The 72,089-nt window shown below is 39.5% G+C and overlaps 1 protein-coding gene across 1 annotated transcript; it reads left to right on the top strand.

The window, feature by feature from the left end:
• The first annotated feature begins 27,745 nt into the window (after positions 1–27,745).
• Positions 27,746–69,157, top strand: LOC139738869 (kinesin-like protein KIF27). Its single transcript, XM_071649500.1, has 32 exons — positions 27,746–27,860; positions 28,380–28,517; positions 29,454–29,540; positions 30,330–30,437; positions 31,231–31,363; positions 31,655–31,801; positions 32,411–32,599; positions 33,838–34,061; positions 34,606–34,742; positions 35,310–35,354; positions 36,303–36,525; positions 37,811–37,897; positions 38,911–39,036; positions 40,207–40,362; positions 42,434–42,570; positions 45,147–45,235; positions 45,974–46,142; positions 47,213–47,309; positions 52,511–52,678; positions 53,177–53,320; positions 54,215–54,304; positions 56,257–56,397; positions 57,040–57,144; positions 58,019–58,152; positions 59,107–59,187; positions 60,365–60,473; positions 61,316–61,453; positions 62,390–62,565; positions 63,792–63,930; positions 65,373–65,479; positions 68,018–68,076; positions 68,980–69,157. The coding sequence occupies exons 1-32, from the start codon at positions 27,828–27,830 to the stop codon at positions 69,024–69,026; spliced, it is 3,963 nt and encodes a 1,320-aa protein (XP_071505601.1). The 5' UTR covers positions 27,746–27,827; the 3' UTR covers positions 69,027–69,157.
• Positions 69,158–72,089: the final 2,932 nt, after the last annotated feature.

Below are 72,089 nucleotides of genomic sequence, written 5' to 3'. Positions count from 1 at the left end.
AGCTTTCCCACCCATTCCATATTTCAAAATATTTCTTAAAAACTGTTTACAAATTGTACCTGTTTTATCGATTGAATTATTATCCTTTGATTTTGATGCAATTTATTGTTATAATCATGCTTAACCTTTAGTTTTCCGTGACATATCATTTGCCATGAATTCTAGTTTTCTTAAGTTGTCATAGATCCATCTAAGCATTAAGTACAAGTCTCCAGTTTCTTTTTCATTCGTTGACTACGTATTTTTATCTAAATTGTTCAAAGTAACTACCTTATAACAACCTGTTTTTCCTTTCACTGCATAAATAATTTTATGATTGAGGATTTTATTTCTAAACACTCCACTTTTATATTTAAACATTTTTTAATTTTGATTTGTTCATTGTTTTATGTAATTGCTTTTAAGACCTTTCCATTATCCGTTGTTTTTTTTTTCTCTCATTTTACTGTATGTCTTTCCACCTGCATGTTTGTATAAACGTTGGTTTCATCTTGTACCTGTCCATAATTGTATATTGTATTCATTGTATGTGGACCCCATGGAAGAACAGCGTTGCCATGTTGGCAACGCTGAATATGGGCAATCCACCCGTTTTTTATTGTTTTTATACGGAAATAAATACCATACCATGATGGTCCATTCAAGTTCTTGCAGCATTTTAGTGACACATGAGGTATTATGGTTGCGATTCAGAGTATCTCCCAGCTCTTCACTATTTGGACAATTTCCACCTTTTTTTTTTGGGGGGGGGGGGGGATAAGGTTCTTGGAAGTTGGGTCTCAAACAGAGGAGGCATACGCTACAATCGGTTGAACTAACGTTTTATGAGCTTGGCTTTGATATCCGAAGATTTTATGCCTACATTGCGTCTTATAGAAATGCATACATGTATACAATATTTCTTATTTTAATCACTGTTTGAATGGTTATCAATAATATCAACTTGTACATCATTTCACAGCTTAGAGCTTATGCTTTTAGCTATGTAGAATAGTTGAAATTTATTTCGGCCTGTATGTACTTCTTGTGCATTATTTTTTTAGGTTTGTGGCCACAAGTTATTTGAAATCAAATAATAATAATCGATATCTCAGCGCAGCGACCAAACGTGAACAGGCTGTACGAAAGGGATCCGTCCTCAAACATGAGGTATCAGAGCTTTGATAATAACGATAATAATGATAACATGTTTTGTTTTTTTTTCGATGGTATCCTCTTCTGTGTTGCCGCTGCTCTATCAGAGAGCCCTGCCACTAGTGTTACCTTGGGGTAAGTAGGGGGGGGGGGGGTCATCCCACTAGACCGACACCCACGAGTCATACAGCCCACGAGTTCGATATTGAAATAAGATCCATGAGTCATACAGCTCATGAGTCATACAGCCCATGAGTTCGACACTAGGTGTAAAAAGCCCACGAGTTCGACAGATACAGCACAGGGTTTAATGTGTCAGTCTCGTGGGCCTTGTTAGCTTAGTGTCGAACTAATGGGCTGTATGACTCGTGAGCTGTATAACACGTTTACTCATGGGCTGCATGACTTGTGAGCTGTGTGACTCGTGGGTGTCGGTTTCGTGACGTGCACCCGTAAGTGGTGGTTGCCAGGTACCCATTTATACACCTTTGTCGAGAGGGACATGGTGGGTATAAAAAGTCGTGTCCATAGGCCATAAAAGCTGAGCAGGTATCGAAATCGGGTCCTCCGATTGGGAGTCAGGAGTCGTATCCACTATGCCACAGCGCCCCCACATCTTTTGCATACTAAGAAAAAAACATTCGACAATGTTGTGGGCATTTCTAGAGGAATATTGATTTTTGGGAAATGCTTTCCAATAGCAAAACTTCCACTTTAGCTACTTATTTTAACTGCACTTATAACCTAGGAAACACGGATCTAGCCCCCAACGCGAGGGTGCTTTGGCATCTTTCTTTCTTTCTTTCTTTCTTTCTTTCTTTCTTTCTTTTAGAATTGACTATTCTATGATCTAGTGCACACTTTGAATGGCAAATATGGAAAGTTATGACTCTGTGTATGACTCGTGGGATGTATGACTCTTGTGTGTCGGTCTCGTGACGTGCACCCTATAATCGGCCAACCGATGTCGAGGGCGGAATAGTAAACACCTTTGCGTACAATGCGAGGTCTCCCAACCTATTCTTGGTCTGTTTGTTTGTTTGTTTTTATTTTTCTTTCGTTGTGGCTTGATTTATTGTAGTTTTTATTGGAACTCATGTGAGTACGTCACTGTTTATATACCATCAGCAGCTCGGAAGAGACTGACGAGTAGGGGCACCCAACACAGCGAGGATTCCTGACTGTGTCCTTTTGACAGTGTGCTTTCGGGAGTACCAAAAATCCCGTGGTGTTTTCGGTATACGCACTGTCCAAATTCCCTGAGAATACAGGCGAAAGATAAAAGGGTTGAAAGTAAACAGATGATTGGATGCATGGCGATCACTAACTTTGAGAGGGTGCAATGTGATCATTAATGTGGGTGCAGCTGGCTGGTTCTCAGGTGGTAACAGGTAAATGTCGCGGTAAACTGTGGGTCCAGTGATACATCAGTCGTTGGAACATCGCTGGTACGAAAAGCACGGTAGGTGAACTTTTAACTGAAGTGTCTATAAAGTGAACGTATATTATGCATACTGGGTGTTAACAAAAATTCCGCTTTTATTCTTTAATAGTTCAAAAACTATGAATCAGGTAACACTGACGTTGATTTATATCATGAGTAATAGCTGAATAGTGTACAATTTTGTTGGAGGTAATTTAAAAATGAAAGCATACTGACACATGACTGATAAGACTTAGTTTCATATAATTCAAGATTACTTTTTATCTTAAAGGGACTGTACAGTACTGGGTGAGGTAGGGATTCATGTTTTGAACATTCCTAACTGAGATAATGAAAAGCCTCTTATGAAATATGAAAGAGCATGTAATTTTAAGAAGGATTCAACGTTTATTTGATGAAAATTGGTTTTCAAATAGCTGAGATATCCAAAAAAGTGCTAATAATAAAAGGCGACATGCCACCACTTTATTAGGATCTCTTTGTTTCACCTTGTTTTTGGATATCTCAGCCATTTCAAAACCGATTTTCATCGAATAAACTTTTGATACCCCTTAGAACTGCATGCTCTTTGACATCTCATAGAGTGGTTTCTGAATATCTTGCAAAACGTTAAAAGCTAAATCTACACCTCGACCAGAACTGTACACACCCTTTAAGTTAGTGATCAGATCTGTTTTCACTCTCTGTGTTGTACCAAATTTTAACCTTGCATAGTCAATTGGTGTATATGGGAGTGTGTGATGGTGAACACCAAGACAGTAGCCGAGGATTGAATGCCTTATTATTTATCCATAATGAATTCCATTATAATTACAGCTTGTTTTTATTCATCCTGAAATTTAGGGTATGCAAACACATGGATATATGGTTACTTTTTCATGTGCAAGCATTTCACACTTTACCGTACATCCAGTCAGACTAGCAGCTGCTATGTCCACTCAGCCGCCACATGCATGGTAAAAGGCGCAGGGTCTATCTTGAGAAAATGTTGGTTCGTAGAAAAAAGGGTTTAAAGTTCGATGTAGTTTGTATATCTGCCCGTTGTGTTGTAATGTGTATGGCTTGTGATTGTTATATATAATTATGAAAAAACATACATAAAAGAAAAGTTTTTAGAAAATTTCATCTCTAATTCTTATTAGAGCCTAGACCGCTTTACCTTCTAACTGCATGTGATCAAATCACTGACGAGATTCCACGGTAAAAATCGGCTCAGGCCATACCTTTTACCATGTGAAACGAACGTCAAGTGCCATTGTGCTTTCGTGCTATCAAACGGACTATACATATATACAAATAATATATTTTAAAAACAAAGCCGAGTTTACATGGTAAAAAGGTCTAACTTCGATATAGACCGTTTTAGCATGTAGAGTTGGCGTTCAATAATGCAGCGCGCTTTTGTGGTAAAAACAGAACGAATGCACACAAGCAGCATAGAGCCTGACGGTGTAGCACGCGCGCCAGCTGCATGCCGAAGTACAGATTAGTAAAAATCGTCCTAGGGTTCAGGGCAAGCCCAGGGATGCCAAGTTGAAAAAAATTCTATGAGTGAGATTTTCATGACTCGGCATCTCGGCGAGCAAATGTGCGCGCAAGTGAGGGTGTGGGAGGGGTCCCGGCCCCCCTCCCCCCTGTGGCGCCTCCCACGGTAGGGAGCTTTTTCAATTTTTAGCTCTTAATGGTGCGATCAGGTGCATACTTAAGTGACTATTTTTTACTTATTTTGAAAGACAAAAGGAAAATATACCTTCAATTTGAGTTATGCTCCTTATTATGGGCCCAAATTGCCGACTTTGCCCGATGCGTGAGAAAAATGGTTGCCATGCGTGAGATCGTGAGACGACCCCTAAATGCTTGAGTCTCACTCAGAATGCGTGAGACTTGGTAGCTCTGCAAGCCATCATGATGAAAAACATATTGATAAAGCATTCCTGAGTAATAGACCGTGAAGGCTATAGTCAGCTGAGCTCGGTAAAGGTGGTATTCATGTCTATTGTTCAGAGTCATTGTAAACACACACCCACATACACATCATTGGTTCCTGTGTAAAGGTCAAGTTTTGTTCAGGGGGTTGAAATTTGACCAAAACATGGAACCAAACTTTAAGATTAGGCCTAATCATGAAATAACGAAACTGATCAATATTTTTATATTCAAATCACTTCAAACTAAATTGTACACCATTCAGCCAGCACTCGTATAAATGACAGTATCATTGACGTAAATGACAGTTTTTGAAGTACTAAAAGTGGGAAATGTTTTTTTTTTTTTGTAACAGGTATAGATATTAATTACTTCCTTGTGCTTGTGCGTGTGTGCGTGTGTGTGTATGGGTAGATTTCTTATAAATCGGACAAGTTTCCGCCTTCGTTTTTAAACTTCCAATGAGAAAATGCTTCTTTTTTCCCTTTTTTAGCTTTCTGTGTCGGCTTTATATGTGTGTTCACAGAAGCCACCAAATCAGCAACTTCATTTCTTTTGTTTTGTTTTGATTGTTTTTGTGTGCGATGGCTCGACAATGGCTCTAAGAGGACAGAAAAGAAGTAAAGAAATATAATAAGTTTGAATCATCAAAAACATCTGAAAATCGACATTACGTTTGTATAAAGGGCTTAATTATATACAACTTGAGTATACGAAGTATAAGAAAGTAACACATAACAAAACTGAAAAAAAAAATAATGTAAGTGTGTAAAACATTCTACCCGCAAGCCACAATGATGTAGGCGGTGTCTTGGGTTATAGTAAAGGACTTTCAATACCACACAGTAAATTACGACTAATTTAACTACATCTAATAAACTAGAATATTGTAGTGTAAACAATGATTTTCCTCATGCGTCATTATACTCTCATTCGTGAAAATTCCACTACTAAATCTTGAACGTAGAGATATACCTACTTTTATCTTTACAATAACTTTGCTAGTGAGATTTGGCCGTGAAAAAAAAAACAAAAACATTATTTTGCTATCGCTGTACATAATTATGACACGTTAATGTATCACAATAAATATCTGTTCCTTTTTTTTATAAATTTATTGTTGGTAATTTCATTATTTTCGTAACTAATATCACGTAAGACAGATTGAGTAATCATCTCTTTACTCGTTCAAAAACATATTTCATAGCTTGTGTTTTTATTGTACATTTGTATATAAATCAGTATGATTTGTGAAAGAAAGTATAATGTTGTCAAATTTGAGTCACCATATTCTCCGGAAGAACAATCCCCTTTTCTTTACGTATACTTGCCATCTTATAGGTGACAACAGTCATAGAAATTTCAAACCAAACTGAGTTTCTTCGAGCGCAAATATAATTATGCAGTTAGCCCATTCTATAAGAAGGGCAAATGTTGTAGTAATGAATGTAATGTTCCGCTTTAAGTATAGAATCTGCCACTGATTTATAAACAGTAATACTTTACAAGTAATGCTTTGATAAGTTTCTCTCAGTAATAAACTTGTGTGTGTGTGTTTATGTGTGTCTGTCTCTGTGTATTTGAATGTATCTGTCTCTGTGCGTGCATGTGTGTGTGTATATTTGGTCGTGCGTATTATTCTGCTATAGTTAGGAATAACTGTCAGCATCGTTTATAATCACATTTTTTGTTTAAGCAGTTTGTGATGTTATACAATTTTGTAATTTAGTAATTACCACTGGAAAACAAAAAGCGAAATTTTAAAAAAAAGGTAAAGTCGAATTACAATTATGTCATTTACCCTGTTTTCTGCAAGATGATTACTGAAGCCGTGGATGAGAAACAGATTGTATAGTTTAGCGTGGATGTATCTTGAATTCATAAAATCTGACAAAAGGAAACTGACAATACAATGTTTATTTCTTTGAGATCTGAATGAGAATGAGACAGTTATAGAATTAACAAGATTTTTGCACATTCTTCACAAGACAGTGACATTAGTAGCAATGATGACCATAGATATGCAAATTAGATGGAGTATTCATGCCTGTACATTGACAAGTGTAGCATTATTTTTTTCCACAAAAACGATCAAGAAATGAATTGTTTTGACAACTACGAGAAGAAACAATCATGTAATTCTCTTACATCAAGTCATTTTGATGAGGAAAGGTTGATCTGCTGTAACATCCGCCCATCCCCTCCCAGTAAAAACGAAGAAGAGTTTATGATAACATATTATTGAACGTATAAACTGATGGATCCTATCTAATTAACGAGGAAAGTTGTATGGTTGTGACTTCGATTGATTCATTGAATTTTACATTCGGATGTAAAAGGGACTTGTATTCCTGTTTCGCGATTACATGTTTAATATCACACTCTATAAAGTAATTCCTCAATGATTGTCCTTCAAATCTGTTTAAGAATGAAACTCTTAATACATGTATTTGCAGGAATTTACTCAACTGGGTGGATTCCTCCCCTAGCAATCAATGGATTCGATATCACTATGGGTTGATATGCGCCATTTTAAAAACATTTTAAGGTATTATGTCCATCATTTTAGACAGAGAAATGTCCATCATCTTTCAATTCAATTCAATTCAATTCAATTTATTTCACATCTTTCAAAAAACCACAAAAATAGACATATGTATAAATATATACAGAACATAACACAGAAATATACACAAAACAAAACATAAGCAGTACAAGGACAGTTACAGTGAAGTATAAAACACAGTCAAAACAGTAAGAACTGCAGCAGATGTGTGGGAATGACAAAAGATCATTGGCCTGTGGCGATGTCAAAGGTCAAACCCTTGATGGACTGCATCTTACAAATTTGCATTTTAAAAATTTTGTTTAAATTGCACAACATAAATGGAGACAAAAAGAAAGACAGTAAAGTACATGGCAAGAATAAGATAAAATTCAATTTATGGCACCTTACTTGTAACATAACAGTGAACGATCTCGAAGATGATTATTATATAGAGCACATAATTTTCTTATAATTTTTTGTAATCACAAATATCTTAATAAAAAAAATAAAAGGGAGTTAAGTCGTTTTGCCATAAAATTCTTCAAATGGAGAAGCGATTTTTAAATTAAATTCAGTTTATATTCAGTTCATTTTGCTATTTATAGATATAATGGTCTCGGTAACATAAAACAAGGTGAATAAACATACCTAATGGGAGATCTTTCAAATGCTGTGTTACGTCTTTCTTCTCCTTACGATCCGACCTATATCAAGTCTAATCAAGTTTACAAATTACATTCCTTCATGCGATTTGATGGAATGTCAAGGTGTATGCAGATTTAACGAATTTAAAGGGAGAGGGGGTTCATCAGCAAAATTACTTTGGAAGACGTCATGCGTTCATTTAAAAACATTTTTCCCTAAATACGTTTTAGCATCAAATCGGCCTGCACTTTTTACATCTTGCCATGCTCTTTTTATTTTGCCAAAGGATCTAACTTTGAATTGTCGGTCGTCATATACAAAGGTTTAGCAGGGGCGGATCCAGGAATTCTGTAAAGGGGGGGGGGGGGGGCGTGACTATTATATTTCTTTGTGCCACTTCCGGGTTTCATTTCTTTTTTTCTTTTTATTTCTTTTATTCTTAACGAAAAATAAAGGGGGAGCGTGCGCCGGTTGCGCCCCCTCTGTTTAATGGATCCGTCACTGTTTAGTGTTGGGGGTCGGGTGGTGATCCAGAAATCTCTGAGATTAATGTTGAAGTTGTATTTTTTCACTATTTTTCAGTTTTTGAAATAATAATGTATGAATATAATTGCAAATGTACTATTCTATATTTATTTCACAAGGCGTGCTCTGGGCCATGACGTCAATGGTTGCATGATTATATTGGAATTTTATTTTGTTTCTCATGTTTTGAAGTTTGATGGTGGCCATGACGTAAAGGGGTGGGGATCAGGGGTTGAGTGATAATTTTCTAGTTTTTAATGAGGGGCAACATAACTAGGTGGGTCCACGTGCTTATGGGCAATAGTAAATGTCTTATATACTTTTGTGTGCCATGGCCCTCATGTTGTCTCCATTTATTTCATTTTCATTTTGTGTAACGTGTACGGTATATTTTATTCCTTCGTAATGGTCATTCTGGTTTTTGCTTCATGTTTGTAATGGTTATGATATGGATCCTCTATTCTTTACCTGATCGAATAAATGAAAATGATGATTATTCATTCGCGTGCACAGTGTAGCAATATATAGGTTTACTATTCAATCACGTGTGTGTATGAATCAGCAGTGTTCGACTCGGTTGAACGACAAAGAGTTAAATGTGCCGCGAAACTGTTTACGCACTGTAACAATGTTCAGAAAAAGAAAGATAGATACCGTAGGTCTTCTTTTGTGTCTTTTTGTTTGTGTTAAATAAGAAATGACCTTGCACATAGATTACGAGTGATAAAGAGTAGGCGGAACAGCCGGTATAATCATCGGACACACTATGTATTGGCCTTGCATAATGATATCCTAGTAAATTTTTCAGCGGAACTAAGGTCGCGTCGGAGATTTCGTAAATAAGCTATACAAACAAGCACAAAAGAAAAAGAAGGAAAAATGATCTGCATATTTCAAATAAATAAGATGAAGCTTATTCACCCGAAAACTATATGTTAAGATAAATGTTTTAAGAGTCCAATATGATTAATATTAATCATATTATCTATTTAGATTGTTCAATCATGCCTTTATTGGCGGAAGCAACACAAGAAAGAGCAACAGAATTTGTTGCCTATCAGGGACTTACGAACAGATCTTATATTAATTTGTCTTACCGTATATGAATTCCATGCGATTTCCCCTTTCAATATTCATTCTTTGTATATGATTCCCTGACTACTTAAAGGGACTGTACAGTACTGGTTGAGGTGGGGATTCATGTTTTGGACATTCCTATAAAAGTGAGATAATGAGAAACCTGTTATGAATTATGAAAGAGCATGTAATTTTAAGAAGGATTCAACGTTTATTTGATGAAAATTGGTTTTCAAATGGCTGAGATTTCAAGAAAAAAAGTGATAATGATAAAAGGCGACAGTCCACGCCTTTTATTAGGATCTCTTTGTTTCACCTTGTTTTTGTACATCTCAGCCATTTCAAAACCGATTCTCATCAAATAAGCTTTTGATATCCCTTAGAATTGCATGCTCTTTGACGGCTCATATCAAGAGTGGTTTCTGAATATCTCGCAAAACGTTAAAGCTAAATCCTCACCTCGACCAGAATTATATACACCCTTTAAACCTTTGTAAGGTATTCTCTATAAATACGCCAACAGTGTCCCCCATTCTACACATGACAAACACACATGACAGACACATGAAAGTACTAAAAACAATCATCATATTATCACAAGGAGCTTCCAGGGACACGAATGGACCTAAATCTGTCATGGCTCACTAATTACACTTTTTTACAAATACTAGTAGTATACGTCTCTTACTGTTGTTTGCTCCCCTATTTTCCGCTGCAATGAGTTCCAAGCACTACATTGAGTAATAGAATGCTAAATATTAAAATATGATTTTGTACTAGTATTATTTTTTTTCACTCCGAGGGGCTCTATGACGTCTCTGTTTGATTAAAAAATCAAATGTACATTTTACTCATAATCTCAGATTATTTAAAGATTATAATTATTTGTAGGTTGACGTTTGAAAGGAATATACATGCTTGTACAAATTATACATCACCAACGCAGTGTGACGTTTCAGTTTAATTAAAAAAATTAATGTTCATATTAGTAAGAATCATGGTACTTTGTAAAGGTTATCTATACACCAGAATATGAGTTAGTTATTTGTAATACTATGTTGAAGTTCGAAGGAATCATATACTGAATAAAAGAAAGATTATTCAGAGGGGAGGAAAAAAACACTGTTATGACATTTGTCCTTTGAGACTTCGAAATTTAAGCGCTTCTTTCTTACCTCAGTATGAACTTATGCACCCAAGAAATAAGTTACTATTGTGAAATATCGTTTATCCGTTCTCAAGATAGCTTTAAACACACGAACAGACAAACGAGCATACGAAGAGACAGACAAACATCATGGAACCGAAAACAAGCAAAAGTTTCACATGCCGGCGGAGGTTTAAAAAGATTCAAAGATGCAAAACAGACCAATGACACCTACATTGGCCGCATGAAATATATATATATATATATATATATATATATATATATATATATATATATAGAGAGAGAGAGAGAGAGAGAGAGAGAGAGAGAGAGAGAGAGAGGGAGACAAACACAACTCTATCAGCTTCGATCGCTCTGTGCACGCCAGCAGATCGAGTTAGCATTAGGACCCGTGAAGGGTACGTTTTGTTTTCTCGCTCGAAGGAACATCGGCGTCGGTGGTGGCGGCTGTATAATATAGTTCACTGTTTACCGAGAAATGCTGCAATAGCAAAGAGGAATGAAAAATTGTGTTCGATATAGTTCCCGATGAAGTTGAAAGTTTTTTGGTCACAATACTCCAGAGACAAACAGCCTCCTCACAAACGAGCCCAACATGAAGTGATCTATAATGACCGTGCACCACAAAACAAACAAAAAGTCGCACGCTCTGATTTTGTGATAGGACTGAAAATAGGTGAATCGAGTCAACCCAGCCAATCTTGTGTTTTTCGTATTTTCTGAAAGAGCAAATTTTCGTCTATAATTACGATTATCATACCAGAGTTTGGGATCAGAAAGTGAACAGGAAACTGTGTTTTTAGTAGGTTTTCTCGAACACTTTTTAGTACAAGAGTGTGATTAGGTGTTCCTCACAATGTCTCATGGAGTCCTCTTTCTATTTTGTAAAAACCCTGCCCATACTCTTCACTTTCAACTCAGTAACTTTTGAAAGAATCATGCTACTGCTTTTTAAGTCGACATCTGATCATTTACATGTGTGGACGAAGCATGCTGAACTTCAGCTTCATCTAAGAGTCCATCACTTTTTTTTTTGCTCCATTGATTTAACATCCTGTTTTTTGTTCCATCCATTGCACAGCTATCACGGCTTAGTAAAGATTAAGCGCTTGAATACACTCTGTACTTTTGAGCCTCTTTTCTCAGTTCACACTTTCCAGAGTGTATACTTTCTTTCCAATATCATGATAGCTAATAGGAGAGTCTATTTGAATTGAGTTCTACATCATTTAAAGCTTAAAGTCTGTTCTTTCAGGATCTGCCCTTAAAGGACAAGTTCACCTTCATAGACATGTGGGTTGATGTGAATGCAGCAATATTAGTAGAACACATCAGTGAGAGTTTGAACAAAATCGGACAATCTGTTAAAAAGTGATGAATTTTTGAAGTTTCTGCTCAGTCACGGCTGGATGAAAAGACTACTATAGCTTTGTGATGTAGGGTCCCAGTTATCGTGGTGACTACAGTCGCTTACAGAAATTGGGCTGTATAAAAAAAAGAAGAAATTGCTTCAATCACAAGCTCACCCATCTCAAGCGCATGTCCTTACAGTTTAAGTAAATCGATTCCGTGTGGATTACCTTCTCGTTGTCATCTATCATTTTCCCACGATGATATACTATAATCATTAATCTACTTTAAATCCAATAAAAACTGATAAGCAAAAAGAAAACAAAAGTAAAAAGGTCCCAGGTTTACTTTTCTTCGGTGAGCATCTTTCTGATTTGGAGGTGGGGGAAAAGTATTATCCGCTATAATCATGCATCATCATTACATGGATATTAATTTTCTGAACATGTTACATCTCATATCAGCTTTCATGCAAGACAAAATGGATCTACAATTATATTGCAAGCCCTTTATTGGATGAACCACACACACGATCACACGCACGTGAATGTTATGTTCGGGAGTTTCAATCACTATAATACATGTATGTCCGCAGTTCGACATTTCCACATTATGTGAATTCTCCGTTTCATCTTAATCCAATACCCCTTCAATCCAATATTTCGCGCATTCCCGTACTTGGTATTTCCTAGTTCGTCAAGAGACACACTCCTGAAAACCAAGATGAAGAGACGGGCGGTGGAGGATGGGAGGAAGGGGGAGGGGGCTGTGGGGACTTTAAAGGGGACCTCCGGATGATTTTCAGACTTTTACATTTGAACAACTATAAATTAGTCAAACTGAGTAAAGAGTTTCAGAACTAATAGTGATTGGGATAAGTAATGAGAACGTTTTCAAAATTTATAATGAATTGCAATGAACAAGGATGATGACATGACAGCCTCACCATAAGAATGCATGAGTTGGGGCTCAAGGAAGCAGAACAAAAGAACGAAGGTATGCATGGATTTTTTTACAGGCGAACTTGTAGAGCAAGCTGTATTGTAATGGAATTACACTGCTACATTTCTGAAATAAGGCTCTGATGTCATCATCACTGTTCAGTGTAATTTGTTTAAGATTTTCAATTTATTTGTTTCTCTGCTCAAGGACCACAATAAATTCCACGGATCTATACATGGAGCTGTTATACTACATGATGTGAAATTATGAAAATTGTCCGGAATGCCCCTTTAATTTTTGATCTTTTTTTTCTCTTTGTAAGATATAGAAGAAATAACAGTGGGCGCAACCCCCTTTAGTCTTCTGGGTTTTTTATGTTTGCTTCGTTTGTTTGTTTGTTTGTTTGTTTGTTTTGTCTCCTTTGCTTGTCAGCTGATTAATTTATACCCTTTTGTCAAGGCCCTCTCGTTGTAGGGTGAAGAGAGCCCAGCCGAGTCGGGTTGCTGTTGCGCTCAACTATACGGGGCTCGCTTCGCTCGTCCGTTACAGCTAGAGGGTATTGACAAAAGGCTAATTAAAAAATGGCACCAGAAATATAAATTGCTATGCTCCCCCTTTATGGAATTCCTGGATGCGACCGCGACAGAGTGCTCATGGAAAATAAATGCCTTTTTTTCTATAAAAAAAAAGAAAGAAAGAAAAAGTTACATACTGTGATTTGATGTTCCCAAACATTCCTTTTATCGTGGTTGTAAAGAGCATTGACTATTGCATTGACTCAAACGATTTAAAGGGACGCCAAGTATTTTTTTTCCTTTCCAAAACCCTTCAATAAGTATGTATTATGTTCATGTATTTTGCTTTGTTTTACTTTTTCTTATTGGAAATATCCAGCCTCATGACTCCAGGGAAGAACACTGCAGAGAAAAGGGATTGCTGCGGCTCTCGTCGCTATGGTTACGGGCGCGTCATCTTCGTCGCCAGATTCGCCTACTTTCTACTCCAGACTGGCCTAATGGAATCCTTCGGGGTTCTCCTCCCGGGACTGAGGGATTACTTTGAGGTGTCTAACGCCACCATCGGGTTCATCACATCCCTCTCCATTACAACCATGTACCTCGGAGGTTAGTCACGTGGTAGCAACCCTCATTCTTGGCCTTAATGTTAAAGGGATGGCACAGTTTCGGTTGAGGTGGTACTTCAGGTTTCCAACGTTTTTAGATGATGAGAAACCTCTTATGAAATATGAAAGATTATTAGAAATTCCAAAAGGAATTCAAAGTTTATTGTTGCTGAAAATAGGTTTTAGAATGGCTGACTGAGAATGATATCCAAAAAAAGGCGATCCTAATAAAAGGTGGGACCCACCTTTTATTAGAATCGCCTTGTTTCACTTTGTTTTGGAAAATCTCAGCCATTTCGAAACCAAGTTTCATCAAATAAACTTTGCATTCTGTATGCTCTTTAACATTCATACAGTGGTTTCTAGTATGTCACAAAAAGTTAAAAGCTGAATCCTCACCTCAACCAATACTATGCCATCCCTTAGACCACTTTGATATTATTTCTCCATCGTTACACCAAGGAGGTTCAAGACATAAAGTCACAACAACATCCTTATTCCCTTGATCTTTAATGTGTCATGCCGATGTGACTCAATGATATTTATTATATTTGAACATTTTATATTGATATCAAATACTGAACAATTTATGAAATATTTGTCAAAGTAGATCTGCCCCACAGATAGAAAGACAATACTATGGATTCCCTTGTCATTGCGCGATGTCCAATCACTTTCTAAGGGAAATGGTGGTTTATAAAAATAATAATGATGATATGGATTTTAATCGAATGATTGGAGAAGAACAATCACGTGGCAAGTCTTTCATTTTGCCTTAGGATGCCCAGCCCTGCGGGCATAAGGGTTTTGCTCACGACCGGTGCTAATGACCGGTAATAATAATAACTCAAAGTGATACACTTTGCCTATTATTTTCACTCTGGTTATCATTATACAACTGTAATTATAATTATCACGGTTGTTTACGTCATTTATAAACTAACTGACCCTCAATGATGTCATCAGCTCTTATCTAGTCCTAAATCCATGAAGTTTATCGCTCATATTATCCTGCAGTTCCGGTGGTTAAAGTTGTACTTAGTCACGTAAAGCATCCTCGTTTCGTGACGTCACTTTGTGGACTCGTTGCGGGCGTGGCTTTCATCTCGACGGCCTTTGTAAAAAACGTTTACATCTTTGCAACTCTCTTCCTTATCATGGGTGAGTCACTTAAGTGAGTCACGTGATCGACTCTTTTTTTTTTCTGGTATCAAACCTTGAAATCCTAAATTTATTCTCCGTCTTTTTGTACTACTTTTTATAGTTTGCAGCGTTGAGCTGTAATGCAGACTTTCTGCAGTGCAGCAAAATATCACCTATTCAAATTTCTTTCGTTTATTGTCAATGACGTCATGTATCTGAAAGTATAAAGAAAAAAAATGTAATACTTCCATTTTGAGCAAGGTGTTTTCTTCATCCATAATATAGCCTCTTCAATGTTGCATCTGCTTTGCCACAGGGCTTGCCATTGTGATTGTCCTATAGCGTTGGCAGGTACCCATTTATACATTAATCTTGGGTCTGGAGGGACAGGACGTGTGGGTAAAACATCTTATCCAAGAACGTAAGCACTAAGGGGGGAATCAAAAAAGGTCCTTCAATTGGGAGTCGTTATAGTCTTATCCACTATTATGCCATTCACCATATTTCCTTTAGCCCGCAGTATCACCAAATGGCACAACAAATGCATGGCGACACGAAACCGCCGAAAGCACCAGAAGGGAAGAGTTTTACCCCGATCTGCAATTCCATTAAAAACGATCGTCCTTCAAGATAACCTGCCATGGTTCTATTGTGTCATTATTCTAAAGAAACCTACAGATTGGCGGGGGAGGGGTCTACCGAAAAGACAAAAATTAAAAGTCCTCACCTCCCCCCCCCCAAAAAAAAAATGAAGTAAAGAGTGAAATATTTGTCTTTGCAATGTTTCTTCTGTGTTTGCTAATAGGTTTCCTTCTCTTCCAGGCCTTTCTTCCGCGTTCTTGAATCTGCGAACCTTTGAACTCCTCTACGAATACTTTCCCGACGACTTCGCCTTTATCAGCGGGATCAGCGTCATCAGCATGCCGATTGGGGAAGCTCTCGCTCCCGCCTTGACTGAGAGAATCTTGACTGCCTACGGGCTGCACTGGGCTGTTCTCATCAACGGTGCCCTGTTCCTCAACATGTTCCCTATTGGCATTTCCCTGAAAACCAAAAGTCCCTCGAAGGGATATGAGGAACCCATTACTACGAGTGCTGAGGAAGAGTCCCTACTCCCTCGAAGCGGGGATCATAATGGGTTCGTTCGAAACGGCAGCTTGAGACGCGGGAGGTCGAGTTCGCATGGGCAGAGTAACCACCGCTGCAGATCTTCGAGCGCGGAGGAAAATGCAGGATACTCTTTGTCTAGCGCCCTCACGGCTGTCTCAAAATTCACCCACCTCGACGTCCTGGCTAAAGAACCCACCTTCACGGCCTTCCTTCTGCCCAGCGTCTCCCTGACCTATCTCTCCATCTGCGGCTGGACTTTCTTCGTCGTCGTCTACGCCTTGTCAGAAGGGATTGAGATATCGCGCGGGGCGTTCCTCCTTCCAGCTGGCGCTCTCGGAGGCTTCCTTTCGTCGTGTCTCTTTTGTTGCATTCTCTGTTGGAGAGAATCATGGTGCCCTTACCTCTATCTTGGGAGTCTTCTCCTCGCTGCCTTCGGATTCTTCATCCAGGTGCTCCACTCGTCCTACCTCTACCTCCTGGTGACGTCATTCATCATCGGTTTCGGCCTGTGCGGCGGGAACGTTACCTCAGAGGCGATGATAGCGTGGTTGGTTGAGCCGGAAAACGTCCCTGATGCCTGCAATCCCTTCCTCTTTGTTATAGGACTCGCCTATCTCTTTTCTGGCTATATGACAGGTAGGCAAGACATATATTGCGATAAGAATACAGACGTGATATCATAATGAGGCGATTTAAAAAGTTAAAACCAATATTTCAGCAGAATCAAATTTATCTATCATGGCAAAACAATGACAATGACATGCAGGAACCGCAAAACGCGACATTATAATGATTACCTTTGTTGTTGCTGTTGTTGTTGTTGTTGTTGTTTTTCAAATCAGTGGCCCAAGTGCGCTCATAGAGAAAATTCGGAACATTGTCCAATTTGTTTTCGAAACTGCAGACCATCTCGAAAATTCCTGGGAATAGCACTATAAGACAACAGGAAGATTGTGCAATCTTTTACTTGTCTGACGTTGTGTATCAATACTCTCTAAAAAAAAAATCGGGTGAAAATATTCACTCTTAAAGGAGTGAATACAAAAAAAAAGTGAATTTAGAGTGAAATTGGAGTGAATTTAGAGTGAAAATGTTTATTTTCACTCATTTTGGAGTGACGTCAAGGATCACTCGAAGATTTTGGAGTGATCCCTGAGGTCACTCTAAAACGAGTGAAAATGAAGATTTTCACTCCAAATTCACTCCAATTTCACTCTAAATTCACTCTTTTTTTGTATTCACTCCTTTAAGAGTGAATATTTTCACTCGATTTTTTTAGAGAGTACATAATTCGATGCAAAGGAAGTAATAAACTTTGATTCATAAATAGCGATGTCGCTTGTTCCTGTCGCAACCGCTGCGTGTGTGTGCATTAGACTATCATGATCGAAACACTGCATGCATGGACCCAATGATTTATTAGATGCAATGAGCATTGAACGTACACGTTTCTGGGCCCCGTTGCATTTTACATGGTAACTTTACAATCTAAAGGTGACTCTGCAGTTACTCATGGTTATCGGTTATCTTCAGCAATTTTTTTTTTCTTTTTAGAACAGTCTCTTGTTTTGGTATATTTTCCATTCAAAGCAGAGTTACGATTATAAAACGGGGTCCTCGTTCCTTCTTGTCTTCGTCATATTAAATCATGGACATTATTTTTTATCATGTCATGCGTTTTAAAGCAAAAAAAATAATAAAAAGTAAAAAGATATATGGAAATACTAGTCTTCCCTTAACTAGCTAGGGGGTTACTGTTAACTTCATTTGTTATGATTCGTTTTTTGTTTTGTTTTTTTCTTCCTTTGCTTCCGATTCTCAGGCTTCGTCCAAGACAGGACCCACAGCACAAAGAAGGTTTTCATCCTGCTGGGGTCAGTGTTGCTGGCGGCGAGTCTTCTCGGTGGTGTCGCCGTCGTAATAGGGCGGAAGAAGAGGACCGCCCGACAAAACCAAATGCGTGTCTCCTGATTTCGCTGCTCCTTTTTTTCTTTACCATTGCATTATTTGCACCCCACCCTATGAACAAAACTGCAAATCAAAACCAACAGATCCTTTGATATTCTTTTTTAACGAAAAGGGACTTATTTCAGAACCCGTTCGTAAAGGAGCTACTAATTCGTGTTCTCAACCAAACGTTATCTTGCCATCCAATACTTTCACTCTCTGTGTATAATGCGTGAACAACAAACATTGTCATAGCATTGCAATTATATGTATGCTTTCACGTAACTGTTATTTGAATTATAACACAGAATAGATGCACAAAGAAAATATAAAGGGAATTCCACCAAAAAAAAAATTGAAATTATGCATTCCATCAACTTGGAATTAGGGCCCGCTATTCCCCCTACTTTCTGAAAACGGTTAGTTAGGTGCTTTTTCATTGTGATAGAAGAGTGAAATCATGTTCATTGTCTTTATGTTATTTTTCTTAATATTGGCTTTTACACAATCATGATGTATCATGTATTCAGTAGTCTCCTCATCCAGCGGTTTTAACATCAACAATTCATAACTTTTGCATCGATTGTCCGATTTTTACTTTCACTGATGTGTTCTATTAATGTTGCTGCTTTCACTCAATCAACATTTCTCTTTGGGTTTTTGGTTTCCTTTAACTTTAACTTCTTGCAAAATTGAAAAAAAAAGTCTATTATTCGTTATGGCCCTCTTGTGTCAATTTCGGGACAATGTTAAGTTACCCAACTTCGTTTTAGAAGCTAGAGTAATTGTTTCGGTATGCTTTACACACCATCCGCTTATGCGTTAAAATAATTGTCAGAATTTTAAGTATCTTTCAAACGATTCCAGTTATGCTCATGTTACATGGTTATTCAATAGCATATGATTCATATCCCTGTCCCAACCCTTTTTAATAATGTTGATTTATTTACTATACTCTATTTGGGACAAAAGCTGAGGTAAAAATGTTGAACGCTTCAAAACACTAGGCCTCCTGCAACATCCTTCGTCACTGTTTTTTATCACACCTGTAATACGCTCCGAAGAAAGATGAGTTAAGTGAACGTAACAATGCAGGCATTGATAAAATAAATTGGTAGAAAGTAATATACAAGTAGAAGTTATGCATATATTCAAAGAATATTTGAAGAGAGCATAATGTTTGTAAGTACACCGTATTGTCGAGTATTATACACGTTCGATTATTCGACTTGTTTCTGCTGATTCATGTTAAAAGGTATATAGTATACTGCGTTAGTCCCTCGGGGACCTGGCTTCTGACAGAGTTACTGTCAAATGCATCTTTTCATTACACGAAGAACAGAAGTGAAAATACACGTTGGATTCTCTCTGTTCTCTTCTCTTCGTGATGTACTGTGATATTGTTGTATTAGTCTTCTTGTGCAGTGACGAATTCATTTAAATGGGAAATCCAGTCAAGATATGATTTGTGCTGAATTTAGATATATAACGAGTTCAACGATAAACTTTAATCGAAAACGGATGGAAAATAGGGAAGTTATAATGACATTTTGAAGCTTCACTGTTTTTTAAGAAACAGTTCTTGAACGGTCAATATGAATATGTAAGTATCAAAGTGAGCATGTCATTCCCTACAAATTGCCATAATAATCATAGTCTGTGCAGCTGCTGCATACAATTGTGAAATTTCCAGTTTTTATTCAAACGCAATAATATGCCCGAGGCACAAATCCTGGTGTATCTAACTGATCACTATTCTGAAGTTATCTAACACGGAAAAGCATCATGTTTCAGACTTCAATGTCAGAAACATTGAACTTTCGTCACTTTTTTTACTCCATCAATTGAAAATTTGGAGGTTATGGCATGGCTAGCTCACTCATTTGCATATTTATCAAGTATGTACTGTTAGTACAAGAACTGTTTTGCAAATATTAGCAAATTTTCAAAATGTCATAACTTCCTTTTATTTTTTCATTCGGTTTTAGTCAAATTTTTTTACCTTTTTTGTATCAGACGAACTTATATCTGGACTGGATTTCCACTTTGGACTAAAACTATCTAAATTGATAACTTCTGAACGCATCATCCAATTATCCTCACACTTCACTTGTGTGTATGTGTTTTCTCTCTCCTATTTTCACTTAATCCACATTATAAAATTTAATTAAACGGGCTCCCCTTTCAAGCGTGTTTTCTGTTTCTTTTAAGGGAGGGGCAAGTTTCTCTCCTCAATTTATTGAGGGCGCTGTTCAACTGAACGTTTGTTGTTAAGCTTTGTAATTTGCCAATGATGAAACACTAAAAATCGGAAAAAAATCCAGAAAATTGTATTTTTCTAAGCAAGAAAATTTTAAATAATGGCGTTTTGATTGATTCAGCTTTTAATTCCAGCGCTAAACTACCAAAATTATTGACTTGAATAAAATTCGTAAGTCTATCAAAGGGTTGTAGTTGGGGTTTTTTTTTTTTTTACACATGCAACCTACTTGTCATTTTTTTTTTTTTTTTGTGGTCGGGTGAAGGAACCTTTTTTTGACAAAAAAGAAAAATCAAAGAAAAAGTGACAAATTCATGATTCTAAACATGTTCCGTCCTGATCGAGATTTTATAGACTCTTAGGATCAGCAGATGTATTGAATATATCAAAGTGTTAGCATGATCCTCTTTAACGGCAGGTTGAATTCTTTCAAATTATTAAAAAAAGCGACATTTTCGTTTGAAACTAAAAATAATCATTATGATATCATCACAACTTCACAAAATTCATTTATATATCAAGGTCCTCATACATGGTACTCTATCCCTAGAGAAATTAAAGCATTAAAATCTATTAATAATTTCAAAATTAAATATAAACAATTTCTATTAGACACATAATTCAAGGCGTATTTTGTTGTTGCTGTTTTCTGTGTTATTATCGTCCATTTAACTCTGTAGTTCTGTTTTGTAATGATTGCAGTCTTTTGTTTTGTTTTGTGAACTTAAAGGACAAGTTCACCTTCATATACATGTGGATTAAGTGAAGGCAACAATGTTAGTAGAACACATCAGTGAAAGTTTGGGGAAAATCCGACAATCCGTTCAAAAGTTATGAATTTTTAAAATATCTGTGCAATCACTGCTGGATGAGAAGACTACTACAGTGTATGATGTCACATGCGTACAACGATATAAGGAAAATAAAAAGAGAATTTCACAAAACTTGACTTTTTAAATAAAGTGCACATTTTCTTGACTTGTTACTGACTTATGTTAGGGGTAATATTATTCCCCCTGACTTCTGAAAGAGAGAAGTCGAGTGTTCTTTTATTATGTGAGAAAAGTGAGAATATCTTGAATTTTCTTTATACTTTCTTTATATAGTTGTACTCATATGACATCACAAGCTATAGTAGTCTTCTCATCCAGCCGTGACTGAGCATAAACTTCAAAAATTCATAACTTTTGAACGGATTGTCCGATTTTCCTCAAACTCTCATTGATGTGTTCTACTAATATTGCTGCATTCTCTCAACCCACATGTCTATGAAGGTGAACTTGTCCTTTAATTGACATTTTTTTCAATCTGTCAAAGGTGTATGTTACAGTACATGAGTCAGCTACTCACAGGGGCTTTTTCCTTTCTTGCTGCTTCCCCCACCAATGGCATTGTCTTTGTTTGTAGTCATACCGCCACATTATTTCTACGTATTGTACGTTGTATGTCCTATTAATTTTTCTCTATTTGTATCTCATTTCGTACTTTCATGTTTTACTGTATGCTCTGTATATAATAAATGCTTGGTGCAAAATAAACTGAACTGAAGCTTATTGCTTTGTTCTTTCTTTTTGCCAGTAGGGCCGACGTTTTGAATTCCACGCATCGCTTATGAAGTGGCGTGTCAGAATCAAGAATATAGCTAGGCGCAGATAGCAGTGGTGGACAAGCCCCTGGGAGCCGGGGGTGCTGGGGGTGCTGCAGCACCCCTGACTTTTTGAGCAGGGGGGCATAGCACCCCTGTGAAAAATAAAAGTCGGGGGTGCTTCTGCACCCCCAACTTATATCTTTTTACAGGGAAATTTGCTTCTTTTTTTTAAATAGAAAATTGTCCAAATATCCCACCCAAAGTGTGCATCAGATTGCTGAATTTCACTTCTGAAAATGCGAAATCCCCATAGCGTGGGAGTGGTATCCCCCTCCCACGCAGAACAAGCTTAAAGTGCAGACAGCACTATTAAAGCATTTCCATTGTCCCTGGATATTTTGCTTTTCCTACTTTTCTATTGATTTTTTTTTAAATATGCTATACCTGAAGGGCTCACTAGATTGCTGATTTTCAAATCTAAAAATGCAGAAGTTCCCTCATTAGGGGGAGGGTACCCCCTTCAGGAGAGCATCGATGGAGGGGGCAGCATATCATGTTGACCCCCCCCCCCCCCAGTAATTTCCAAGATGTGGATTTTTTTTTATTCGACACTGTCCCAATCTTCGTACAACGTGTGCACCTGTCAATTCTGAAATGCGAAATCTCCCTTGTATTGGAGGGAAATACCCCCTCTCACGATATTTTCCTTTCTATTCTAGAGTAATGCAAAAGCTCCCTCGTATGCAAGGGTGCGGGGTAGTTGCCATGATATTACCCCCCTCCAATAATGATTTTCGGGATGTCGGAGATTTTCTTGTTTTTTGTGATGGAAAACTGTCCAAATATTTTACCGAAACTGTGCACGGCATTGTAGCAGTTCAATTCTAAAAAATGGGTTTATACCCCTTCCACATCCTCCCCCTTTGGTCCTTTCCCATAAGATTGGCATATCTCCGAATGATTTCTTTCATCAAAAGATCTCTCATTTCTGTTCAAAAAATGCAAGATAAATTTTCTCGTGTGGGAATATAATATCCTCCTTTCATTTAGGCCCTAACCATTTCCCCGCTTAGTTCCCCTCCATACGTTCCATAGACGTAGTAGTAGTACACTTCTTGGATTGATTATTTCCCTACTTCCACCAAAAAAAATGTGTTTGCGAGACAATGTCAATTGGATTCTAAAAATAACACAGTTTCCTCATACCAAATAGCATTAATCCTGGAATAAAAATATTGGGTGGGAGCTATGCAAAGCTTTGCCCCCACCCTCCCAATTTCCCCCCCCCCCCCAAAAAAAGAGAAATTCCCACGATGTGGAATTTTTAATTATTTTTTAAAAATAGAAACTGTCCAGATATTTCACCAAAAGTGCACAAGATCGTTTAATTTCAATTCTGAAAATGGAAAATGACCCTGGGAGGGATACCCCCTCCCCCCCCCCCTTATAGGCCAACTTCCATCCACTTAGTAGACTTTTGAGATCGACACTTTTTGAATATTTCATCAAAAAGTGCCCCCCAGATCTGTCACTTCAATTTAAACAAATCCAAAAGTTCCAAAATGTGGGAAGGGGATATTCTCTTTCAGTTTACCCTTATTCCCCTGCTACATTTAGTGGGCTTATGCTTCTTTGTTTGACAGTTTTTCAAATACTCCATCATAAATTACTGTTGTGTAGAGACAAAATATTTTCATTTCGATCCTTAAAATACAAAGGCTCTCTCGAATGGGAGGGGTTAGGGGATGGGGGACGACCCCTTCTAAAATCCTCCACCTTGCTGTATTAGCCTCCACCCCTTGCATTGATTATAGCTACATTACATTACATATTAAATCAAAAATATGCGCCAGAAATTCCACATCTTTGAATCACAGTCAAAAAGATGCAAAAGCTCTCTCTTGTAGGAAGGGGATACATCCTCCCACATCCTTCCCCCGCTTGGTCTCCCTCCATAGATGTCTTAATACACTTGTCTAATACAAACTCCAGGATATTCCACCAAGATTTTGCATCAGATCATTAAACATTGTACAATGTATATTCCAATTCTAAAAATGCAAAAGCTCCGTCGTTTGGGAGGGGGCTACCCCCTCCCAACCCCGCCTTCTCAACTTCATTACATTTATCACACAGTGATGATGCATACCTAGAACAAGAGCTGATTATACCCCGATTTAATGGTCATTCACATTTCTGTGAATATTTATCTTTCATACTTTTTTTTTTAATTTCAAAAGTGTGCACCAAATCACTGAATTTCAGGTCTAAATATCCAAAATCTCCCTTGTGTGGGAGGGGGATACCCCCTCCCACACCCTCCCCCTTATGTCCCCTTCCATAGACTTATACAAAGCAAAGACCAACAAACGATTCTCTGATACATATATGGGGATAGTCCATACCATGATTGTGCATCATATCGTTGTAATTAAATTCTACAAATGCAAAAGCTCCGTCGCATGGTAGCCACCTCCCATCCCCGCCTCATCAACTTCCATACAGTTATTTCACAGTGATGACGCACACATGGAACAAGAGTTGATTGTAACCCAATTTATTGGTCATTCACATTTCTGTGAATATTTTATTTTCATACTTTTTAAAAATATTCACCAAAAGTGTGCGTCAGATCCCTGAATTTCAGATTTGAAAATTCAGAATCTCTCCAGGGTGGGAGGGGATACCCCTCACAGTGATGACGCGCACACGGAACAAGAGTTGATTGTAACCCGATTTAATGGTCATTCACATTTCTGTGAATATTTTTTTAAATACTTTTTAAGAAATTTCACCAAAAGTGTGCACCAGATCGCTGAATTTCAGGAATGAAAATTCAAAATCTCTCCAGTGTGGGAGGGGGATACCCCCTCCCACACCCTCCCCCGTAGGTCCCCTTCCATGGACTTATACAAAGTGAAGACACACACAAGAATCAAGAGGTGGGGCGTTCAGCAATTCATCCATGAACATAGTCCACGAGTATTCACTTTTTTTTTCTTTGATTGAAGAATTTCAAAATTTACCACATAAAGTGTGTTCAATTTCAATAAGAGTGCAAAAGTTTCCTTGTGTGGTAGACACCTAGATGGCTTTCTCACCCTCGTTTCGATATCCCCATCCCCTCCCTTCACCTCCCCTGCCCCCCCCCCCCCCCCTCCCCCAATATACTAAAACGCTGCTAATATGGTCCGGCAACCGGGGTGGGTCAGGGGTTCAGCACCCCTGTGGAAAAAGTTGCTCCCAGGGGCCTGGTGGTGGAGCCAGAGGGGGGCGCAACCGGCGCACGCCCCCTTTATTTTCATTAAAAACAAAAGAAATAAAAAGAAAAAAAAAATGAAATGAAACCCGGAAGTGGCACCAGAAATATTGGTTTCCCCCCCCCCCCCCCCTTTACAGAATTCCTGGATCCTCCCCTGGATAGAGTCACTGCATTCTTATTCCCTTCGGATCCCATGTGCGATATACACTGCCAGACAAGATCTTTTAGAGTAGGACCTATGTGCCAAAGTGGATATATATATCATATAAGTTATATTATATTGTAATAATGATGGTAATCATAACCTTTCGCCTTCTCCTGTTTATGTGTGAGCCTCTTTGATGAGTAAAAATCAAATTACAAGATCCTTAACTTCCCATGTCCGCGTACTTAATTTGGCATACTGATTTATCAATAACCATAACTGAAGATTACCATATCAGTTCTATTGATGAAATTGCGCGGAAACTGATAGAATCGGCGATCCAGGGTCAGAGTAGACTAGATTGAGTACCGTTTCACACAGTTTCACAACATAACAATTCTTCTTGACACTTGTACAGTGTACTTATTTCTGGATGGCATTGATTTCTTATAATGCTTTTTTTCCCCTGTTTTATATTGTCTTTTTTTGTGCAAAAACAATCGAAATATATCCGACATTAGGTCAGTATTCAAAAGTGACCTTCAATTTGCTCACTTAGTAGATTGTGCAAGATCCACGTTGATGATCCAAGACAAGACACAAATTCATGCACAGGTGGTATTCTTTCAAGCCATCCCCTAGAAAATAGACAGCCGTTTGAATGATAAATATACCGTAATAGCCAGCGGGAAACGTCATTCTCTAGACCCTCTCCTTGGTAAGATGCTGGTAAACGGCTGCGGTAAAGTCTATGCAAATAACTTCGATTAATAATGGAATTACGCGTCCTTGCGAACAACACATCGTAGAAAAAAGGTAAGCAAATGCCCGAATATTTTAGTGTATGTGTATGCCTAATATCCTTGTTTGATATTAAGTATCTTAAAAGAATCTATCAAGTATCAAGCGAGTAGATTATATGGTAATACAGAATAAATCGATACGTTATCTGTTAGAGCTTGCTGTCAACATGGTCAAGACCTAACAACAGCTAGTCTAGACGCGTTGTGGGGCAATTGACGGTTGTGAACCCCGCCCGTGTTCTGGTGTGTATTTTCATGGGCCACCGCCGAACCGACTATCTTTTCAACAACGAACTATGAACATCACGTTGCGTTTGGCCCCAGAGACACCCGATAGAAACTAAGAAAGTGTTATTATTCCCTGAAAACCCCCTTCACACCCAAATCTCATGTTATGACGTTGGCATTCCATGACTTTTATCCGTGCTAGCCCTAGCTGCTGATTAGATTATCCTGAGCTGAGCCTCGGACTGGCTCTGCTCTGGCTCTGGGCGTTCATTCCAGCCAGGCCAGGCCGGGTGAATACAAAATGTAGCAAAATTATAGCAACGCCAATGGGATGGGCAATGGCAAGCAGATAACACCAAAACACAACTGGTCAACAGCACAAATTGTACTGGTGCCACATAAACTTCATTGGTTCTAATGAATACACAACACGGTAGTGCAGTAGGGCATAGCGCATACATTATGAGTGAAGTCAGTGATGTATGAAGGATCGGAACCATTGCATGCATTACTAAAAAAAAAAATGCTTTCAAGGTAAATCAAGGAACCATGCATTAGCCAGCAACTACGTGTAAGTTCAAGGCCTAGGGTACTGGGTAGGCCCAGCACACTTTCATAATTTTATGCATTTTTGCTATGGTGCATGCTGTCTCCTCTCTTGCCTGCCTGAGACTCGCTGGTTCATCGAACTATTCAAAATTTAATTTACCAAAACTAAGCAACAGCAAAAAAGAAAAACAAGAAAAAAAAAATAAAGAAGAAAGGACAATCTGCGTGGGGAATACACTGTATGTTCTGTGAAGACTTTGTACCTCAATCCTAGCTTCACAGAATCCTCTTCTCCAATTATCCTCCGGAGGACCATAAAGCAGTATTAAAAGTAAAAAAAAATTTTAAAAAAAATGTTAGAGCCCTAGAGTATTTATAGACCTCCTCCGCTCCAGACAGACAAACAGATTTTTCTGTCTGTAGTTCATCATTGCTGTCTACATGTAAAGTACCGGTACTGTAGGACTTACACATAATGGCCCGAATTCTCAAAGGTGGTTTAAACTTTAATAGACCATCGTACAAATTTAGATCATGGTCTAAAATAAGCGTTAAATGCACCTGGTGTAGGCAGATGCGCGTATCAATGCGCATTTGTTGCTGGGTGTCTGTTGTCGTACGCAATCTGTCAATCATATTTATGCAGAAGATATTTGCATTTATAAACCATGGGTTACATCTAAATTCACCTTGAATATGGGCCAATTGGTGCAGACATGTTATGGCAAGGATGAATTTAACCCTCCTTGTTTTTTGTTTTTTTAAAGTGTTGTTGTTTTCTTCAATTCACCGTGTTCACTATCTTTTTATTTCATTTCCACCAGCACAGATTGCGATTAACTCATGCCATATGATGGAGAGTACAGCAAGGCCCTGTAGACTCTCAGCCAGCAGTCAGTGAGGAGCGAGGATGCAAGAATGCCCCGTGAAAGTCGCAGTGAGGGTAGGTATCCTGAAACGTCAATGGTGGATCCAGAGAGGGGCGCACTGTCAATGGTGATCCAGAAGGGGGATGCACTGTGCCCACCCCCCCCCCCCCAATTTTTGTTGTTGTGGTTGTTAAATACAAAAGAAATAAATAGAAAAGGAAAATGAAACCCTGAAGTAGTACCATAAATATTCGTTGCTGCCCCCCCCCCCCCCTCTTTACAAAATTCCTGGATCCAACCTTGAACGTTGATCTTGGATTTTAATGTATACCTTCCAAACATCTCCTGTTGGTTTTTAACTGGAGGTTGCGTAGAGGGTAGACATGGAAGACTCCTGAAGGAGAGCATGTTTAAACTGATGGGATGATTTTGAGAAACAGAACAAGATGTAACTAGATTATTTCTAACCCCGGAGCACTCCTTCATACAGTAATACTGTGGAACGCTTTGCGTTCGGGCTGGCCGCAGTTGAATTGTTTCCTGCTTTAACAGTACCCAGCTGTCTACTAGTACATTGTATGTTGTATTCGCAGGTGCGCCCTCTACTGCCCCAGGAACGCCTCCACCGACATGAACTGTGTGTGCGCGTCATCCCAAAGACCAATCAGATCGTCGTCGGCAAGGACAGGGCGTTCACCTTTGACCATGTCATGTCATCAAAGACGTCACAGGTAGTGGTCACTTTTTGTTCACTTTGTACTACATATAAAAGCCACATTTGTATTCAAAGTGGGGTTTCATGATATACAGATCTTGTGACTCACCTGATAACTGGTATTTGTGACTGATATCTCCAACAGATACAAAATTATCAGTATGACAAAGTATCACCTCCTAATTGGGCACAACACCAATAGTCTACATTTATTCTTAAGTCTCTCCACAGAAACATTGTCAAATTGTACTTGAGCATCGGATGTTCAACCCAACATTTTACTGCAAAAGTGGATATTTTCGCATTACTAATTTTCTGCGCTTGGCCAGGTAAGAAGAGTTTCGCGTGTTTTTAATTCCACGGAATCAAGACATCAGCTACAGGAACATATGACACACAAAAATATTTGCATGCTTTTATTGTCGCGCTAGCTTCTGGTTGCGCGAAATGCGCGAAAATTTCCACTTTTACAGTATCATAAAGATTTACTAGTGACTTTGACAAGTGGTATTTGTTTGACATACAATGAAAATGAATGAAAAATTACACCATTTTGTTCATTTTTTATTTTAATTACTTCTTGAATTTTTTTTTGCTCTCGTAATTTAACAAAACTCTCCAGACATTGTGATGATCTATGCCGCATTTTTGCCTGAAGTCCAAACTTGGATATTTTAGATATTGGTACATTGTCACTTTTAAGTTATTGTGAGTGAAATCTTGTCTTTTGTGCCTTTGGCACCTTTTCAACATGCAGAGATCATGTGTGTGCAAGTTGGGCTGAGTAATGCATATATTTGCCAACGTAGCAACAAATGTCATGAAAAATTGTTACTTTTTACTATAAAAATGAGTGCATCAGGCTACACCAATGTGTCAGCTGGCTTAAATGCAAAAAAAAGTAGCAGTTATCAAACCTGAATAATTCTATTGTGTTCCCTGCATCTCATAGGAAACAGCTTATCGCATATGCGTGGAAAACCTAGTTACCAGTTTCTTCGAGGGGTACAATGCCACAGTGTTCGCCTATGGGCAGACGGTAAGTTCTCTTTCTTTTACACTTTGTGTCAAGTGAGCTGAGCTGCACAGTTAGCTATGAAGTACATCATGATAACACTTCTGGTGCTTAGTTGCCCACTGCAAGGTGCACCCTTTCCGACAAAAGCGTGCTTAGCGTCGAGTGAGACAGTTGGCCAAATTTAGCAAATAAACCTGTGTTAGTGACAGATTAATTTTTGTGTAGAAAAACAAAAATCATAGGTTAGAAAATAACAGACATAATACCACAATGCATGTCAAAGACATACAGTTATTGCAGAAGAGATTGCTGCATTTGACGTACATGTATGTTGTGTCTTCAAAACTTTTTCATAGCAGCTGTATGAGGTGAATTGATCCAAGCATTGCAAAACCGAAAAAGTTCACATTTAGACTTCAGGCAAATATGTTGTACATTTGTATTATACTAGATAGATTTTTTATTTTATACATGAACACCATTCATCATTTATTAGTCTGTCCAAGTAAACAACCTTGGTTTTGGGGCCAATTATAAGTGTACAAGTATTTTGATAATGCAAACATGAACTCATAACCTCAAGCTACCATTTTCTGCTGCTACATATGGCAACAAACACGAAGCATCCGGTTATCCGAGTGCATCTGTCTTGTTTCTATGGCGACTGCATCCATATCATTCCAGGTCTCTGAGTGTGACAGACGACCCAAGTGACCCTAGTCATGTCTGCCACTCATGACAGTGAACTGTGTTAGAGCTCGCTTTTGTAATTTCTGTAACTTGTGATGATTTTGCAATATTGCTCCCCAGGGCTCTGGTAAGACGTTTACCATTGGAGGAGCCGACACAGCCAGCATCATGGAAGAAGAACAAGGCATCATCCCCAGGGCCGTGGGACACATCTTTGACATCATCAAGGTTTGAACATTTCTTTTCAGAGATTTTGTTCTTGTTTGCTTGCTTGTTTGTTTGTTTGTTTGTTTGTTTGTTTGTTTGTTTGTTTGTTTGTTGATTTGTTTGTTTTCATTTTCAATGTGACAAGATAGCTGGATAGCCCATACTCAGCTGCAATAGCTGGTCTTCCGTGGGGTCCAGTGGTTGGATGTGAGGCAGACCACGTCATTGGATTATGTACCTTGCTCCTTGCGATGAATGAATGAAGCAGGGTCGTTTATGTTCCTGGGTTATTAATCTCTCATGCAAGGAACTTTCATTTCATGTCATATCCAAGGAAGGATGATTGAGGTGATGATTAGTTGAATTTAATTTCCAACGAGATATGATTCATATCATTCGTATCACCTGTTCCTGCTTGTGATTAGAATTCACATTTTACATATTGAAATACAATGTTAAATCGCAAGTGTATGATTGAAGTCCATATTAGGGGCTGTGGAAGGGGTTTTCCCTAAACCTGCTGGAGGCTCACTGAGAAAATCAGACAGTTTTATTTAGTTGTCAAAATACAAAGGTATTTTACCCGGTGAGGACGAGTCCCGAGTATAATAGTACTCGGGCAAGTGTCTATGGGAAATGTGTGTTGTAGCAAAATCAGTCCGTCCTCAACTGGTTAAAAGCTCCACTGATTTAAGAAATATTTGTATCCTACTGGGGTGCATGTAACGCACAATTGTCTACCTGCTTACTCTTTGAATCTTTCCTGATTTTGATGTGTAACTTTGCTAGCCTCATTTTACTCTTTTCCCTCCAGAACAATCACAACATTGACTACGTCATCCATGTGTCCTACATCGAGGTTTACAAAGAAGATTTGAGGGACCTCCTGGATCTTGAGACTAGCAGTAAAGACATCCACATCCGAGAAGACGAGCAAGGGAACACAGGTGAGAGAGGGCGTCCTGCCTCCTTTCATTGACATAGAAGCAGCATTTATCAGTTGATAACCCTGTGTTAGCATGCTGTAGAAATGTGCTCTGGGAGCAGACAATGAAATGCTATGTATGGGACTACAGATGAAGTATTTACAAGCTGCAGTTGATGTTAATGTTTGTCTTGCAAGTTCATTGTTCTTATATTGAAATTTGCAGTACTTCCATGTTCAGTTGAAATGTAACTTTTGCCTTCAAAGTATTCAATTATGTATATCTTCTTTATCTATTTTTTTATTTTTTTAGTAATCTTGGGTGCCACTGAGCTACCGTGCAGTTCCCTTGACGACGTGCTGCGTTGCCTGGAGCTAGGCTCCGCCCACCGACACACCGGTGCTACGAACATGAATGAGCATTCCAGTCGTTCCCATTCCATCTTCACCATTCTGATGGGTGAGTGAACTTTTTAATGCACAAACAGTAATTTTGCATATTTTTTGTTTCAATAGCTCATATCTCTCAAAACTCTAAAAGGATATTCTTATGTTCCTATGAAAAGTGATAGTTCTGTCATTTTATACTTGCATCACTGGGATGCTTTACCCAAATTGTATCATATATTTTCAACTTCATACTTGTTAGATATTATTTTTTCAAACATTGTATTTTGAGGGAAATAATCATGGTGAGATCGTTGGAGCAAGATCTCTTCCAATATGACAAACTCTGGCATAAAGATACATTTGACAGGACTCTGGGTAATTATAAGTACATGGTTCTTTAAACGGGAAACCAGTAGGTCTATCTTCAGAGCTGAAGGAGTCACTATAGGCGAATAGAACCATCATAATGATGATGATAGGAGTAGACGTAGAAATAGTGGTAGTAAAATCCTAAGTAGGAGGAGTACGTAATTATAATGATAATAGTCAAGGCACTAATACTTTTGTTATTATTATTATTTTGTAGGTGTGTTGTCTTCAGTGTGTACTATGGTGACTATTTTCTTTATCGGCATTTGTTTGATTGTGTATTTGTTTCTATGTTTGTCCATTTTTCCAGAGCAAAGATGGCGTGATGGAGCAAACAGTCCCTCCGCATCCCAAGCTGTCTCCCCCCGCGGAGAAGAGGAACTGTCTGATGGTGACGAGGACCCAGACTTCCATTTCATGTCGGCCAAGTTCCACTTTGTGGACCTGGCCGGGTCTGAGAGGGCCCACAGGACGGGGAACGCCGGGGAAAGGTTCAAAGGTCAGTTTAGTATCAATTTCAATCCAATTTCATTCTGGCAGACCTGTGCTAGTCGTGGTTTGCGAATAGGGAGCTTTAGATTTGCTGCGCGGACGTTTGAGACGACGCTTGAGCTGGACGTTCTCCTCTTCCCTGCGTCGTGTTGAAAAGTAGCTTTAGATTACGCTGTGACGCAACGTTTGAAAAATAAAATGGTGCCCCCGTATGATCGGTGCATCAAGTAGCTCTCTACGTCGTAACTGAGTGGACGTAAAAATGGCCCAGAAACGCATAGTGAAAACGCGGGCGTGTGAGCTGAAAATAGATCGAGTTTAATATGCGATTCTGCTCGGAATAGGTTTTTTTTCCCCTCTGAACGTCCCTGTCGCGAAATTCTAAAGCTCCCTAATGTATTCAAGTGGACAGCAAATGGAGATTGAATTCAATTCTTCGGCTACTGTAAAACAAGGAGTGTTTGTGTTCATTTTAATTTCGTCAATTTTGCAAGAGCCAAGATCAGCAAAATTAAAATGCACACGTAAGTTCATGTCTACACTACATGCATGAGTGCCGGTGACAATTCGCAAAAGTCTCATGCTTCAAAAAAGGTCATCAGCTCCAATTCATAAGATAAAAAATTTAATGGCAATAATATGTCATGTTTAACAACTTCCCAATGACACTATCTCCGCACACTACCAGGGCCCCATTTTAAAAAGTTGCTATGATAGCAACTCTTTGCTGGGCTGGTAATTGTCATGGTAATGACAAGAATCCAGCTTCCTGATTGGCTGCTGCTACGGGAAGTTGCCATTCCAGCAATAATTGCTATCCAAATGCACCTTTTTATGAAATGGGGCCCAGGCCTTTAAATTGAAATGTGTGTTGTTGTTGTTGTTGTTGTTCTTTTTTTTCTGTAACCAGAGATGAAATACTGCCAGAATATTATGCCTTGTACTTCTACTTTTGCTTTTAAACAAATTTTGTCATGCAATTCTAAGCCAAAGTTCTGACTACAGTGTATGTACTTGTATGCCACTACAAAAATTTCCATTAAATTTTTCTGTTTTCATCACTTTAAAAGGTATACCGGGTATTTATCTTTTTTTTTGAACACACAAGTGAAAGTTAGACACAAAAACCATGCTAACACCAAAACTGTTATCCACCAAGGTTGGTAACAGAATATTACATTTGAAAACTATGCTTTTGACTGAAAGTACATTGACATTGGGCCTCCGTTTTATTTTGTTTTTCAGAATCTGTGTACATCAATAGTGGTCTCCTTTCGCTGGGCAACGTGATCAGCGCCCTCAGTGATCCGAAGCGTAAGAGCACACACATCCCATACCGTGACTCCAAGATCACACGGCTACTGAAAGACTCGCTGGGCGGGAACGCCAAGACGTGCATGATCACATGCATCAGTCCCTCAGCCGTCAATTTTGACGAGACCCTGAATTCACTGAAGTACGCCAACAGGGTAAGAAAAATGTAACTAAAAAAGGAGTAAAGGAAATGGGATTCCTTCGGGATTTGAACGTGAAACCTCTGGATTGCTAGATCCATGCTCTAACCCTCTCAGCTGTGGAAGGACCCAGTGTGGTTTTCAACCCAGTACACGCTAAACTCTCAATGCCCACGTGGTTAGAAACTTAGCACAAACCTGACATAAACCCGAAGGATAGAGATCAACATGACGAGAAATGCAAGGGATCAATGAAGTGATGCAGCTTTTGAATGACAGCATATACAATCAGTATGAGAAAACAAGTATTCTCACTTTTTAAGAGCAAAGTTTAGAGATTTCTCTTTGTACTTAATTTGTACAATGCATTTATGTAAACTGAAGTTAATATCTTTGCGGGCTGGTGATTTCATGACATTTGGTTAACTTTGAAATTTAGCTAAAAAAAAAACACAGCGAAAGGTGCTATGTATAGGTCCACCATCTGTAGTCCCATAAGATTTGAATTGTTGTTGTACTGTACCATTGATTCTGTGACGGATGTGATATTTGCGAACAGGCGCGGAACATCAAGAATAAGCCGATTGTGAACAAGGACAAACAAGCCACACGCATTGCCGAGATGCAGACGGAGATCCAAGCTCTGCGAGATGAGTTACAGCGCCATCGCTTGACAACTGCTCAGACAGAGGTAAGGTGTCAGGAGAAGGTCATATAACTGATTCATATTATTATTTTTATATTATTATTCTTACATTTGTCTTCATATTTTAGAAATTCTTTACATTTGGACAAGAAAAAAGAATAAGTATATAGAAATCATCTTTATTCATTGCGATACCTTTAAAAAAGATATTGCTAGATGTATTATGGATACTCAAACTGCAAAGAGACTTGGTTTTGAAATAAATTTGATTGTTATGATGTGTTGGAGATAGTCCTTTAGAAGAGCATGTAAGACTTAAAAGTGTGGATAATTGATGGTAATTATTATGCAAATTTTATTTCAAACTCTTTTAAAGAGTGGTTTCATAATATTTGAGTTTTTTTTTTTTCTTAACCACTATAAGTATCATCTGGGAAAAAATGGGGAATTAAACATGATTGTATAACAAGTATGTGCAGTAAGGTTTGTTTGAAATGAAGAGTCGGCGATGCGTTTATCTTCATTTTGCTTCACTCAATGAATCAATGGAATATATCAAGGCAAGTGTTGTGATACGAAACTTTGTTGTTGTTTTTTTTTTCTCACTGGTCACAGAGGCCTGACACGCTACGCATTGGTGACCTGGAAGATCAGATTTCAAGGTGAGCTTTTATAGCAACAAAAAAAAAAAGGGGGGGAAGAGATAGATGCAGATAGGAAGAAGCAACATCTAAATATAAGGAGAGAGTTGCAAAAGGTATTCGGACAAAGAACAAATGAGGAGGATATGGGGACAGTGAAAACGAGAAATTCATGCAGTGTGGAATCAGAAATCCTATTAGCTTGAATGTGGTACAACAACATGTATAGTCGAGGTACAAGAAGAGGAATCTGACAATAGTTCTCACTTTTCCAAATTCATGAAATTCTTCCATCGAGATGTTTTCATTGCAACTGGCTGACAAATTGCCCTACACCAATGTGAATAGTTTTGTGACAAATAACAAGTTTAGGACCATCTGCAGCAAATTTATCCCCTTATTCTACAAACATTGTAAGAATTCATTACTGTTTTCCCAATTAAATTCATTCAGTGTATATGTATAGTTGTTGGTTTGCATTCATGGAACTGCAAATTAACTGTTAGCCTGTACTGGCCAAAAGCAACATAGTTTGGGGGTACTTTGTTCAAAATGAAAAAACAACAACAAAGTGTTATCATGATGTGACATAGCCAATATGTGTTTATGTTTTCTAATGTTATCGGCAGAAATAAAAGAAAAAAGAATAGAAATAGTTGTGTGTAGGTAATGCTGCCAAAATGAAATTGTCTCGCCACTGGAATGTTTCATGCTGAACCAGTTTTGGTGAGATTTTGTGTGTGTGTGTCTGTGTGTGTGTGTATGATTTTTGCAAAGGAGAGTATTTGTTTGTTTGTTGTTGTTGTTTTTTTTGTCTCCAAAAATATTTGCATTTTTTAAATTTGTTTTCTTTTTATTATGGTAGTTCATTTCATCAAAGTGAAATTTGCAAAAATTTTCCATGTGTACACTAGTTTCATTATGAAATGATTCTCTTGTCCTCGACTGTATTTTCCTCTTTCCTTCAAGGCTGAGAACTGAGCTTGCCCACTACCACGTCTGCACGGAGGAAGCGTCCAACATCTTCTCCGGCCTCCAGGACAGTGAGCAGCTGACCAGAGCGCAGCAGACCGCCGTCAGCAATTGGCTGGACCTGGCCAATGAGATGAGGGATCAGACGCAGGCCCCGCCCACCGACCTCGGCAAGGAGGGTCAGGAGAGGATTAGGGAGTTGGAAAAAAGGTTGAAACAGGTGGGTGTTTGTCATGCATAATGCCCCAGAGGATTATGCGATGACGAGGGGTGGCTTAGGCAAGTGGGCATGTCCAAGTTGGTAGAGGGTGAAGTTGAGGAGGGGGCTAAGGAAAGTCTGTGTGTCCAAGTCAGTAGAGGGTGAGGAGGTGAGAAGGTGGAGTTGTGGCAGGTGGGTGTGTCCAAGTCAGTAGAGGGTGAGGAGGCGGAGTTGAGGCAGGTGGGTATGTCCAAGTCAGTAGAGGGTGAGGAGGTGGAGTTGAAGCAGGCGGGTGTGTCCAAGTCACTAGAGGGTAAGGAGGCGGAGTTGAGGCAGGTGGGTGTGTCCAAGTCAGTAGAGGGTGAGGAGGTGGAGTTGAGGCAGGTGGGTGTGTCCAAGTCAGTAGAGGGTGAGGAGGTGGAGTTGAGGCAGGTGGGTGTGTCCAAGTCACTAGAGGGTAAGGAGGCGGAGTTGAGGCAGGTGGGTGTGTCCAAGTCAGTAGAGGGTGAGGAGGTGGAGTTGAGGCAGGTGGGTGTGTCCATGTCAGTAGAGAGTGAGGAGGTGGAGCTAAGGCAAGTGGATGTGTCCACTTTAGTAGAAGATTTGAAGATAAGGAGGTGGGGCCAACTCAGTAGAGGGTTAGAAGGTGAGGAGGTTGGGCTACTAAAGTCAAGTGGGTGTGTCAAAGTCAGTAGAGGGTTAGGAGGTGAGGAGGTGGGGCTACGGCAAGTGGGTGCATCCAAGTCAGTGGAGAATTAGAAGATAAGGAGGTGGAGCTAAGGCAAATGAGTGTGTCCAAGTCAGAGGAGGATTAGAAGGTGAGGAGGTGCAGCTGTAATCAGTTGGTTTGTCCAAGTCATTGGAGTCAGTGGAGAGTTAGAAGGTGAAGAGGTGGGGCTTAGACCAATGCCTTTGTCCAATTTTGCTGAGGACTAGAATATGATGTGAATGTGGGGCTAAAACTAGTGGATTTGTCACACTGTAGAAGAGTAAAAAATATGGAGGTATGGCTTAAATCAAATGGTGTGTCTCAGTCTGTAGAGGATTTTAAAATGTGTGGGAGGGTCTGGGGGTATGGAGACTTGAAGGCAGGGCTTAGCCAGGTGATTATGGCATGCTACGTGATAGACTGTAAGATTTCATGAATGGAGAGGCTAAAGCATTTTTGGAACCCACACACCAAATTCATAACCTGCCAAGCTGTGTTATTTGCATTCAGATAATCCACTTTGTATATGGATGATTTATATGATGGTTTCTGTGTCGATATGTATCTGTGTATTTGTTCCTTTTTTGCTTCTTTCAGGCCCTTGCTGACCTTTCCAGTGATGAACAGATTTTTGCCGACAAGCGGAGAGAAAACAGCGACCTCCTGGCAAGGCTCAAAGATGTGGTATGCCGGTTACTTCTTGATTTGAAGGATAGATTGATACATACACCAAATGTAATGTGTGGGACTGAAGGATAGCTGGGTAGTGGCACTGGGAGGTTGTACCTAGTGAATACTAACTGCAGCACTGAAGCTGGTATTTTGTTTCATCTGCAAATAGTAAATGATACCTTAACTGATGTCGGTAGTCGTTTTTGACATGTTCAAAAATTTGGTGAATTCCGGCTTCAGTTGGGCACACTCGTAAGCAGAAGGTCATACTGTAAAAGTGGTTTCTTTCGCGTACAGAAACTTTCGCGGTTTCCATCGGTGCCGACTTTTTTGCGTGTGTTTAAATTCGCGGTCGGTAATGATAGCATTGTAACAAGCGACGAGTTGAAAACATTTTCGCTTGATGTTAAATTCGCGGTTCAACCTCAAAGCGCGAAAATAAAACCGTCGCGAAAGAAACCACTTTTACAGTAGTGAGCACACCCAGGGCAGCCTCTACAGCATGAAATTGGGCTGACTCATATCAACACAGCCAACGGGTTCGATTCAGACAGATCTGAGGTTGCTATTTGCACTAATTCGCAGGAGAAAAATCACACAGTTGGCATTTGGCTTTACTGGTCCTGGGCCCTGTTTCATAAAGTTGTTTGTAAAGTTACGCAAAACTTTACGAACAACTTAGATATGGCAAGCGGAGTGGGTTTTGTAATCGCTGTTAATTTCAATAGCTAAAGCTGAAATTTGCAGATGACAACAATCATTCTGACATGTTAACACACTTGTTTAGTTGAAAGTGTATTTTTGCCACAGTGTAGAAGTATATTGACTTACAGTCTTACTTTGTTAAAACGTAAGGGGAAAAAAAATGGGCACACATACTGGCACTTTTATATAATATATTTCCAGTCGTTTGTGAAGTCAAACATGGGTTATCAGGCTGGTGGGCTTGTAGCACCCTGCATGGTATATGCTAGCGTCTTTTTGCCTTTGTTTAACGCGGAGCCATTACCTGCCTTCCTTGCCAGGAATCTGAGAGGGAGCAGTGTGCCAATGAGCTGGAGATGTCGCTGGACAAGATCCGCAGGCTGGAGGGCGCCCTCGTGGAACAGCAGACCAAGATTGCTGAGCTGCAAACCCAGCTGGGGACCGAGGTACTATAGATGAAATGTTATCGGCTTGTTAAGCGTGTGCTGTGATCATTTTGATTCAGGAGCAAGAAGAATGGATTTGTATGCAAAGAAGGAGTGGGAGTGTGACTTATGAAAATAAGTCTCAGAATAGCTGCAATCCCATTAGCTGCTTGTTTCCTTTTTGCCACGAGCTATTGACTCAAGGGCCACATGAAAGAATTGCCTGCAAACTTATCAAGAGTGGGAGTGTGAATTATGAAAAATTAGTAGCAAAAAAAGCTACTGAATACTGCTTTAATATCCAATAGTGGCGACCAAATGGAATAAAATGGAATCACATGTGGCCTGAGCTTTTGATCCTAGCAGAATCTTCGTCTGAGGCAAAATGAAAAACATATAGGGAAAGCATTCACCTGGTATGAACTAAACACAACAAACATATTCTGACAAGGGCTAGGGACACAGAACAATGAAAACAAAAGGGGTGGCTTAGAAGTGAAAGGCAGGGAGCCAAACAGGTAAAGGAAGGGGGATTATAGAAGCAAGGGGGTGAACAGACAAAAGGCAAAGATGGGCCAGTGATGATCCCAAGGATCAGCTTTGGGATCAGCTGCTTTATGAATACCTTGTGCAAGTATTTATACCAAGAAGTAAAGTGTTTGTCTATTGTATTCAGCCATGCGTCAGTGTTAGTTTTCCTGTAAGTTCATGCGTAGCTGTACATGCTTGACTCCTTCTGGCCTGTGTATGTATTACCATCTGTGGAAATACACTAGAAAGTTTGCCCTTTTTTGAGTGTGTGAATTTAATGAGCAAATTGATGATTTGTCGCGTGAGAATGATAAGGGCGTTAAGTTGCCACTAAACCCATAGTGTTCAAGAGAACTTAACGCCCTTCTCATTCTCAATTCTCAAATCATTCTTGACACATTCTATGTACAGATGAATGAATGATATGGAATGTAACAAAGGGCACATTCTTGCATAGAACATGTCAGAAATGTATTTCTATTTTGATTTATTTATCATATTTATTTATATATATTTCTGTGAGGGTATCTAAACGTAGATTAAACAGTTCAATATGGTAGTATTTGTCAAACACATGCAGTTGTATCTAAATTCCATCTCTGAAAGTAGGTCTGATTGAATGCTATTATGACACTGTTTTGACCCTTCCATACCCCAAAGACTGGTGGAGGGGGCTTTGAGTTACCCCTCTCCGCTGGTAGGAGGGCCATGTCTGTCCCTCCCCACGCCATGAGGACCAAGTCAGTGTCTGGGAGTACTACGGCCAGAGACAGGAGCAAGCCCCAGCCCCGCAGACTGCACACCAGCCCTCCACTGGTGAGTGCATCCCTCATGGAAGGGTCGCCATGGCGATGCTTGATGCAAAGATGCTATCACAAGAGATGCGTGGTAGAAATTCATCTGTTGTTGTTAAGGATAATTCTTAGCTTAACATGGACATGTTATTTATTGTTCATATGCACTTGTTTTTTCTTTTTGCTGATAAAAGATAAGTTATTGTCCCCGCCGAACGAGTTCGAGCAGGGGACTATGAAACGGGCTCCGTACGTGTGTGTGTCCGTGTGTCAGTCCGTGTGTCCGTCCGTGTGTCCGTGTGTGCGTCCGTGTGTGATCAAAATCTTCAATTTGCTACTTCTCTGTCATTTATGAGCCAATTTTGATTCTGTTTGCTTTATATGATAGCACTACAAGGGAGCTTTGAAACTTCTACACAGAATTTCAGTCGTGACCTTTGACCTTGACCTTTGACCTATATTGTACATTTTGCTACAAAATGCTACTCCTTCGCCATTTCTAACCCAATTTCGATTCCGTTTGCTTTATATGATGGCACTAGGTGAGGGCTTCAAAACTTCTACACAGAATTTTGACCTTTGCCTTCTTTGACCTTTGACCTTGATTTTTGACTTATATTGTACATTTTGCTACAAAATGCTACTCCTTCGCCATTTCTAACCCGATTTCGATTCCGTTTGCTTTATGTGATGGCACTAGGTGAGGGCTTCAAAACTTCTACACAGAATTTTGACCTTTGCCTTCTTTGACCTTTGACCTTGATTTTTGACCTATATTGTACATTCTGCTACAAAATGCTACTCCGTCGCCATTTCTAACCCGATTTCGATTCCATTTACTTTATGTGATGGCACTAGGTGAGGGCTTCAAAACTTCTACACAGAATTTTGACCTTTGCCTTCTTTGACCTTTGACCTTGATTTTTGACCTGTATTGTACATTGGCTACCAAATGCTACTCCTTCGCCATTTCTAACCCGATTTCAATTCCGTTTGCTTTATGTGATGGCACTAGGTTAGGGCTTCAAAACTTTACACAGAATTTTGACCTTTGCCTTCTTTGACCTTTGACCTTGATTTTTTACCTGTATTGTACATTGGCTATAAAATGCTACTCCTTCGCCATTTCTAACCCGATTTCGATTCCGTTTGCTTTATGTGATGGCACTAGGTGAGGGCTTCAAAACTTTTACACAGAATTTTGACCTTTGACATCTTTGACCTTTGACCTTGATTTTTTACCTATATTGCACATTTTGCTACAAAATGCTACTTCCGGCGGGGACATATATTACGCACCGTAATGCTTATGTGATGGCACTAGGTGAGGGCTTCAAAACTTTTACACAGAATTTTGACCTTTGACATCTTTGACCTTTGACCTTGATTTTTTACCTATATTGCACATTTTGCTACAAAATGCTACTTCCGGCGGGGACATATATTACGCACCGCGTAATTTCTACTTTTCCTTGTTTTGTCCATATTTTTCTCCCATATAGTTTTCTCCTTAATGTCTTCATCAGGATCTTAGGGCCAGGAGCCAGCTCTCAACCTGTAGTGGTCACCCTTATCCAGTATTAACATTAATTTTTAACATAATTGTCATCATTTACATAGATACTTTGGTCTTTTGCATGTGTATCTATCATTCTTTCCCTGGACACTTTTTTCCTGGAGTGTATTATAATCCTGGTTAATTGCACCAGCAGCCAGCTTCTGATTAAAGGTCAGTAGCATGGCGAATCATAGGTGCCCAATTCATTGTCTGTCAACCAGGATACATTCGAAAACCAAGAATAGGACCAGGCAGCGAATATGAGAATGAAAGCATACGCCCATTCAAAGCAATTTACTCCATTTGAGATTTTTCAACTGTGTATGTACAGAGAGATTAGTGATAAAGCTGTGGACATCTTGTTACGAGAATTCTTGTCATGAGTCTATCTGTACCAAGCCAGCCTTTTACTACTCTGTGAACCCCAACGCCAAAGGATCATTAAGACCATCAACCGCTTCCTGCAGATGAATAAGTCCTGTTTAGGGAATGATGTTGATTTAATTTTTTTGTTTGGTATGTTTGCTTTGGACAGTTTTCCCTGGAGCGTATTGTCCAGGGTTTCCGAGCCAGGAGCCAGCTGTTAATTCGTGAGCTGGAGGATGGAGACGCTGTACTCCAAGAGAGACTGACGGACAGCAGTGAGGCGGAGGACTCTGACCCGGAATCCAGGTGAGTGAGCCGCAAGCATCACTAGCTTTCATTCATTCATTCATCCATTCATTCCTACATTCATTCATTCCTACATTCATTCATTCATTCATTCATTCATTTATTTATTCATTCATCAATCCATCCATCATTAATAAATTCATTCACTCATTCTTTCATTCATGCATGCATTCATTCATTCATTCATCCATTCATTCATTCATTCACTTGTTCATTCATTTGTTCATTCATTCATTCATTCATTCATCCATTCATTCATTCATTCATGTATCCATTCATTCATTCATTCATTCATCCATTCATTCATTCATTCATTTATTCATCCATTGATTCATTCATTCAAGCACATGGCACCAAGTGCCTGGGTGATACCATTTGCTGACTAGTGACAGTCGCCTTGGGCGAACCACGAGGGGTCTGCATCATTTGCCCATTTTCTTGTGTTGGTGGGTAGGGAGAACACTCCACCGGGTTGGCACCCTGGTCTTTGCGATGAATGAATGAATTGGGATCTTTTAAGACCCCGTTTACAGTGCGAGGCTCGGCCGCGGCCAGACCCGCGGCCGAGTCCAGCCTCGCTTCAGTGTAAACGAGCAAAAGGCCAAATGCGAGGCCAAAATTGGCCTCGCATTTGGCCTCGCTCTGGAGGTGGTCTCGGCCTTTTCTCAGTGTAAACGCAAACTGGGCCAAATGCGAGGCCAATTGCGCAGCCAATTTTAGTCTGGCTTCCAAACCCTCTGCCTGTATCTTTCGCTATTCAGGATATTAACCCCCTCAACGTCGAAAACCAGTATAGTTTAAGGTGGTTTTGTCCTGCAAAGGATTCTTTCCTTCGGCAAAGGCCTTTGCCCGAACGGCGACTTCGTCGCCACGGAATTCATTTGGCAAAGGGTCTGAAAACCAGACAATACCAAATTGCATTTGTTTACAAGCAGAGCGCCACTACGACAAAATATTGAAAGGTTTGAATCAAAAGCGCGGCCGAGCCCAGCAGTGTAAACGGACAAAATTGCGAGGCTCGGCCGCGCAATTGAGGCCGGGCTCGGCCGCGACCGAGCCGCGGCCGAGCCCGAACCCCGCACTGTAAACAGGGTCTTAGTGCGTATGAGTTGTGGCTAACTCACACATGGGACCTCCATTTAATGTCCTGTATGTGGGACAAAGTGTTTTTGCCTCACTAAAGGGGGCGGAATACTTACACACAACATTGAATATTGAGACTCGGGAATCAAACCCTGTACTCTTGGATCTGGAGGCAGACATGCTACCGTCTGAGCCATATCACCTTCCTTGCAGTACGTCAAGTTGTGCGTCTCATCATACCCTCCCCTCTGTTAATTCTGTGTGTGCCACAGTGTGTACCCCCAATGTCCAACATTATTCTGAGACTGTGAACGTAGGCAGGCTTTTAGAAAGCATTCTGTTTTTTCAAAGCCGTGTTGTACTTTTTCAGAAATGTTTATGCCAGTCATGTGAAGAGCAAAGTTGTAGAGAAAATTGCAAGCTTTGCTGTGATGTCAATTTTATGACAAATGTATGATTATTCTTCTTTCGAATGGCAAGTACTTGCATTATTGCCCATGTATGGGCGGCATGACTTTTGCACACATAACTGCGATAGAAAATTAGAGTTTGTTCGAAAAAACCTGAGGGAGCACCGCTATCAGTCACCCCACAATGCCAGCTAAAAGGAATGGAGTGGCGAGTGAAGTTTCCATTGTACTGTGGGATTTGGCGATTTATCGATCGTTTTGGGCTGGTTTGTGTGTTTGTGCAATATATTCAGACATAGCATACTGTTTACTGAGTCTGCTCAGTCAGTCAAATTTGTGAACCTGCCACTAAGGAGTAAAGAGGTAGCACTGTGTCCCTCAGATGGGACATTGACTTGAGGTCCTGTGTGTGAGAGAGTCATGGCTCATGCAAAGCAAAGAATATTCTCCAGTCCTTTTGGATTTTACTTTTAAATAATAAGCAGGTGTTTCTCCAGAGAGGTAGCGGTTTCTCATGTACACACGTGCGCGCTCTGCCACAAACAGCACAAGTAACTGGAAGTGTGTGCCATGTTTATCCCAGGGACCCTTCAGAGTCCCCTCAAACCAGAGTCTAGCATAGCTCTCAGAAGTTGTGCTAGACTCATTCTAGGCTGTCACCCCAAATGTTTTGTGCTGTGACCGTTTTGAGTCCCCATCATCTATAGTGAACACGGAACATCTCTCGGAGGTTGTGCCCTGTTTTGGTGGACTCTGAATGGGGATATTAGGCGAGGTCGACTTTACGTTCAAATCTACCTGATTTGGGTATTTCTCTTTGCCCATTGAGATGCGTGTAATGAGCAAGTTATATCCCTGATTGCTCTGAGGAATCTTTCTGATTTTGCTGCATGAAGTGAACACTGACAGCCCTGAATCATTCCCTGAGAAGACCGTGTATGGCCTGTTATTTCCATCTACTAGCAGGCAATTTCATTGGCGATTCCTCACAATAATTTGCAAGTGTGACCTGCAGGATGCAAAATGATGTCTTCTGCTTTCCCCCCTCTCCCCCCCCCCCCCCCCCCCCCCCCCCCCATCCAGAGCTCTCGGCCAAACGTGGAACAAGGAAGAAAAGGGAGGAATCTCATCAGCACGGCAACGGCGGCGGACCCAGATCTTGAACAACAAGAGTAAGTTGAAGACAGAAGCTGCTCAATCTCTATCTTCTAGAAGAGTTTAGCACTGATTGTGTGTTGGTGGTATAGAGTGATTTGACAGTTTTAACATCTTTTCTGGCAAAAATGTGATTTTTTTTTCCCCTTCTTTTTTCACCCTCTCAGTGCTCATGATGTTCATGCTGTTATTCAATATTTCCATGTCATTCTTGGAATTATGAGTTGAGGGAAAGTGCTTCGCTGATATTAATCTGTTTTCATGTCGTGGAAAAGAATGTTTAAGAATACTGAAAAAAAAAAAAATGTTTCCTGTAAGCACTGGTTGAAAGCAAGCGTGAGGAGTAAACGGTTCTTCTTGACATGCTCTATATTTCTCGATTCTTCTCACAAAAAAAAGCATGTGAGACTGTGCTTCTTTACCATGTTTTGGAAAGAAATGCTACATGGTGTTTCTAGTGATGATGCTGTCTGTAAAAACTAGAACAGAAGTACAAGTTTAAAAACACATTGACCTGGTGGTTTAGTTGAATGCATATGTGGGCGTATGGCGCAAGTTTCATACAGACGCCTATGCTATCGATTCTTCTGTAGTACTTATGCTTAGAACCATTGCCACCTCTGGGTCTACGCATCTTTAAGACAAGCATGGCCTAGACCAGCTAAAGTAATGATGTAAAATAACTGCATGACCGACAGAGAAATTGTTGAATCAGCCTATGTAATCTGCCTTCAAATCCTTTCTTTGGCCATTAGACTTTGGCTCGACGATCACGAAAGGTAGAGCGCCCTCTATTGAGGAGGCAGGGTCAGAAGGGGTCGACCTGAGGTCGAGCCTGACGACGGGCCAGGAGCGAGTGAGGGCGTCCCAGCTGCACATGCAGGAATCGCAGCAGAAGCTTCGGGATCTCACGCTGAACATCAGGTGAGTCTCTGCAGATTAGCTCTTTCTGTGCAGGGGACTTTGGACAATGTACTCAGTGCTATCATATTTACATGTACTGTGGCCATTGGCAATCGGGCATACAAAGGCCCGAATTCACGAAGGTGGTACAAATGAAACCATGGTTTAAACCATGGACAAAAACCATGGAGCGCCAAGTGTCGCATTTAATATTTAATTACGAAATCAGTCATTTCGTCGATGAAATGAATATTTTGTAATGAAATGACAACATTTTGTAACTAAATGAACATTTCGTCAACGAAATGACCAATTTCGTAACGAAAGATTCCGTGGGACACTTGGCGCTCCATGGTTTTTGTCCATGGTTTAAACCATTGTTTCATTTGTACCACCTTTGTGAATTCGGGCCATAGAGTTAATTGACCCTCAAAGAGATTATGTATGAGTAGGCACCAATTTCAAATATTTTAAAGTGAGTCCATCATGAGAGCAAAATAAAACCTGTCCAGTTATACTTCACTTGTCACGAACAAGAAATAGTCTAGAAATTATGGTTAGAAATTTCCCTCATCTTTTTATATTTTTCTTTGTGTTTTTTTTTAACCAGCTTTAATCACAAATATCTCATATTAAAGGGAAAGTATAGTTTCGTTTGAGATAGGGCTGCAGGATTCCAATTTTTTTTAATGAGGATCTGTTGAGGTAATCAGAAACCTCTTGTAAAATATGAAGGAGCATTTGATTCTAAGAGGAATTCAAAGTTTATTTGATAACAATTGGTTTTGAAATGGCTGAAATATCCCAAAACAGAGTGATCCTAGTAAAAGATGGGATTCATCTTTTATTAGGATCATTGCTTTCTATTACCTTGTTTTTGGATGTCTCGGCCATTTCAAATCCGATTTTTGTGACATAAACTTTGAATTCATCTGAAAATGATATTAAGGTCGGTACTATTTTGTAAGTGGTTTCTTGACATCTTGAAGAAAGTTAAAAGCCCAATCCTCATCTTCACCAATACTATACCATCCCTTTAGTCACAAATATCTCAAATTAGCACACGATGAAACTCTTTTTTTTTTTTCCAGACTGAAGGAAGAACTGATCAGAGAGTTGGTGCAAACTGGGAAGGACTCGGAGGCAGCCAACAAGAAGTACTCAGAGAAGATCAAGCACCTGGAAAAGGTTTGTTTTGGAGCAAGTCAGATGAGTCTTGATAAGATATGAGAAAGTTTGCTATGATTTGAGGTTCGTAACTTGTTATTTTTCGATATAGTTGATATGGAGTTCTTATTATTATTATCATTATTATTATTATTTATTCGGCATTTGTAAAACAATACAAGTGATAACAGAGAAACAGAATAAACAAACAAACACGAGAAAACAAAGTGTCAGGCTTTCCCTGTTGAGCTTCCCGAAGGAGCCGGGTTGGAAAAAAGCAATCAAAATCACTGTGACCCTTGGGCCTCTCCAACCAACTTAAGGAAGCACATCAGGGAGTTGTTGAACATAAAAGAAAAGAAATAATACAATTTTGAATTAAGAGTGTACACCAGATGGATTTTTTTTCTTCACACAAGCTAAAAATATCATTGTGGCAAATGGGTATTCATTCCACCCTCCCGTAAAAAAAGAAAACAATCCATTATACAAAAAAGTGTTATCAGAGTACATCTCAACAACAACAAATATCCCCTCTTACTGCACTACAGTGTATGAAGCCAGCAAGTATCATCAACATACCCCAAACCATCTTCGATACACAGTAAATATAAAAATAATTTCAAAACTCTAACTTCATCATTACCCTGAAACTACATAACCCAGCACTTTCTTTAAAATTTCTTTGTGTGGTATTACATACACCACTGTGCAATAGACATTATATATCAGATGCCAAAATTCATAAATAATATCAAATAATGTGAGGCATGAATTAAGGCATGAACATAAAAAAAAAAACTATAAAATTACTAATCACTTAATGTTATATATGTCTTACACAAAAAATCTGAAACCCAGAGACCAAGATATAACTGGGTCGCAAACAAAACTGAATATCAATCAATATTCTGTGTTTTATAGCAACCAAGAGCAATCATGATAGAAAAACAGCAAAAAAACAAAAACAAAAATCACAATTATCAGGTAAAATCAATCGTGTACTCCTTTAGACATGTCCTGCATCTTCCAGGGATTGAAATCAGCTGAGTTACAATATACTGATGACACAGAAACCTGAAAAAAGTCGGTAAAATCCTCTCCAAATGAGAGCAGAAATCAGGGCACCAGGGCACCCGACCTAAGATAACACACCCATACAGTTAACTTGACACATTTGTGTATTTCAAACAAAGTCAAAGTCATACACATGTACATCGTATGTATATTATACCTGTGGTTATCAATATACACCTACTACATTAAAATGAACCTCTCAGTTGTTGAAGGAAAGATGAGAGAGAATCAATAACTGCCGAGTCCCTTACTGAGTCAGGTAATTTGTTCCAGAGTCTGGGAAACCTACGGGTGGGGGACAGGAAGAGTAGCTGGGTTCTGGACGGGTGGTGAGTGAATGTAAGAAGGTATGGGTGCCGGGTATTTATCTGAACAGTGTTGGATATAGCTTCACATTTAATAACCCCTGAAAGGCATTTTATGGTGAACGCGCACAGAGCATAATCCCTTCTGAACTGTAACGATGACCAATGGAGCAAGCGAAGGCGCTCATCGTAGAACATCTCACACCTCCTTTGAGGGAGTGCGGCTCTGGTCGCTGTCCGTTGAACTTGCTCTAGTTTATGCTCCTGGGCTGCAGTGTTGGGGTGCCATGCTGGTATGCCATATTCCAGAATTGGGAGTACCAGGGACCGGTAGAGACAAAATATCGCCTGTGTGGAGGCCCCACGTGCGATGCAGCGAATAAAACCCAGTAGCCGATTGGCACAGGCTACAACAGCGTCCACGTGCAAGTTCCAACGGAGATCGGACGATATGATCACTCCAAGGTACTTGTAGGATGGTACATGGGCTAGCGGGTCATTGTTAAGGATGTAGACTGGGTATTGATCCGGTATCCGCTTCCGGGTGATGTGCATCACCTTGGTTTTCGCGGTGTTAAGTGACATTTGCTTTGACGTGCACCATTCGTGAATTTTGTCAAGGTCTGATTGTAACACTGCTTGGTCATGTGAGGATCGTATTATTCTGTAGACGATGATGTCATCAGCAAAGAGAACTGTGGTGGACTTTATGGAGTGAGCCACATTGTTGTGTAGTTAAAGAGACATGGTCCGATCACACTTCCTTGCGGTACCCCAGAAGAGGCTCTAGTCCAAGAGGAGAATGCGCCCTGGTACATCACACGTTGGTCTCGCAGAACAAGGAAAGATTTGAGCCATTTCCAAACCATTCCGCGAATGCTGTAATCCTTGGCAACTGTATCGAGCAAAGCAGAATGTGACATTTTGTCAAATGCTTTTGACATGTCACAGAACACAGCATCGATCCGGGGAGCTTTAGGTTTGTCGAGGGTACAAGACCAATCATGAAGGACATTGGTTAGTTGGGTAACGCAACTTCTTCCTCTAATGAAGCCATGTTGGTGACAATTCCACATGCCATATGAATCCATGTGTGATTGAATAGCTGATGTTACTATTCGTTCAAGGGTTTTACAAAGCACAGAAGTTCGTGCAACGGGTCTGTAGTTAGTGAGCAACTCTCTATCACCCTGTTTGTATATGGGAGTAATGTTTGCCTTTTTCCACATGTTTGGTACAACCCCTGTATGAAGAGATGAATTGAATAGGGCACACAAGGGATACACAATCTCATAAGCAGTTTCCTTGATGATTTTAGGGTGAATTCCATCTGGCCCTGGGGGTTTATTTGCTGGAAGAGAGAGCAACATTGGAATAATCTCACCTACAGAAACGGACAACTGACTCAGTTCAGGGACTAGGCATGAGCTGTCTAGAGATTCATCTGGGATAAGTTGTGCAGGGTTGAACACAGAACTAAAGTAATCATTAAAAGCTTGCGATATACTGTCAGGATTATTGAGAGTAGTACCATCATGAACAAACACACGAGGAGCAGATGATTGCTTACATGATCTAACATAGCTCCAGAACCTACGCCTGTTGTCGTTAGACATAAACATATTGTCTACATAGAACCAGTATGCTTGTCTACATTGTTTCTTGACATCATTTCGTACCTTGCAATATGTTTCCCAATCAGTTTTCAAGCCTGACCTGCGAGCTCTCTTAAATAACACATGCTTTTTATGAACAAGTTTTCTCAGCTCTTTGGTAATCCAAGGGGAAAATTTCGACTTTCGTTTGGATACTCTGGGAATAGAGTCATTTACAGCTGCATTGAGTAAGTCTGTGAAGATCTCTGCTGATGAGTTTGGGTCATTGGAATCCATAAATGCAGACCAAGGAATAAGCTGGATTAGCCTTCGCAAGTGGTTAAAGTCTCCTCGCTGAAACTGCAAAAATGATCTCACTAGACTGTTTCGAAGGAGTGAATGTGAAGAGCGAAGATGGATGGATACTGCATGATGATCGGATGAGACAGGTGACGGTGAGATGTTGACGGAGGAGACGTAGTGCCGGCAGTTTGTGAAGACAAGGTCAATCGTTGAACCAGTTGTAGGCATGTTGGCTTCTGAAGGCCTTGTGGGAACAGACACCAACTGAGCCAGTCCATGCTGTGAAGTGATTTCCTCCAGGTAGGCATGATGGTTTGTTCGGTGTGCACCTGGAGACATGTCTATGTTGAAATCCCCAACCAGGAGGCATCCATCGAATAGATTGACATCCACTGATTCAAGGGAGTTTGCCACTTTCTCCCAATATGACACAGGAGAAGAAGGTGGTTGGTAAAGCACGCCAACCACCCAGTTAGCTTTAGCGAGTTTCACAGACAGCCACATCAATTCAAGATCATCCGTTTCGTGTCGATGTAATCTGCTGGGTGATAAATCAGGGTCAACGGCGGCCAGAACACCTCCACCACGGCCCTTTGGACGATCTTTGCGGAAGACAGCATGCAACAAGCCAAGAGAGGGGTCTGGTTCATCTCTGGTGAGCCATGTCTCTGTGATGAACAACATGCTAGGTGTATGATTGGCAAGAGAGAGCTGAAGATCCTGCCATTTGTTGCGAATGCTCCGAGCATTGAAAAGAAGACATGACAGTGGGGCATGGTTATGCCTATGGTTGACAGAAGAGGACCGGTTCTGGTAACATGATCCACCGGGAGTTGTCAAGGGCCCTGGATTAGGGCTTATGTCACCAGATTGAAGGATACTGGCCTTGAAGGTTGCACATGAGTTTGAATAGTAGTGTATACACTTTCCGCCATATTTGAAGTGGACTGTACAGTACGTCGGTGTAGCAGTTATAGGGGAGCATACCAAGTACCAAGGAGAGCTTTGTTCACGTTCAGATAGGCATAGTGTAGTGAGGCCTATGAATAGAGCCAATCTAATCATCTCCATTGTAAATACTCACAGAAGCTGTTAAGCACAAAGGGGAGGAGGTTCATTGATGTCCAGGGGTATTCAAGGATGAGTGAACACATTCAGGCCATGCTCTGTGTGTCATGGCTACCAAGGCAAGTCATATATGAAGAGTCACAGCAAAATCAGAATCACGGTTATCTGGTGAAATCAATCAAAATCCTCCATAAGACAAGTCTTGCAGCTTCCAGAGATTGAAATCAGTCGAGTAACAATATTCTGGTGACACACAGATCTGAAAAAAAGTTGGTAAAATCCACCCCAAGTGAGAGCAGAAATCAAAAGCACCCAGCCTGACTCAACAAGTTGATATACTTTTTTTTTTTTTTTTAAGAATTGCTTCCTCTGCTTCCTCCTCCAGTATGATATCCTTTTCATTTACACAAATACCATGTTTTCTTATTGCCAACTTTGAGAAAATGAATTGTTTTTCTATCCTTTTCATTGTTGCCTATCTCTTCCACAATTTTATATTTTTGTTTTTTTCATGGTGTCATCTATTTATCTTCATGGTGGCTTCTTTCCCCAATTCCTTTTCCATGTATTTGTTTTTCTCTCAAACTTGTCTCTGTTGTCTTTAACTTCTATCTTCACCTGTTTTCAATTCTTAAATTGATATCCTTCTCCTCCTCTTCTTTTTGGTCTTCTGTTCTTCCTCATCATCTTCTGTTGCTTCTTCTTTTTCTTTCCTTCTTCATTTCCTTCTTCGTCTTGTTCTGTTGCTTATTCCTCTTCTTGTTTTCATTCTTCATTTTCTGCTCTTTGCGCTATTCCCCATTTCTTTTGGTGCATCATTTTTTCCTTTCCGTATTCATCCTCTCCTATTATGTTCTTCCTCCCATCATCGCAGGATGTGAAGAAGGCACGTGAGGACCTGACTGAAGCCAGGAGACACCTGCATGACCTGGGGTCAAAGGGTGAAATGGAGGTCAAGGAGAAAGGTCGGCTGCAGGTCGAATATCAGAAGAAGATGGAGAAAGCCCACACCAAGGTCAAGGAACTTATGAAGAAGCAGCAGGTAGGTCAACAGACTTTCCTTCTCAATTCTATTCCTTGGGGGTGTTTCATCAATTTAGTCAGCGCTGACGAGTTGTCAGTCAATGACAATTTCAGCAAAATCCTTGGTTTTGATTTGTGCATAGCTGAGATGCTCTGGTCACTGATTGTTTCTATGGTGATTGTTAGAGACTGACAATTTGTCAGCACTGACTAACTTGATGAAACACCCCCCTGAACTCAGTGTGTAACACGGAAGAAACTACCAGATACATGAATGCAGTGCAATTTATACTCTCTCCATCGCTTACATGAACTGTAAACACCACGTGTATTGGGAATAATACTGTAAGTACATCATGTATCTACTATCTCCATGGCAATGGGTGGAATTGTTACCCTATTGTTTATATGATCCAAGATATCATGAGTGTAAGAGTGTAACACTGCCCATAGTTTTAAGCAGATACTCTCAAGGCAAAGTATACATGTGAACTAACTGTTTGACTGTGTTTCGCAGGAATCTGAGCGGATCCTCAAGATGCAGTCCCAGCGAGAGAAGAAGATAGAGGACCTGGAGATCGCTGTGGGTCGGATGAAACAACACCAGGAGCTGCTACAAGTTAGGCTGAGGGAGGAAGGGGAGAGGAAATTAAAACTAGAGGTGAGTCTCAAAACACCCTTGCCTCTGAATGGATCATTCTTCTGCCAGTTGTTTGCTTTGCTGTATAAGTATGGATGACACCAGACTGTTCCATGTTACAGCAGGGGTGCGGTAATGTTGTTTTGCAGCTGAATGGTTGAATATGTTTTACTGTTCCAAATTTTCATCGTTTCATGTGAAGGAAATGAAACACTTGATAAGATGGATATATCTTTTGTCAGCAGAAGTGATCAGTACACTCAACACTAGATGAAAATTTACGCATTCTTTTCATGTATCTATTTAAATGTTTAGAACAAACAAACTTTGTGTGGAAAATGTATGGCATCCAATAATAATGTACTTTCCATGGTAACATCTGAAAACATTTTGTCATTTATCATGTCATAAGTCATGTCATAAGTGAAACTTACAGTGATTTTTCAGGTCAGTTCATTAGGTCAACATATGTGACAGCCATATACAGTAGAACTGCTGTGTGACATTTTTGAGGGTGTAGGGCTGCTTGGGCTTTGTTTGACCATAGGGAAGCATGCTAGAGTGCTTTCTTCAGCTGTTAGCACAGATAAATGGAAGCTAATTGTCAATGTAAAGAGATTACCTAATCCTCTTTAATCCCTATTGTGACATCATGGCCTTTCTGTTTAAAAGATCAGGTCACATTAAAAGATCAGGTCACAGAGTCTACAACTCTGTCCACTTTAGATTGATTATTGAATGCTGACAGAAAAAGCGTGGCAAGTTAACTTGTTGCTTCCGAGATTACTCAATTTCCCATTGCTTCAAAACAGGGGGCACCCGGATCTCGTAGTGTAAGTACCAGGGCACACAAAGGTTTATCGAAAAGTAGTTTTGAAATGAAAAACGATCTCTCCAAATCCTTCTCTGCCTCAGAGGGACTTACAGAGAGACCAACAAAAAATCAAGGACCTGGAGCTTCGCAACGAACAGCAGCAGAAGATTCTCAAGCGCAAGACGGAGGAGGTAAGGAAGAGATTAAACTTGAAGAGTTTAAAATTGCTTGTTTTAACTCTTTATGTGCCATGATGTAAACCACCAGTGTGCCATATCATTCTGAGACTGCAACGTAGTCATGCTTTTTGAATACGTTTTGTTCTTCAAATCTATGTAACTTTTATGGATTTTTGTTACCTGGGACATGTAAGAGGCAAAGCTGAACACAAAATGCCAAGCTTTGCTTTGATGTAAATTGTATGACAAATATGATGTGATTGATTTTTTTTCAAATGACCAGTAGCTACATAATTGTAGAGACATGACTTTTGCACACAAAACAGTGATAAAAGCAGAGAATTTACTTGCAAATCCAGTACAAAACACCCCTAGATAGTCAATCCCCACATAAAATGCAAGCTACATGTGACAGGAATGGAATTGCGAGAGATGATTTCAATGTACTGTGGCATTTGCCGATTTATTGATCGGTTTGGGTGGGTTTGTGCGTTTGAGCAGAATATGCAAAGTTGGCATGCCATCGACTGAGTTGGTCGTGCGAAAGTGGCACATAAAGAGGTAAAAGAGGCAAAACCGATGTTGATTGCTATAAGGAGGTAGCACCGCTATTGATCAATGATGATGGAAGTGGTGTGGGAATTGCAAAATAATGTCTAGATTTTCTGGTACGAAGGACAAAATGTGAAGATTAATTGGTAAAAATTTGAGTGTATGTGTAAGATTTTAGAAAATGTGGAGTGCATACTGTGATATTTTTATGTGGTGCTATAGTAATTTCCACATTGGTGCGTATGATACTCGTAAGGCTTTTTTATGCATGCACGTAGAGACATGCCAAATCCTAATGTGACATTTGTAAGCATTTATGGAATGCATACTATAGATATGGGTAATTGTGACTACCAGTGAAGGGAGAGCTAGCGGGCTGTTACAGATTTGTTCACTTTCTGCCTTTAATTGCCAAGCTTTTGACTTTTTTCATGGGTCTTCTTCAGGTCTTGAAATACTAAATATCAAATAGCAAGCATTTTCAAGCCACTGAATTTGAACAAAATTATAGTGAAACAAGCACAGCAGTATAGCATACAGTGTATATCGACATAAACACTCTAACAACATGTAAACCTGTTTTGTGTTTGAGGTTCGCTCCCATCTTCTGTGCGTGTGTATGAAGTGTATTGGTGTCTCTGTGTGTCACACTCACTGTATGAGGTTCACAGACATTGTGCTCCTGCGACAATTGCTCTCATGAAATATCTGCAAGCTATTAAAAGCCAAACATAAAACCTACCCACAACCTGCATAACCCCTAACCCTAATCCTCATCCTCACATCTAGCTAAACCTGAAACCCTGTCACAACCCTAACCCTAACCCTAAGTCCTTAGAGAAAATAAGACCGGAGCAGTTGTTGCAGGAGCAAATGGTGTATCGCCATGAATGCAAGTTATGCATTCTGCCATGCTTCACAGTACACTGTGTCTTTGCCAACTTGACAGGTGTGTGTGTGTGTGTGTGTGTGTGCACGCGCGCTTACCCATGGTGGAAAACAAGGACATACACACAAACTTTACATTTAAACCAAGGACACAGCAAACCGAGGACGTCCTCGCTTCGCAGACCATTCCAGACGGTCTGCTTTTGCATTAAGTGGCACATGTTTGTAGGTCCATGATTAGCATTACTGTAACAAGTCCTCGGTTGTATAGTAATATATGAATATGTCCTCGTTTGACAAGAGTCCTACTTACGCACAGGTCCTCTGTTATGTGGTGAAATTCTTGTGCGTAAAACATGTCCTTGATTTCCACCATAGATGCGTATGTGTGTGTGTGTGTGTGTGTGTGTGTGTGTGTGTGTGTGTGTGTGTGTGTGTATTGGTGCCTTCTGTGGTTTACACTCACTTTATGAATGCGTCCCTGTCACACTTCACCATCCATTGTGTCTTTACCAACTTGACAGGTGGCTGCTGCCCAGCGTAAGCTGCGTCTAGGTGTGACCCACAGTGAGGAGCAGGAGAAGCTGGAGGAGCAGCGAAAATGGCTGGACACCGAGGTTGAGAAGGTCCTCCAGCGGAAGAAGAAGATGAAAGAACTGGAAGATGTGAGATGGAGAGCTTCTTGACCTTTGACCCTTCTGTTCTGGAGGGGAGGGGGAACTATACAGCTTGTACACAAAAGCTTGAAATTTTCAGTGTTTTTTTTTCTCCCCCAAATGCAATTATGTCCCAGTCTCAGATCCTAATATATCTGACTGATCACTATATTGAATTATTCAGCTTTTAATAGCATTATGATTTACTCTTTTAGAGTACAGGAATTTAATTTATCTCAGGAAATAATTTACATGTACATTTTGAGATTTTTTTTTTTTTTTTTTAAGAGTTTAAAAATTCAAAATTTTACTGATTTGCGGTCACTCGAGTCATGGTTCACTACTGCAAGGCTTCAATGGGCTGGTCACATGATGGAAAGCAAAGAAATCTTGAACAAAAAATATCCCTGGATAAAGACGGAACATGATTTGAGTGCATATGCTGTCAAAACTGGGGCAAGTTTGTCCCCCGAGCTATCCCATAATGCATCTAAATCCTTGCATCCCCACTTGGCACCAAGGTACTGGCGATACCGAGAATTGAATTTATGTCATAAAAACAATTTAGAATTAAAGTTTCAATACTTTGGTCACTTTGCTGAAAGTTGTCGTAAATTAATGAATGGTTTATTTTTCCCCCTTTCTTTATAGGAGTTGAGGAAGAGGGAGGCGATCCTGTCCAAGAAGGAGGTGATGGTGAGAGAGAGAGGCGAGCTGGAGATGAAGAAACTGCGGTCCAGTCAGTCCCTGTCAAGAGTGAGTTGTCGATTTAACCCCCTCACCGCTGCTGCCTCAAAAGGCCATTGACATTGTGTAGGAACAGGTTGTCTGTGGGAATGCAAAGCTTGAAGCCAAAATGTAGTTCTTTGAAGGGCTTGAGTACAAATACGCTTTCCATCGTTCGGAATTTGCTTCCAATATCCTGAAAGGGGCTACCAAGAAATTTACCTGACTGACTTGATTTGCCAGGATGATGAGTTGTTTTAGGGTGTTTGTAGATCAGAAATGTAGAATAGTTTCAATTACAGTTCACAACTTTTATTTCAGAAGAGCCCTCCCTGTTAACCCAGCATGAAGGAGTTTTAGATTTGCGGTGCGGACGTTTGAGACGACTCTTGAGCTGGATGTTCTGCCCTCTCCCTGCATCATGCTGAAAAGTAGCTTTAGATTACTCTGGGATGCAACCTATAAAATATGAAATGGCGTCCCCATATGATCAAGTCATCAAGTAGCTCTCTACGTCTTGAATTGAGCGGACGTAAAAATAGGCTAGAATGCGTAGTGAAAACTCAGATGACACAAGCTATAGATAGATCAACTTTGATACGCAATTTTGCGCATGAGCAGAACTAAAGCTCCCTACTGTTTGAAGGTAGAACGTATCGTGATGATCACGCCAACCAATAAATTGTTGCTAAAAGGACCAAAGACCAAGAGATGGTGTATTTCCTTTCATATTGCATTTCATTTCAACATTTTTTGGTTTATGAAAATAAGCAAAATATCATATAAATCTTAGTACTGAGCACCTTGGCTGTTAAAGTTTGTGACACATACTATAATGTAGTAGATTAACACCAAGTGGATTTAACACCTTCAGTGTAGTGTATCCCTCGCTCTCTTTCCCCAGGACATGACCGGCATTTCGTCCAAGCTGGAAGCGGTCGAGAGACGGCTGGAGGAGAAGGGTCAGTCGCTGAGGGTCAGTCTGGACAGCGAGCGACCGGTCATCGGACAAGAGATTGAGAGCCTGCAGGCAGAGAAGTAAGATTCTTTGTTTGTTTGTTTGTTTGTTTGTTTGTTTGTTTTTTTTTTTCATTTCCATCTGAGGAGATGTCTGGATAGCCCATATTCAGCTATGCTAAGCTGATCTTCTGTGGGGTCCAGTTGGATGTGAGGGGGGACCACTTCACCAGGTTAAACACCCTGCTCTTTGCGATGAATAAATGAAGCAGGATATTTTACGTGCAGGAGTTCTGACTCACTCATACACGGGACCTCAATTTCTCAATCCAGACTCGGGTTCGAACTCGGGTCACTTGTGTCGGAGGCAGATGCGCTACCGACTGAGCCAACTCACCGCCCTATTTGGACTCTATGATGGACATTATGATATCAACCCAGTGCTTGTATTAGCCTTGTCCCTACAACAGACTGGTTTACTAACACTTTCAAATTCTATCTATAATTCTACATCGTACCTATGACACAATTTCAATGTGAATACATTTTGTGCATTTACAACTGCAAACATTTTTCTGGGCATCCACAGAAGAACCTCTGGTACACTTTCATGTGAGCAAAAATAACTTACTTCTCTCTCTCTTTTTTTTTTTACATTTTTGTAGATGGTTTTTATAGGTAGAAGATGCAAAAAAAAAGTTTTGCTGGAAATCGGTGAAGTGGACATATTAAATGCACACCTGTCCACAACATTGGATTTGATTTTGATATGATTTGAATTGAGTTATTGATATATCTCTTAATATAAATGCTGTATTTGTTTATTAGATAAGTGTATTCATCATGATATTTATTCACATGTTTATTTTACTTCTAATATAATCTACATAGCTACGTTTGTATCTATTTTGCGTGGTAAAGCAAAGTTTCCATCTGTTTAGTTGTGCAAACTTTCAATTGTACTTTGAGGTATAAATGATGCTTTGTGCTTTAGAGTGATCACTTCATTTCTCTCATTTTCTCTTTCTTACCCAGGGAGCGCCTCCTTCAACAGAGGATAAAACTTGATGAGAAGTTACAGCAAGGAACTCTCTTGTCTACCACAGAGGAGAGACGGTAACCATGACAACAACCCTCTCCTCCTTTCATTCTTTCTGTCTTTCTGCTGTCGTTTAGATGCTTTTTTTGGGGGGGGGGGGGTTATCATTGCAACCACAAAGGGTCAAAATTCAGGATTGATCCTTGAAATCATTCTCCTATTATGATTCCAAGTAGAATTTTGAGAGGCATATGAACGGGAATGCTTGTGCGAGTGAATTTTGGGCAGACTGAATTCTTAGAAAAATGACAGCTGAATTAAGAAAATTGCTGCTATAAATCTATGCCTGATCCATATTTCGTTACAAATCTGTGTAAATGTGATTCATTTGAGACATAGTTAAAGTACAGTCAACCTTGCCTATTAGGTCAAATCTGTTTGGACCAAGGAAATTTATGGCTTTGAGAAAATTTGATTTATGAGGGATAGAATATAAAGAGAAGAGGGCTTGAAAAGGCCCTTGACTTAGGCAATTATTTGACTTATGTTAGGTCGACTTTCAGCAAGGTTCACTCTATGTGAATATTATTTAACATGTCTGTAGTTATTTCATCTCACACAGGGCAGATGCAGATCCTTGTTTAACCCTAATCAGGCTGGGCTTTTCTAGCTATGCTAAAACTGGAGGGGGGCGGATTGCCCCCCCCCCCCCCCCCCCCCCCAATCAGTGGTGCGATCGCGACAAAATTTGGCATGCGTGACACCCACATCATCATCTCTACAAGATTGTGTCATCAGATTTTTGGTCTGTAAATCTGTTTAGCAATTTCAACCATTGTGCATCACAAAAACTTCCAAAAGTCATTTCAATTCTTATGTATTTTATTGTTTTCAGGGTTTCTTGTGTATTTCTTTGTTTTTCAACTTTTGATTTTTTTCTTTATTTTTTTGTTGGAAATTGTCACTATACAGACCTCTTAACCATTCTAAATTTGGAGTAAAGAATCTCAGTTTTCACCGTTCCCAGCTACTGTTTCAATAGGAATTTCCTATTTTCTTGATAATTTTACATACACTCCAATGGGAACTTTTCTTTCTTTCCTACTTTTGAGCTAAGTTATCGCTATATTTCGGACAGAAAGGTTGGGAGGTCTGTCTATAGGTAGTGATAAAAATCTCTTTGTGATGAACTAACTGAACACTGTTGTGTGGATGTTCTCATCTGTGTATTAATTGTGTCTCCTTCCCCCCAAGGCTCATAGAGTTGGATGAAGGGGTGGACGCCCTGGACGCCGCGATCGAATACAAGAATGAGGTCATCGCCAGCAGGAAGAAAGAGCTGAGAAGGAATGACTTAACCCAGGTTAGTTGAAGAACGTGTGAAGGGCTGCCTTAGTTTGGCATTAAGCCGTTGTCTCCCAATTTGTGAGAAACCAAGCACTTCTGAGACCCATGGGCACACCTGTCCCTGTGCTTTATTCATGTCAAAACTTCTTACGCCGATGGTTTCATGTCATCAGAATTGCATCGGGGCAATTACCCCCGGAGGATAATTACCCCCCGGCTGAATACTGGTTAGCGATAAGGTTAGATTGAAGGTTAGGGTTAGGGTAATGTTTAGGGTTAGAGTGTGGGTTAGGGTTAGGATTAGGTACAGGATTAGGATTAGGGTTAGTGTCAGGGGCAAAGGGGGGGGGGGGTAGGAATTGAGTAATTGCCCTAGACCCCATCAGAATTAATATGTTCTTAATGAAGGCTACATTATCAATATTGCATCTCTGTGGTAGCAGAAGATGAGAAATTGATATTGCCTTAGTGATATTAGTCTTTAAACAAGGCAACTTGCTTATCTAACCACACCCCCCCCACACACACACTCTGCCCAATCAAACAGCCAGCCAGCAAGCTTCACTTACATGTAGCCATCACTTAGCTCAGACCTCCCAACCATTCTGAATTTGGAGGAAAGAATCTAAATTTTGACCATTTTAAGTTCTCATTCCAATGGAAGCTTCCTATTTTTCTTGATAATTTTCGTACACACTCCTATGAGAACTGCTCTTTCTTTGATACTTTTGAACCAAATCATCCCTATTTTTCAGTCAGAAAGGTTGGGAGATCTGCTTCACCTTAACCTTGTTGAGCTGGCATATATTTTGTTAACATCTACTCCCAATTTTACAACTACTATTATCACAACTACAGAGCGAGGCCATTCTGGTCAGCCGACTAAACAGTCTTGCCCCGACGGAGACACGCAGCCTTCTTGCCAGGTACTTTGAAAAAGTGGTCGACCTCCGGGAAGCGGACCGAAGGAAAGAACTGGAATTGAGCGAGCTTGAGGTAAGACCGAATCATGATCTTCCTCTCTTTATGCGAGTTTTGTTAAACCCTTTCAAGACTGGTAGCAAGTATACTGGGGCAGGTGACTATGGGAAATGTGTGTTGTCATAGCAAAATTTCTCACCCTCAATTGGTTAACGTACCATCAATAGTCCGCATATTGTAAATGCAAAGATGTAAAACTCTATAGCCCTGATAAGTAGAACAAGAGTAATGAAAGGATGAAAACTACCGTGTATGCCATAAATTTTGTGAGTCAAAATTTTTGTGAATCAGAAGTTCCTGACGATTTCGCGAGTGGTTAAATTCGCGATCGTGGAGTACTGAACTGAATGGAGAATTGTAAACATGTACGTTACATTCATATCAGGATCAGAATCAAAATATTTTTGCTTGTCTTTAATTTCTTGAACAGCACCTGACTCGCGAAATTCGCAAAAATAAAAAACCTCGCGAAATATTCGGCAGATACAGTAATATATTCAATTTGAAAAATGTCTCATACTGTTGATGTACTGGAATCATGTCATGTGCTAATTTTACTTGGTAAATGTTTGTCGTCCTTTGTTGGTGTGTCAAGAGTATGTCATGCTACATATTGATTTATCAGACCAGTGATAGAGCACTTTTGTGTAATGAGCAATGGCATGGTTTTTAGTGATGATTTTTGACCTGACGTCTGGAATATGTATTGGTCACCCTTTATCTTATCCTCTTTTAACTGCTATGGAAAAATCTCATTTTGTTTTCTTCATTTGTTTTCACACATCTGATTAAAAAAAAAAGACATTAAGATGCAAGAACACTACATGAAATGTCTGAACAATACAGCCAAAAAGTACTTTAAGCTCTTTGACAAAAGATGTAACACAAAGTGAAAATGGTTATTTTGGCATTTGACCAGTAGTTCTTCGCTTTTCTCCGGAAATCTTGAAGGTGAAGATTGAAGAGCAGGAGCGGGTCATCCGGACCCTGGAGAACTCCCTCCGCAGCTCCAGCATGGAAGCAGACCGGAAACTGGTGTCGCAGCAGAAGGAACATGAGAGAAAAGTCCAGATGTTGATGAGAGAACTCCAGCAAGATGGAGGAGGAGGAGGAGACAGCCGGATGGAGTAAGTGATGAAGAAACTTGAGGAGGGGGCGGATGGATGGATGGAGTTTTTGATGATGCGTTGTCATGGTAATGTAAGGATGATCTTGTAGAAGGCAACATGTGTCAAATGTAGGGGAGAATGAAACGAGTGAATGCAAGCAGGATGTAGGAGGAAGAGGGGATGGCCGGATGGAGTAAGTGATGAAGGAACAAGAGGAGGAGGAGGATGGATGTAGTTTTCGATGATGTGTTGTCATAGTAATATAATGATGATCTTTGAGAAGGCAACGCATATGAAATATGAGTGAGAATGAGATGAGTGAATGCCAGCAGATGTAGAAGGAAGAGGGGATGGCGGGATGGAGTAAGGGATGCTGGGTTGTCATGGTGATATGAGGATGATGTTTGAGAAAAAAAAAAATTGTAAACATGAAGAAGTATTGGAAGAGCGTTCAGATACTGATAAGAGAACTCCAGCAAGATGTAGATGAGAAGGTGGAGGAGGATGGATTGAGTTAGTGATGATTAGTTGTCATGACAACAGGAGGTTGTTGTTGGGGAGGGTGCATTTAACAAATTTTAATGGGAATGAGGAAAAGGTCAAGATGCTAGTAAAAAAATCAAATTGAATAATTGCATGTGGATGTACTGTTCTGAATTCTGAGGACGGTCTCATAATTATCCAATCTTGGACGCTTCATCAGCTCATCTGACGATGAGCTGATCTTTTTACAACTCGCATTTTTCATACGCACCTGCTGAGTATACTTGGGACTAGTCTGCAATGGGTTGAAATATCTTACGTTGCCTTGATGAATATCATGGACACGGCAGCCCTGAGAAAAAGCCATGAGGGAAATGAAGTGTCCAACCCCACAGGATGGGGAAAATGGGTGTGAGATAATGATGATGATGATCATGATGGTCTTGATGATGATGATGATGATGATGATGATGATGATGATGATGGTGATGATGATGATGATAATGATGATAATAATGATGATGATGATCATGATGATGATGATGATGACGATGATGATGATAATGAAGATATGATGATGGTGACGATAGTGATGATCGTGATGATGATTATGGTGATGATCGTGATGATCGTGATGATGATGATGATGATGATGATGATGATGATGCTGATGATGATTATAATGACAATGATGATGAAGCCAACTCTGGTTCCCATGGTAATCATCATCACTTCTCCTGCATTCTCCTACCCCACCGTAGCGGCATGGAGCACAAGCTCCGTGAGTTAGAGAGGGACCTGTACTACTACAAGAAGACCAGCCGCGATCTCAAGAAGAAGCTGCGTGAGTTTGTGACAGCCAGCACTGAATCCAGCAACGGCCATGCTGAGATGAAACCTGCCATCGCTCGCTCAAGAGATGAAAGAGGTATAAACAATTGTGTGTGAAGTTTGTAGTTGGAAAGATGCTGTGCACAATGCATTATTTTGTTTTGTTTTGTTTTGCCTGGTCTTGACTTGTTTAACTCTGCACTGTGATTAAAACACAAAGGCAAAAATTCATAAACACTATTGAGATCTAGAAAGTCAGTTAATTATGTATATTTTGTCTATGTTTCCACACCATACATCTGGTACGCAGGACAAACTTCATCATACTTTGTTATTTTAAGCTGTGTTCATTTTAACTGCACCATACATCAGGTATGCAAACAAACATCAAATAGTAAACACAAGATGACATGTTCGTATGCAAAGTGCACCAATTTCTTGATTTTGTTTAGCCTTTGGACTAAATTCAATCCTTGGATATGATTCAACCTATGCTGTGAATTTGGGCTAAGTGTGCATATTAACGCAGTGACTTACAAGAGTACACTGTACTGGTACATCAATAAGCTGGTATTGTACAAAGGGCAAGATATAGAAGAATTTGACTTCCGATCACTGTTACGGCAGCCATAATTGTGGGGCTTCCAAAGAAGATCAAAAGAACTTTCAATGGGTTATGCAATGAGCCAGGTGCATCACTATGTCAGTGCATAAATTATCTTCTGTAAGGCATACTTGAACCCCCCCCCCCCCCCAACTATTTGATTAGATTATACCCTTTATTCGCTTCATACAAAGCACATGTGGTATATACAATGAAATATTCCTAAAAACATGCAGATACAATGTATATACACGGATACAGAAATAATGTATTAAAAAAAAATAACCAATAAAAAAAAGTATCCAAACCAGATTGGTGTATATTTGGTTGTGGCTCTAATGTCCAGGGCCCCATTTCATAAAAAGTTGATATGATAACAACTCTTGCTGGAATAGCAATTGTCATTATGGTAATGTCAAGAATGCAACTTCCTGATTGGCTGTTGCTATTGGAAGTTGTCATTCCAGCAAGAGTTGACATCCTTACATCTTTTATGAAACGGGACCCTGATGTTTTATGAATACTTGGAATGTCGCTCTATTGTTGTTTATCTCTTTCTCTATCTATCTCTATCTCAATCTATCTATCTCTATCTATCTATTTATCTATCTACCTATCTATCTATCTGTCTATATATCTCAATCTATCTATCTCTATCTATCTATCTCTATCTATCTGTCTATCTATCTGTCTATACATCTATCTATATATCTCTATCTATCTATCTATCTATCTATCTTTCTATCTATCTATCTATCTATCTATCTATCTATCTATCTATCTATCTATCTATCTATCTACATATCTATCTATGTATCTGTATATCTGTATCTATCTATCTATCGTGAATATTTCTCTCTATTCCCCCTTTTCTTCAGATGAAGCCCAAGCTAGCATAGGAAGCCAGGTCAGAGGTCATCACGGCGGCACTCCTGGTTTACCTCACCAAGCCGAGCACACTCCGAGGGAAGCCACGCCTGTCCGCAAATCCAGAAAGGAAGTCCGCGAATTGAGGTGAGATGATATACAATATGAGGGGCAGTTGTAAATTTTGTTTTCCATGTATTCTATGCTTGACCCATCAAACCCCAGGGAATCTTCCTGCAGAAATTATCATGCTGTCATCATCAAAGACCAAGTATCGTGGGTCTTAAAGTGACTGTACAGTACTGGTTGAGGTAGGGATTCATGTTTTGAACATTCCTAAGTGAGTTAATGAGAAACCTCTTATGAAATATGAAAGAGCATGTAATTTTAAGAAGGATTCAACATTTATTTGATGAAAATTGGTTTTCAAATGGTTGAGATACCCAAAGAAGTGCTAATAATAAAAGGCGACATGCCCCAACTTTATTAGTATCTCTTTGTTTCACCTTGTTTTTTGATATCTCGGCCATTTCAAAACCGATTTTCATCGAATAAACTTTTGATACCCCTTAGAACTTCATGCTCTTTGACATCTCATAGAGTGGTTTCTGAATATCTCACAAAACGTTAAAAGCTAAATCTTCACCTCGACCAGAACTGTACACACCCTTTAATTTGTGGCGAATTTATTTGCTACCTATCGGTGTACATTAAAAACCCACAAAAAGCACTGGCCAGCGAATTTGTGCATCAAAGCGTGAGCTCATGGGTAACGCCAACGGTCGACTCCAGTCAAAATTCTTCAGCTGTGTGTGGACTGTACTTAAACAGAGATGAGTGATTTCTGTCCACATTCATTCTGCAGATTCTTGAATACTGTAAAACCATGCCAGGCTAGTCCTTCCACTCCATGCTATCCCAACGCTACCTGGGCCCCATTTCATAAAGCTGTTTGTAAAGTTACAAACAACTTACGAGGGACTGATGATCAGTTCTGATGTGCTATACTTAATATCTATATCAGAATTTCCATAATTCAGCACAAGAACTGATCACCAGTTGCTCCTAAGTCGTTCGTAACTTTACGAACAACTTTGTGAAACACCTAGTCTTTGAATTGGCATATCTTGCATTGGAGAAAATATAGCAAGAGCTGGTTAAATTCACTACATCTAAACATACATGTACAATCTTCTGCAATGTGTTACCAATGAGAAAGTGGTTTGGGAATTTAGAAATTTTGAGGTTTCTGAAAGTAGTGGACCTGAAACAAACAAATTGTATAATATGAGAGAAAAGGTGCTCTCACGTTGTATGGGAAATGACATACCCAACCCTACTGATTGCGGGAAATGGATATTGAATGATAAGGACAATGATGATGTGAAAAGACATACACTGCAACGTCTGTTATCCTGGCTGTCCGGATAAGCTTTTTGTTGCGATATGGATGACACACTGTTTAATGAGTACAAGTAGGCTGCCATCCCAGTGGTAGCTACAAGTACATAGGTACGGGTGTACACTGCAACAGTTAATTAAAAATCATAGTCATGAAATTGAAACATTTTACTGCAAAATTCTGAACATGTTCCTGTAAGGAATATTATTACCCAGTATGTGAGTTTTGTAGGTATTTTAATCATGTTTTAAAGTGCTTTTTTTTTTGTCATTACTGCTTATACCCCCATAGCACTAGAGGCAGAATGAGCCAGAATGCTGTTGGAATGAAAATTCTTCCTGCATTCTTGCATATTCGAAGTGCATTTTAAAAGTTCTGGCAACATTCTGAGTGCGTTCCAAACATTCGGGCCCATTTTTGTGGCCAGCCCGAAAGAGGGTGTCTAGGCCAATTACCCCCTGGCAATTACACCAGACCCTTCCCGTGACCCTAAATTGTGAACCTAACCCTAACCCAACCTCTAACTCTAAAGCTAACCCATTTGTCCGGGGGGGGGGGGGGGGGGGGGGGGGGGGGGGGGGGGGGGGGGCCAGGAGAAGAAACAGGAGGAGAAGACCCAGAAGATAGCAAACTTCTGACCGCATTCAAAATTACGTTGTACTGCTTTCGAGGCGCCTTCCGACCATCAGACTTCGGGCAGCAATCGAACAGCGCTCGTGCGGCATTCGAAGTGCTTTCTAAAATTCTTACTGCATTCTAACAGCATTCTGAATATTCCTACAGCGTTCCAACTAGCAGCATTCAAGAGCTTATTCACTGGGAATGTGCAAGAATGATTCAAAAAGGGTTCGATGTGCATTCCAAGTATTCGAACAGCATTCCTACCAAGCTGTTAAAATTTGAATTTTTCTCCCGAATGTGGCGCGAATTTTGAAAATTGTTAATTTTTACTGGTTCTGCACGATTCGTGCTGATTCCGAATTATCGTGATGGGGGTATTAGAGTTGTTCGTATAAGAGAGAGATGTGGATAAGAGAGGGCTGGGTAAAAGAAAGGTCAGACTGTAAGCAGAGAAGATGGATGGACACAGGCAGGTAGCAAGACTGCAAATATTCATGAGCCTTTGTGTGCATTGAGTGCTGATTTGCACAGAAAACCTCGTAACATTGTACATACTGGTGCAGAAAGGGTTGCGCCAGTTTCCCGCGTTTTCAGTGCTTTGAATTTCCAGTTCATTGATAACAAAAACCCAACTCAATTTTTGTTTGTCTTTATTCTTGTAGTGAAGCGGAGGTCTCCTTGCGAAGGTCATCTGCAAGTCAAAGGTCAAGTTTTGTGGCAGGTGAGGACTTTTTGATTCTCTTGTGGACTTGAGTGAATTTAATCCACTTAATCAAATTTGGCTTAAAGGGACAATATAGTTTTGGTTGAGATGGAGATTAAAATTGTATTTTTTTTGTGTGTGTGTGAGATAAGTAGAAACCACTTATCATACGATTGAAAGAGGGATTAAAAGTTTATTTGATGAAAATTGGTTTTAGATGGCCGAGATATTCTAGTACAAAGAACCTTTGATTAGGACCACTTTGTTATGCTGTCTTTTGGATATCTCAACCATAACAGACCTAGTGCTCTGTAATATTTCATACTAGTAGTTTCTAATTGTCTCACAAAAAGTTAAAACCCTAATCCCCAACTTCACAAAAAACTAGACCATTCCTTAAGGCGTTCACTGCTGAACTTAGCCCATCTTTCAGCTCAGTTCACTTGTAAATTGCGCTCATTGAATTAGATTTGAATTGAATGTTTGATTCAACTCTGAATTTTGCTCATACTTTTAGACTATAAGTTGTGGAAAGCTTTGCATAAATTTGAGAGGTCACATGGAGTTAAGTTTGGAGGACTTTTTGTTTGTAATTTTTCTTTTAAACTTGTAACTGTGGAAACATCAGACATATATATGAGATATTGAAGAGGGATCGTGAAAAGTTTTGTTTTCTGAATTTCTTTGGCAATTTTGAATTGATGTTTGTTTGTTTGTTTTGTTTGTTAGTATTGTTTTGTTTTGTTTTGTTTTGTTTTGTTTTGTTTGTTTTGTTTTGTTTTGTTTTGTTTTGTTTTGTTTTTGCTACCGCACTATTTTGGCCGTAATCTATGTTACTTGTAGCTTGAACGTGACGGTCATTGAAAAGATATCTTTGAATCTGACCTTTGACCCCTGTCCTGTTCATCCTCATCATTTCAGATTCAATAGAGAGTGGTGCCCCCACTGGCTCCAATCCATGGACCTAGGTCAAGATGGACCCTGACCTCTGAACTTTGACCTTGCATAACAAAGGTGCTCATGAAGTGCCTGCCTCATATTGTACGCTCTGTATTCTGTGCCAAGTCCAAATGTGTTGTATTGTGTGTGTTTGTGTGTGTGTGTGTTCGTCTGTCTTGTTTTATTACAAAGTGGTATTTAGCAATAAGAAGTCTTTACAGAATATAATTTATTATTATTATATCGTAAATTAATCACTTGGAATGTGAAGAGTTTGAGATCTTTTAAGTGTTGAATTTTCAAAGTGTGGCTTGCAAGGAAACAGGCGTGAGTTGGTGTATACACCGTCATGTGTTACATTCATATTGATGTTGAAAAGCACATACACAAACTTGATGTGTCAGTATGCTAAAAGCAATATTTTTGCTATCACTATCATTAATGTAATTTGTGTATGAACCTTAGTACACACACCCAAGGTATTCACTATAGTTTGATGTACATTTACTTCAAAAGAGTAACTTTTAGGCAGGCGAATATGTATTTTTTACAAAACTATTATATGCAATGCAACATGACATTCTGTCTATTAATTTTACACAATTTCATTGTGTCAATATTTGACCAAATCTGTGGGAAACTTATCTATTACATTCATACTTGTACAAAAGAGGATGTTTGCTAGCTTGGTGAAAAGTGTGTCAATACCAATAAGTCCTATTGAATTCTCTTTTTATCTCATGTTAATGTTATGCTACCCTCTTTCCCGTTGCTCGTACATTCTCTTTTCCTTTATATTCTATCCTATGCATCTTTCTACTTCTACTTCTACTTCTACTTCTATTCTTTTCTTGTTCTACATTTGTGTGTGTTTGATTTAGTTCGTTCAAGTAATCCAACTTATGTATATTAAGTGCTTGTTCCTTTCATACTTTGATTTGGTTTTTTTTTAACATAGATTTTGATGTGCATGTTCTTGCCATGAATGATAAGCCCCACAATGCATTTCATATCAGTTGATGCAAATCATTTATTGCTTCATCTACATTGACTCATTTCCCCTCAATGTTGAAATTGTCATGAATCCTGTTACTAGTACCACTTTAGGTGCCAGGGACTTTGGACAGTGTGTACAATGCTATGGGGTTCTCTGTGCCAAGCAGTACTCAGAGCACACAGTGGGGTAATGGGCTGGTATAGTTTTGGTTGAGATGAGGGATTCCGATTTTACCTTTTTGTGAGATATTAAGAAACCCATTATGAAATATTAAAGAGCATACAATACACTAAGACAGGTTCAAAGTTTATGTGATGGAAATTTGTTTTGAATTGCCTGAGATGTCCAAAATCAGTGAGAAAAGGTAATTTTGATAAAAGATGGGTCCCTCTTTTTATAAGGACCTCATTATTTTTTTTTTCCATCTCAGCCATTCAAAAACCAGTTTTCATTAGGTAAACTTTGTATGTTTTTGATATTTCATGAGAGGTTTTTCATTTTCTCACACAAAAATTTGAAACCTGAAGCCCCATATCAACTGAAATAATGCCATCACTTTAAGGTCTATACACGTTTAATTTGAGAACAGACGTGACTCTGTTTTTGATTCAGTATTTCTCCTTTGGAATTTAACCCCCCCCCCCCCCCCCCAAAAAAAAAAAAAAAAAAGTTTTGAGCATTAAATGAATGTGAAAGTAAGTCAAGTTGATATCACATAAGCACATTTGATTTTATCAATTCATAGTAACGTGAGGTATTTTGATTAAAAAAAAGAAAGAGTCAAAACTGATTTTTCTCTCATTTTTCTGTCATTTTGGACCATACATTGCCTGCCATTTAAGTATTGTTTGGAAACTGGCGATACAGTATCTTCTAATAATCAATTTCTCTGTTTGTGGTATTGCTTCTTTAAAGAGAAATGGATATTCTTAAATTCGAAACTATATACTTTTATTTTGTTGGATGAAGAGAACAATAACTGATACTATGTGATAGATCACATGATTCCTTGATTTGATGTGTGTTTGATTTTATTTCAAATCTGCTTTGAAAAAGGGCTTGTAGATATGATAGTATCATTTGTTTTGTATCTCCTGAAGTATAACTGTATCTATCCAGCTCTGTAGGTTATTAGCTGCCTCAAGGCATAATTAGCTGTGATTCAAACAGCCTTTGTTACCTGGAGAGTTGATGGCAGTGTATGTTCATGTTCCATGCCAGCAAACAAAGTTTAACCAGTTTGGTTATTTTGTTTTTACCTCTCTTTCTTTCTCCTTCTCTCTTCATCTCTCCCTCTCTCCTCTCTAAGTAAAGTGAAAGAGTTGTGTTCTGGTGTAAAAAGGGAAGTCCTGTGCATTCTGAATATCATGGGTGTAGTTGTTTTTTTTTTTCTTTTTTTTTTCTTTTTTTAGTAGCTTTTTCCAGCTTTCATCTCACTGGGCAGCATTGCATGAAACTTGACAGTCACTAAACCACTGTTTCAAGCTACTGAAATCCTTGCATCTGATTGGCTGAGAGTAAATTTGTCAGTGATAAACTCTGACAAAGGAACACTAACAAAATGCCCCCTGAAATGCAATTTATAGAAATGATCTGTACATTGTATTACATGTAGTTTCAGATATGTACTGTATCAGTCAGGTCAACAATTTTCTTTTTGTTGTTATTATTATGTTCCACCCTAAAGACTTTGGCAAATGCACAGTACAATGTAGGTCTCGGCTGATACTGATAACTTTGATAGATACCAGTATCTTTAAAATTGCTCTGAGCACTACAACACTGTGGAAAGTGTTGCAGAAAAAGCACTTTTAGCATCATCATATTAGCACATTGTAGAATACATCGGTCATGGTATGTCACAACCTTTTCTTTGTCTGATGGTGAGTTAGCAACATTCCAAATTTTATATCATCATTAATAGTACTATTTGTAAAAGTATGAGCTGTGAGTTATTTTCTGATACATGTATGTTAGAATTCTAGTTTCACATGTTATTCTAAGCCACTGATGTCCGTCCTGGTGAGTTTTTACCAAGTAAATGCACTGTTTTATTCTGTAACAGTATGGCGACGACATGACAAATATTATTAAG

Source organism: Diadema antillarum, unplaced genomic scaffold (genome assembly GCF_040938485.1).
Source record: "Diadema antillarum isolate AM-2024a unplaced genomic scaffold, OU_Dant_1.0 seq00000770_RagTag, whole genome shotgun sequence".
In the NCBI taxonomy this organism is placed as follows: Eukaryota; Metazoa; Echinodermata; class Echinoidea; order Diadematoida; family Diadematidae; genus Diadema; species Diadema antillarum.
Note: the sequence above shows the minus strand (reverse complement) of the source record. Positions and strands in the feature narration are given on the sequence as shown.

Bases quoted from the DNA above. Each gene is read 5' to 3' on its own strand.
- LOC139738869 (XM_071649500.1), top strand. From the start codon at position 27,828: ATGCAAGAATGCCCCGTGAAAGTCGCAGTGAGG. The intron at 31,802-32,410 runs GTGAGTGAACTT...CCATTTTTCCAG, and splicing joins CATCTTCACCATTCTGATGG to AGCAAAGATGGCGTGATGGA. The intron at 47,310-52,510 runs GTTTGTTTTGGA...CCATCATCGCAG, and splicing joins AGATCAAGCACCTGGAAAAG to GATGTGAAGAAGGCACGTGA.